Genomic DNA, 72,089 nt, shown 5'->3' on the forward strand with positions numbered 1-72,089 from the left:
TCAGCAAAACTGGAATCAATATTGTCAGAGATATTAACAGGGGTCAGTCACAGGACAGTTGGGGAGCCCTGGGGGAAAAGGAATTTGGAAGCTGGGATATGGAATCCACTCTTTCTGTACCACTGTGCTGAAGTTATTATTCAATATTTCTCTTGTAGTCTGAGCCACAGTCTTACTGAAAACTCCAAGCTCTTAAGTGTCTGTGCCATTCCTCTGATTACCTCCACCAAACTCATCTGGCTTTCTGAAATGGAGCAGAGATGGATAACTGTCACAGCACTATCTGAACTAGCCAACTGCAACAAGGTTTTTGCCATCACATACCAGGTTAACTTCAATAAGTAGTTTCCACGCTTCCCCCAGCACAGCCATCACTGCTGTCTAGCCAGACCCGCTCTAGACCTGCCGCCGCTGCAGGCTGCTGCCACATCTGGCCATGTAATCTTTCGCTATTGCCCATTACCCTCAGTCTCTTCACTCCACAGCAGTCAGGCTTCCTTCCCTTTGATCCCAACAGCTCACCTCTACCAGTGTCTGATCCAGATCCCCAGGCTCTCCCACCTATCTCACTGTGATCCAGATCACAGTTTATCTCCGCTTGTCTCTGCTACATTGGGCACCACCATTACCGCTCAAAACTTCAAACATCCCCTAGCACAGCCATTATTTCTGTCACCGCTCATTACACTCAGTCTCATAATCTGAAGGTCCTGAGGTCAAGCCTCACACAGGGCACCAATTGCCACAGCACTCTCCAAACTAGCCAGCTACAACAAGTCCTTTTACCACCACATACTAACACATGCTTCACACCAGTCCCTCTGCTGCCTTCTCCTAGTCTCTCCTCATCCAGGGTAGGCACACTCACTCTCTCTGTTTCTTCTTCCCCCTCCTTTCTCTTCATTGGCTCTCAACCACTTAATAGAACCAGCCACAGCTGCACTTTATCTACATCAGCCAACCTGCTGCCCCTGAAGCCAGCCCACAGCTGTATATTATCAATGATAATTAACCCAGCTTCATTCTTCTACAGTTTCCTTTTTTTTTCTTCTACTAGCAAGACTAAAGTAGATTACTTGACAAAGCTCCACCATCTTAATATACTCCACAACCACCAGAAAATATTAGATGGTTGTTTTTAAAACCACTTCACATTATTTTTCATACCTACTAGAATGCCATTGTAAGAAGCAATATAATTTTTACATTCATAACAAAATATATCTCAAAACTAATCAGAGTAGAAAAAGTCTATTTATAGTTGAATTTGTCATTCTTGTAAAGGGCACATCCACTGTTACTGAGTTATAACCTTCTATTCTGAAGCTCATGACACAGCCAAACAAAACACAGTGTACACAGACAAATCCCTATTCCAAGAAATTATTTTGTTTGGAGTCTTCAAGGGTTCAACTCAATATCTGTAAGTATTTCATGACTACAAAAGAAGTAAAAAAAATTTCACTATCTGTCTGATCTTCATGAGGCTGCTGACAGATGCCTCTGCCATGGATTGATATTTAGATCTAATATTTGTCAGCCTCCAAAATCAAATATTAAAGTAGCAAGCTAAGCTTAGCTGCTTTTACTTCCATGGGTGTAATGAAGGATAATACAAGAGTCATTGGAAAGTTATACCTAAGATATATTCCCAGTTGGACTTCAGAAATTGGGAAAGCAAGCAATTGTTTTGCATGAAAATAAAATCCACTTCAGCAGCCAGAGAAGAGCACATGAGATTTCATACCACCACATCTTCTCATGTTGTTTATCCTCCACATCACATGCACTGAGAATCAGACGAGTCTTTTATGCATCAGACTCTATGTGGAACATCAACTGCCCACACAGGGCAGGTCTTAAGTAAAAGGACAGAAAGAGCAAGCAGGCACTCACCCTGGTTCCTTCCCTTGGGCCTCATCTACAGAATGAGCTCTGTTTCTCTACAGGGATGAATAATGAAACACACACAGCCTTATGCAGATTTTCTGTTCAGCAGGCATTGATGGTCTCACCTTTCATCCAGTCAAGGCCACAGCTGGTACACCATCTTCCAGGCAGCCTGTGGAAAATCAGCTACTGCTGCCCCAAGCTAGTGCTGGGGTTTAACTCTTGCTTGTTTGAACAGTGATTGATCTATCTGCCATCTGGCACAACCGCTCCAGCTCAGTATTAATGGACCAGTTTACACAAAGAGCCCTCTCATTCTCACCTGAATATTCTTATCCATGTGTGATTTACTAGAGCACTAAGTGCTATTGTTAAAGTGCTATTGTTAATTTGGATACCCTGCATCTCACCAAACATGCTAGGATTATTCACACAAGATGACAGAAGTCAAAACACCTTTTTTTTTTTTCCTTAAAGATTCACTTGGCTCCTATTAATTACTCCTAGGTTGGATTATAATTTGTATGCCACAATCATTGAATTACTCTTATCAGACATGTGCTGCCAATGGTTTGACTGTTACAGTCTTGATCTCCCTCTGTGAGGAATACTGTTGCCGCTACACAGAGAAACCCTACTTAGGGTTGCCTAGCTTATATTCTGATTTCTTCAAAAGATCCATGAACATTGTATTTAATAAGAGAGCTCAGCAGCTCAACCTAGAGATTCTCAACTTCCCAATACAAAGCCACTGCAAATTAAAAATCTACAATGAAAAGATGCACAAAGCATAAAATAATCCTGAAGGACAGTACAGTGCCCAGAACCTCTTTGGAGACAGAGCACAGAATCCCATGTAAAGAAAGTGGGCCTGTGTCATGGTTTAAACCTGGCCGGCAACTCAGCACCACGCAGCTGCTTGCTCACTCCCCCTCACCCAGAGGGATGGGGAGGAGAATCAGAAAGGATTGTAAAACTCAAGGGTTGAGATAAGAACAATTTAACAGGTAAAGCAAAAGCCACGCACTCAAGCAAAGCAAAACAAGGAATTCATTCACTACTTTCCATCGGTAGGCAGGTGTTCAGCCATCCCCAAGAAAGCAAGGCTCCATCACGCGTAACAGTTACTTGGGAAGACAAACACCATAATGCCAAATGTCCCCACCTTTCTCCTTCTTCCCCCAGTTTATATACTCAACATGACATCATATGATATGGAATATCCCTTTGCCTAGTTCCTGTCACCTGTCCTGGCTGTGTCCCCTCCCAATTTTCTGTACCCCTCCTGCCCTCTTGCTGGCAGGGCCCAAGAAACCGAAAAGTCCTTGATTTAGTATAAACATCACCCAGCAACAACTAAAAACATCAGTGTCCTATCAACATTTTTCTCACACCAGAGCCAAAACACAGCACTGTACTAACTACTAAGAAGAAAATTAACTCTATCCCAGCTGAAACTAGGACAGCCTGTTGTGCTATGAATCCCTTTCCCATCATCAACAATATTCCTGTTACAGCCATAACCTATTTGTCAGGGTCCATGGAGGGGCCAACATGAAAAAAAATGCCTATTAATAATATAAATCTTATAAAACATTTCCCTAAAGCCACCCTACCCCTTTGATACTTACAAGTAGAGCAACCTGGCAAATATCCCTAGATAGTCACAGTGACTATTACATTCTGTTTATTCTACATAATTTTCAAAGATTGATACTGCACATCAAGGCTATGCTGGATTCTGTGGAGTGCATCTAATGTAACAAATAATTATTAATCACTGCTGAATTCAAACTGTTCCCAGGAGCAAATGTCCAGTCAGCAGAAAGTTAATTCTCATCCTTTTAAAAACACACTTTTCAATAATTTATGTGAAAAAGGGGAGGAAGAGAGGGAGAGGAAGGATTTGTATCAGGTTTTAAGTCTTCAAGTAAGAGATAATGCCTAAGAGCTTTGTGGGTCATGACAAAAAATGAAAAGAACATGGGTTTGTTGTTTTTGTTTGGAGTTTTTTGGGGGTTTTGGGGTGTGTGTGTTTTCTTTTTTTTTAAGAATCCACTTCACATATCTTTGGGGTTCCCTTCAATTGCATGAGATATGAAACCCAAAATAACATACAAGCATCTTTATTGTATCATGTAAGAGCATCTTTAAAAGATTAAGTTAATAACTGCAAAGGATTATATAAATAAAAAAATGAAAATGTGGTAGTTTTCAATGCCAGAGACAGTAGAGTTTCCAAAATTTATGGGTTAAAAAAAGCCAATATATAATATATTTAAGTCTTTTGAAGATGCTAGTATACTCCTTCCAAAACTGAAGAGAACAGATGACTCAACCATATGGCCAAGTTCCACTAAAATTCTGTCCTGTAATTATAAAATATGATGTAATGCAGTTTGGTCCCAGGAGAAGGAAAGACATTAGACATATGACTTAAAATCTACATTAATGCATCAACCATTATTGCTACAAACTGCTCAGTTAAATAGGTATTATAAACTACTTACTTGTGTCCTGGTTTCAGCTGGGACAGAGTTAATTTTCTTCTTAGTAGTTAGTACAGTGCTGTGTTTTGGCTATGATGTGAGCCAGCCAGGTTTAAACCATGACAACTTGTTACATCTTTCTGTAGCAATTCAGCTATAAAAAACTTTGCCTTTATAAACTTTGAAAGCATTCTGTGGTTTATTACTACTTCACACTTAATGGTCATGAAAATTCTAGAGAAAAGAGTTTAAAGGACTATTTGGAAATCAAATTAAGCTTCCTTTTTAAAAATAACTAGGAAAGAGAAAAAATATACATTAACTAAGAATACACATACACTAAGTGGTAAAGAATATTATTTTCTGCATTATGTAAAGGTTGAATGAAAAAAACTACTAAGGAAATTAGAGCCATCAACTCTGAGAGGTAAAATACTTTTCAATTCATTAATTACCCAAATATGCACAACAGAAGTCATTGATACCTCAACAATACAAATATTTCACAGAACCACTTGGAATTAATGGTAAACATTCAGTACATTGTTATCACTCTGGTCCTCATTATATTCAGGGTGCCATATAAGAAAGTATGCACAGATGCCTTAACTAAGCATGCAATGCCTAATAGTTCTATAAAATCCTCCACTTTTTATTGTAGGTAGTCTAAATCTGCCCATGACTCAAGTCAGGCTATCAGAAAAATAGACCAATTCCAGCAAGAAAAGTAAGGAAAATGACAAGCAACAATAATTTCATTTCTCATAGTGACAAAATTAGCAAGGGAAAATTACTGGGGACTGAGATATAATTACTCCAAAGCCTTTCTAAAACCACCATGTTAAATTTCCCCACTATGTAATAATACCTTGCTCCCCAACAGAGACAGGGCCCTGGCAGCCACTACAAGTGCATACACTGGGTATCCTTTTCCCTAAGAGCATGCACACTTAACCACACCAGCATATAGGTTTAGAGAAGCAGCAGAAACTAAGAAGTGACTACACAAGTGAACCAGGAAAAGCATCCAAGTTTCCTGACTCCCAGTCCAATCCCTATCAAATCAAAGTGTTAGTAATCATCAGGTAAGGCATAAAGAAGAAAATAGAATCACTATGGACTGTACATCAGCTGTACATTCAATCTATTCACCAATGTGCAGTATAGGTCTCTTTCATCTCTAAAACGGCATTAGAGCTGGAAAAGGTTCAGAAGTGAAAAGAGGATCCAAACCAGCACCTGTATAAAGAACAAATAGGCTAGGATGTCTCAGCCTCAAAACAGAGGCAAGTTAAGGGGGATATGAAGTTGATAAGTCAGTAATATGGGGAAGGTGGATGGGGATCAACTGTTCAGTATGTTTTCTGCCACAGTGAGGGACCATCACATGAAAGTGGGACCAGGTCAAAACGAAACAAAAGGAAGTCAATAATAGACTTGTGGAACTCCTTTCAAAGGATGTTGCAGATGCAATAAGTTTACATGGGTTCATGTATTAGGTAGAAATATTCACTACAGATTTGGAAGAGAGATTCATTCAAACCACAAAGGATGAATTTCCATGTTCAGGAAATTGCTTGAGCTGAAAATAGTCAGCAGCTATGAAAGTATTATGGAGAAGCGTCATATACACTCGCTCAGTACTTGTTCTTCCCTAGATATGCACTGACAGGCACTAATGGAAACAAAAGACTAGGAATCCTCAATCTGAACCAGTAACTGCTCTTCTGTTCTTATAAATCTGTTCATCCCTGTTGCTTTTTGCATCTCAGCTCCTATTGTCTTCTCCTGCTCTGCAGAACAAAAATCAACAATAGTCATACTGGCATCTGTACAACCTGATGGGCATCAGGACCAAGTCACACTAGAAACACTACCCTAAAGAAGCTAACCACACATGTGACACTGCTTTTCTTCATTAGTGAGATAGAAAGCAGAAAGAAAAAAACATCATGGCTACCCCTCATCTGTGCTTCATATCACCAACTATATTTCTAAGGAACCTCTGTGTGCAAGCAACCTGTATGCTATAGGTCCCTTAGCTCCATCTCATCCAAAGGTAATTAAGAAAAACAAGGCAGTAATCTTGAATTCATCAGGCCAGCTCTATATCACCAGCACAACATTTTTAACATGACTGCAGAAGAAAAATGGTTTAAAGCCACTGGATTTGGCCATGCTGCTTAACCACTGAGAATTACTCAGGTGGAAGGCTAGAATGCTTTTGATTGTATGGTCTTCTCATACCCCAGCCACCCATTCCTATAATATTTTGGCAAAAGCTTTTAATGGTAACTTGAGTCAAGTGTTGAAGTACAAACTGAGGACAGGCTGCAGCCACATTGTAGATCAGGGATTGAATAAAAACCTAGAGGACAGCTAAAGCAGTCATAGAATCACAGAATATCTCAAGTTGGAAGGGACCCATAAGGATCATCAACTCCAACTCACTGCTCCTCTCAGGACTACCTAACACTAAACCATATGACTAAGAGCATCGTCCAGATGCTCCTTGAACTCAAACAGGCTTGCTGCCATGACCACTTCCCTGGGGAGCCTGTTCCACTGACTGACTACCCTCTCAGTGAACAACTTAATGTTCAATCTCAACATTCCCTGATGCAGCTTCATTCCATTTCCTCCTGTACTATTGCTGGTCACCAGAGAGAGATCAGCACTTCCTCCTCCGCTGCCCCTATTGAGGAAGTTGTAGGCTGCGATGAAGTCACCTCTCAGACTTCTCTTCTCCAAGCTGAACAAGCCAAGTGACCTCAGCTGCTCCTCCTAAGTCTTGCCCTCAAGGCACTATCTTGGTTGCCCTCCTCTGGACACACTCTAATAGTTTGATGTCCTTCTTTGTCCTGGTTTCAGCTGGGATAGAGTTAGGTTTTCTTCTCAGTAGCTGGTGCAGTGCTGGATTTTGGCTATGATGTGAGAACAATGCTGATAGCACACTGATGCTTTTAGTTGTTGCTGGGTGATGTTTATACTAAATCAAGGACTTTTCAGTTTCTTGGGACCTGCCAGCGAGAGGGCTGGAGGGGCACAGGAAATTGGGAGGGGACACAGCCAGGACAGCTGACCTGAACCAGTCAAAGGGATATTCCATACCATATGACATCATGCTGAGTATATAAACTGGGGGAAGAAGGAGGAAGGGGGGACGACAATTGAGATTATGGCATTTGTCTTCCCAAGTAACCATTACGCGTGATGGAGCCCTGCTTTCCTGGGGATGGCTGAACACCTGCCTGCTGATGGGAAGTAGTGAATGAATTCCTTGCTTTGCTTGCGTGCACAGCTTTTGCTTTACCTATTAAATGGTTCATTCTCAACCCTTGAGTTTTACATTCCTTTCTGATTCTCCTTCCCATCCCTCTGGGTGAGGGGGAGTGAGCAAGCGGCTTCGTGGTACTTGGTTGCCAGCCATGGTTAAACCACGTCATTCTTATATTGAGGTGCCCAGAACTGCACACAGTACTCGAGGTGGGGCCACAGCAATGCAGTGTTGATGGGGACAATCATCTCCCTTGACCAACTAGCTATGCTGTGCCTGATGCGCCCCAGGACACAGTTGGCTCTTTTGGCTGCCAGGGCGCACTGTTGACTCATATTCAACTTACCATCAACCCAAACTCCCAGGTCTCTTTCCACAGGGCTGTACTCCAGCCTCTCATCCCCCAATTTGTATGTATGACTAGGATTACCCTGTCCCAGGTGGAGAATCCGGCACTTGCTCTTGTTAAATATCATATGGTTGGCGATTGCCCAGTTCTCTAGTGTATCCAGATCTCTCTGTAAGGCCTCTCTACCCTCAAGGAAGTCCACAGCTCTGCCTAGTTTAGTGTCATTGGCAAACTTACTTAACATACATTCGACTCCTGCATTCAGAAAATTTATAAACACATTAAAGAGCACTGTCCCTAAAATTGAGCCTTGGGGAACCGCCCTGATGACTGTCTGCCAGCCTGATGTAACCCCATCTACTGTAACTTTTTGAGCCTGACCCATCAGCCAATTGCTCACCAAACGTATTGTGGAGTCATCTAGCTGCATGCTGGACATTTTTTCCAGAAGGATGCCGTGAGAGACAGTATCAAATACTGCTAAAATCCAAAACCCCCCCACACATCTACTGGCTTCTCCATAATTTTACCAGGCACTGAAATGAGACTGATAGGCCTGTAATTACCAGGGTGTTCCTTCTTAAAGATTGGGACAACATTTGCCAACTTCCAATCAACTGGGACCTCTCTAGATTCCCAAGACCTTTGAAAAGTAATGGACAGAGGTCCTGTGATAACATCAGCCAGCTCTTTCAGTACCCTGGAATGAATTCCATCAGACCCCATAGATTTATGCACATCCAGCTGGAGCAGCAAGTCTCAAACAAGTTCAGAGTCAGCTGGGAGTTTATTGTCCCCCCAGTCACAGTCTTCCAACACAGAGCTCCAGAGGTCCCAGGGCCCATCATTGCTGTTAAAGACAGAGGCGATTAAGGCATTAAATGTCTCTGCTTTGCCTATGTCCCTATTTGTGAAGGTGGCCAACCTCATCAAGCAACAGACCAGTGTGATACTCCTTTTGCTGGTAACATATTTTCAAAAGCCCTTTTTGTTGTCATTCACAGTGCTGGCCAACTTGAACTCTAATTGAGCTTTGGCCACATGAATTTTCTCCCTACAGTGGCAAACAACAACTCTGTAGTTCTCCTGTGTCACTTGTCCTTACTTCCAAAGTGCATACACTTTCCTTTTCTGCCTAAGTTCTAGAAGAAGATCTCTGCTCAGCCAAGCCAGCCTTCTGCCCCACTTGCTTGACTTCCAACACTTTGGAATTGCCTGCTCCTGTGCTCTTAAGAAACGGCTTTTAAAAAGTGGCCAGCATTCATGGACCCCAACACCTTCAGAAGTAGATACCCAGGGGACCTTACTAACTAGCACCTTCAGCAGCCCAAAGTCTGCTCTCCCCATATCCAGGGTCAAAGCTTTGCTGGAAGTTTATCTCCTATGTCTCCAACGATTTGAAACTCAACCACATCGTGGTCACTGTGACTAAGACAGGCAACAATCACCATTTCATCCATGAGTCTCTCTGTTTACAAACAACAAATTTAGGAGGACACCTTTCCGAGTCAGCTCCCTTAGTACCTGCACCACCGCCAAATTACTTTCAATGTGCTTCAGTAATTTACTGGATCTGTGTGGTGGGTTGATCCTGGCTGGACGCCAGGTACCCACCAAAGCTGCTCTATCACTCCTGCTCCAAACTGAATAGGGGAGAGAAAATATGATGAAAGGCTTGTGAGTCAAGGTAAGGACAGTGAGATCACTCAGCAATAAATGTCACGGGTGTTGTGGTTTAACCCCAGGCAGCAACTAAGTACCGTGCAGCTGCTTGCTCACCCACCCCTCCACAGTGGAATGGGCAGGAGAGTCAGAAAATAGGTAAGAACTGTGGGTTGAGATAAGAGGAGTTTAATACGTTGTCGCGACAGAGGGAAGACACAGTCACTCAATATGAGTGATCAGCAGACTTCATTTATTGTCCCTTACAGTCATCTTTTATGCCTTGTTATAATTAGCTCATACATATTACAAAAGTTAAGCTCATTATTGGTTAGTTGCCTAAATACCAAGCCCGCCCCTAGTTTCTCTTCTGTAGTTATCTGTTCCCACCTGCAACATTCTTTTCCCACCGCGATCTTCCTGTTATTGTGTAACAAGAACAGCCAAAGACAGTGTATTTTTGCTTTACTTCAGATAAGCTGAGAGCGATGTGCATTTTTGTCCAGCCAGCTGGACTATGTCTATGAGACCCTTTTCAGCTAGCCAGTTATCCACAATTCCCCCGTTTTTATTTTGGGCGACACAGGCTTGGTTGACCATTTTCAATAACAGCGTTTTAACACAGGAAAATACACAGCCAACTTATAGAATCTCAGTTCAGAAGTATAATTCCAGAAATACTTGAAAAATAAAGTTAGCTTGAAGCTTTAATTTAGATGCTTTTTCTGTTCCAGTGATATAAAAAGTTTAAAAAATTCAAAGGTAATTTTAAAGTTCTGAACATGGACTAATGCAAGCTCAAAACCCAAAAAGAAACCAAACTGATGTTTGACTAGGAATATTTGCAAATATTTTAGTGGAAAATCCCTGACCATTAACAATTTTCTGTCCAAATAACAACTGCCCTTATGCAACCAACCAGTCCATACATTTTCTGAAGAATACCTCATTGATATCAAAGAATTAACAAAGGGGAAAAATTAGTTCTAAGCTATATACATTCATAAGGGGATTTTTCAATAGTTACATACAGATTTACACACTAAGCCATAATGGCTTGTAGGTGATACACACAAGAAGAGTACGTTGCTTATCTGTCTGAATGTCTATGCTAAATTTGACAACTGTGCCACAAGCCAAGCCTACATGGGTGCTGTATGTTATGCACGTTCCTTAACAAACAGAAGTATAATAGACAAATTCCCAAGATCTAGTCCCCAACCTAATTATATTATTTTGTAGCCAATTAAGGAAAATAACACAAATGTGCATATCTACATGTGCACACACCTTTTAGTTCAGAACCAATCTGTGATAAAAGGCCTTAGCCTTATGGCATCATCGAATCTTAACGAGTACAGTAATTAAAAATGCAGTCTTACTGTAAGTGCGATTTATGCTGACATTCCCTCAAATGCTACACGTGAGTATTTCTCACTCAACTGCCTCAAGTTAAAATAGTAGTATTTGTTAATATGTATTAAAAATCATTAATTCTCTACAATAGCAGTTGACTTCCATAACACTATGTAAGCAAAAGAGGCTTAAGATGGGTTTTCTGAATACTAACAATTTATTTTAGACTGTCTAAACTCAGGTCTTGAAAGATTTCACTCTGCCAGACATAGAAACACTGTTGCACTCCAGTTGTGATATCCCTTTTCCCAAGTTGTCACATGCACATCTTGCTCAAGCAACATTATTGTCAAAGTTTCTCTCTGCTACATAAAAGCATGTTGCACTTGTAGATATAAAAGACAGCACCCTTACTTAGATTATTACCTTATTACCTCATAACTCTTAGTATACCTTGTATCTCTGATTTCATCACTTCAAAAATTCACCAGAAGCAGATAAAACCACAGCATCAGACTAAACTACGCCTTAACTGCTGATTCAAATAAAGGCATTCTCTTCAGATATGCCTAATGCTTACAAATAATTTTGGCTGGTTTTGATCAAAAAACTATTATTACAATAATGATCAAAAATAATAATCCCGTTTGCAAAATGCCTTTAAGCCAGCCTCCTAGTCCCAACCAATTTCCACATTCAGAATACAGCATAAATACAGAATACAGAATTATCTCCATCAAGGCAAAAAGGCTTCTCGTTAAACACAGAGATGTTTGCTAGTTCAAGGCAGAAACCCATTTCTTGTAGGGGACATCTGAAGCACTTTTTTTGGTGGGTTTGTAATCAATTCCGTATTTTTCCTTGAGAAGCTTAAGCTGTTCCTCTTGTTTCAGGAGTGTTTCCAACTCTGATTTGTCGACTAGGTCCGTATTTCCCAAACATATCATACATTTCCTCCGCTGTGATTTTATACGGCAGGTTCCGAATATAAAGGGTCCGACTGACCTCTGGGGGCAGCCGGATGTCAGCTCGCTTGGCCGCTTGCATCGCCATGGCGCCGATCGGAGGGGGGGGGATGGTGCCGCCTTGGAGAGAAACCGCGGCCGGGAAGGGGCCTGCCGGGCTGCGCGCCGCCGCTCGCCGTTGCCGCGGGGGTCACGGACGCTATCCCATACGCTAATAACCCGAGGAATTCCTTTTTACAATCTATGTCCTGAACGCTCAGCTTTTCTAAAAAGCATATGAGCGAATCGTACGTCGCTTGTCTCTCCATACCGTCGTCAGCGCTGTTGCAGCCTTTGCGAGACTTCGGCGACGCGTGGCCGGCGGGACCCTCTGTAGGTGCTCCCGGGCGCGGGGACTGTGCCCTTCCGCCTCCTGCGCTGCTTTCAGCACCGGTACCCGAATCTCCGCCGAACCGTGGCTCGCAGGTTCAGCCCTCTCTAGGGTCCCTGTTCGGGCGCCATTTGTCGCGACGGAGGGAAGACACAGTCACTCAATATGAGTGATCAGCAGACTTCGTTTATTGTCCCTTACAGTCACCTTTTATGCCTTGTTATAATTAGCTCATACATATTACAAAAGTTAAGCTCATTATTGGTTAGTTGCCTAAATACCAAGCCCGCCCCTAGTTTCTCTTCTGTAGTTATCTGTTCCCACCTGCAACATTCTTTTCCCACCCCGATCTTCCTGTTATTGTGTAACAAGAACAGCCAAAGACAGTGTATTTTTGCTTTACTTCAGATAAGCTGAGAGCGATGTGCATTTTTGTCCAGCCAGCTGGACTATGTCTATGTGACCCTTTTCAGCTAGCCAGTTATCCACACCTAAATATGGATTTGAAAAGGAAGCTCTCAAGAACTTGGCCTGGATGTTAGCAAATTTGTGTATTTATTTATTTTTAAACAGAGGAATTGTCAAGTAACATATATAAACTTTTGTTGAGCCTTCAAAAAAACTTCACTGTACTCCAAAAAAAAAATAATCAAGGATTTTGTGGTGGGTTGAACTTGGTTGGATGCCAGGTGCCCACCAATCTGCTCTATCACTCCCTTCCTCAGCAGAAGGAAGGGGGAGAAAATAAGATGAAGAAAAACTTGTAGGTCATGATAAAGGCAATTTAATGAAGCAATACCAAAACTCACTCACGTGGAAGCAAAGGAAAACAAAAGGTGTTATTCTCTACTTTCCATCAGCAGGCGATGTTTGGTCACTTTCTGGGAAGCAGGGCTTCAGTATGTATAGAAGTTTCTCTGGAAGACAAACATTGTAAATAACAAAACCCCTTCCTCCTTTCTCTAAGCTTTTATATCTGAGCAGGTGTCATATGGTATGGAATATCTCATTGGTCACTTTGGGTCAGCTGTCTTGGCTATGTCTCCTCCCAATATCTTGCCCACCCCCAGCCTACTGGTGAGAGTGGGGGGGAAACTTGGAGAGACAGCCTTGGTGCTGTGGGAGCACTGCTCAGCAGGTGTCAAAACACTGGTGTGTTATCACCACCTTTCTAGCTACCAATACAAAGCACAGCACTATGAGGGCTGCTATGGGGCTCAGCCAGACCCAGTACAGATTTACATTTGGAAAACTCCACAGAATATTTCACAACAACCCTGTAATTACTTCTGAGAAATCACATTTTAGATTTTGACCTGGTATGCTGTATGAATTGAAGAGACTGATAAAGCTAAGAAAGTGAAATCAACCTCCTGTTACTTTTCCAAAAAAGGTTAAAGTGAAGACACTGCTATAAGCAAAATATGGGAGTAATATCACTGGAGCGACTATAGAAATTACAGTGAAGCATTGTTGTGGTTTAACCCTGGCCAGCAACCAAGCACCATGCAGACACTTGCTCACTCCCCCTCACCCAGAGGGATGGGAAGGAGAATCAGAAAAGAATGTAAAACTCAAGGGTTGAGATAAGAACAATTTAATAGGTAAAGCAAAAGCCACGCACGCAAGCAAAGCAAAGCAAGGAATTCATTCACTACTTCCCATGGGCAGGCAGGTGTTCAGCCATCCCCAGGAAAGCAGGGCTCCATCTTGTGTAAGTTACTCGGGAAGACAAACGCCATAATGCCAAATGTCCCCACCTTTCTCCTTCCCCCAGCTTTATATATTCAGAATGACATCATATGGTATGGAATATTCCTTTGCCTAGCCCTGGCTGTGTCCCCTCCCAATTTCCCGTGCCTCTCACTGGCAGGACCCAAGGAACTGAAAAGTCCTTGATTTAGTATAAACATTACCCAGCAACAACTAAAAACATCAGTGTGGTTATCAACATTGTTCTCACACCAAATCCAAAACAGCACTGCACCAGCTACTAAGAAGAAAATTAACTGTATCCCAGCCAAAACCAGGACAAGCATGAATAGACAAGTCCACCATACCCTAACCACAAAGCATGGCTATCTGCTTGAGAAAAAACCCCAATGTGCTCTTCAACATCTCTGAAGAACTCTACAAAGCCGAATGATTATGAATGGAAATGTTTCCTTAGGAGTGAAGAAAGTTTTGGCACACACTCTGAAACATCACCTTAAATTAAACCTCTGTGCTGCAGCTGTCCAAGGCTTTGTACTCAGTCCCTGACACAAGATGTTGCCTTAGGCTGCTTGCTGCATGCCTTCTCAGCCACTGAACTGGTTTTACTATGCTCCTCTCTGTAAAACTGGGCTGTTATGGTCACTACAGGCTGGCTACCTCCAATGCCACTTTCTTTTAGCACAAATGCTGTAAATGACACAGGACATCAAATGCTGGGCCTTGGCTTCATGAGTGCTGGAAGGTTACCTGCAGCCTCTACCAGTGTGTTAAAAAGAGCTGGGTGAGTTTCATGCACTAGCTTTTCACACTGGAAACTAAAACAAAGGGTCATCATCAGGTATAAATGATGGAAGGAAAGGTGAATTCCATTGTCCAGTTCAGTTTTGGTTTTGAGTTTTTTGGGGTCAGTTTTTTATTGTTGTTGTTTTATTTTGTTAGGTTTTTTTAAATGAAGGTAATAAGCATCTTGGAAAAAGAAGAAAATTTTGAGAATATTACATTATTTGGAAATAAATTAGAAGTTTTAGATTAATATGTATCTTCATTAGTTAGCCACTTCCTTAGCTTTGTTTTATTTTAGAATGTGTCATTCTTTTATTTCTATGCTTATTCAAAGAGTTTTCCAAACATTTAATGACAAACAGGAAAACAAGTGGTAAATGGATGACAGCCAGTCTAACTGAGCTTTATTAACACACTTCATACATCCTGACACACTATACACACTCTGAATTACAACAAGCACTATAATCAGTCATGCCACTGCTATTTTAAGAGACATCATATTTTGCAAACAGAATTGATAGAATTTCAATGTGAAGTCCAAACTAACATACTGTGTTGTTTATGATCCATATGTTGTTTGCATGAGACTGCAATGTTGGAAGAAGGGTTTGCCGGAGTCAAGAAGACGCTCAATATGAGTTATGCATCTTGCTCAACTTTATTAGTTTCTAACACTACTTATATAGAACCGATACACATGCATATTCGTAAAGCAGAAATATAATTGGTTAGTAGTCTCTAAACACACGCGGTTCTCACACCCCTAATTATCATGACTAAAATAAGCATTCTATCCATGTAGCTAATTGTGTTGCTGTGCTTCAGCCTTGTAGTTTGTTACTCCCTATTTTCCCATACCGGTCCCCATCTTTCTTGGCCCTGCACCTGCTTTCCCAGCAGCTGTATCTTGTTACAGCCACGGCCTGTTGGCACAACATAATTACTTGGTCTCAGGATTCAAGAATAGCTCAAGGCTACCTTTCTTGTTAACTTCAGCACAGCAACTTCAGTACAATTCTGATTACAGGCCTATTCTAATACCAGGCCTGGACTGTGCAGATCTTCAGAGATTCTAAGGCCATGCTTCTGAAGCCATTCTTCTACACTGCAACACACAATAAAAGGACAATAAAAAAAATCTATACATGTCAGTAGACCTAGAAAAATTAGGTGCTATACTGCAGCATATTAATTATTCTTATGGTATCCAAAATTATTATGTTTAAGATGTATTTATTTAGCTTGACAAAAAATAAACCCAAAAAAACCCCAACCAACCAAACCCACACACACGTAAGACTTCAGGTTTCATTATATATTTCATTGGCTGCATATACACCTCCTACCACAGCAAGTCAGTACTGTTTTTTCAGTTGGCTGAAGGAGAAATCACTAGGGAGACAAGCAAAAAAAGATTTATTCTCCATCCCAGAAGTTGAGCATGCTTCAACACATGGTCTCTTCTGGCCCCAGGAACTTGGGACTGAACTCTGAACCTTCACAGAGGTGACAGAGCCTGTCTCACATGGATGATCTCTAAATAAAGCACTGGTCCATAAGCAGAAAGCTAATTAGTTGTGTACAATAATAAATTATGTGTTTCTTGGTACTGCACCAAGGCAGTCACTACCAGCACTTGTTTTAGACAGTTATTGAATTATGCCAGGAAAAACCTCGTTACCCTGGAGACCACTCCCAGATAGCTCTGGCAGAACTCACAAGATGTATTTTACCAAAATGTATCTCTGTTGGGTACAGCCAGTCAATTTCTATGTGCTTGAGCAGAACACAAGGACACAAAAAGAAAACAACTATCAAAGTAATTTTAGTACTTCAGCTACCCTCCCAGCATAGCTAGAATTTCAACATAAAGGAGAAAATAATTGTGTCCAGAACCTAGTATATATGAGAGTATTAAAACCATGGTGCAATAGGAGCATGGCTACACACAACAGCTTTTTTGTTTGTTTTTGTTAGAGATTGTACAGATAACAAGTATATATCATACTGAAAACATTCATCTAAGTAGGTTTCCTTCCCACCAAATGTAGAAAAGATACCAATTATTTCATTGGTTTAATACTTATAATCTCTGGGACAGACAGAGAGTTGGTATTTAGGGACACATGCTGGAACAAATATTCATGTTTATTTTTAAAAGAATAATACAGCAGACTCATCTTAAAATTGCTCTTTCTAAACTGAGCCTGAAATCATTTGTATCTGAGAAATACACTGTGGAGCCCTGCAACAAACAGTCACATGAGAATCGGAAAGAGCTATGAAAAAGGAGCTCAACACATCTACAATGATGCATAGTATTCAAGAACACTTTTGTTCTGTTTCTGAAGACAGCACAAAGGGGCATTTATTGCACCAACAGCTGAAATAAAGGCAGAGAATCCATTCGAAGAGTATGATTATATTTGATTTGCATGGTTAACGCATTCCAGTTTCCTTAACTGTTTACATGGGAGGATAGAGCATGTTATCATGGCAACCTGTTCCACAATCAGGTTTTATATGGTCTGTATTTATCTGTATTCCATACAGCTGGGTCAGCCGCAGGTAGTCTTCAAAAAGGTAAAAATATTCACTTTTTTCAAAACATTCACTTAACAGTCACTCTATTAACACAGGTAGGAGAAAGGGGAAAATTTATAACAATTCAAAAAAAAGCACACACTTCCACATATGTATTTTGAAACTGCCACAGGGAGACTGAGACCAAATTTCACCCAGAATTAAGGTACATGCATCCCTGTACATCTCAGGGATGATCAATAAGCCAAAGTAACAAGGTCAACAGAGCTATGGGCTGGTCAGGACAAGGAAAGCATCGTTTGTTTACAATTCATTGCATTGATTTTACAGTTTCCTCCTATTTCAGCATTATGCTGAACAGACACGAACACTGATCCAAATTTAAGTTCTGCTTTTCTTATTGCATTAAGTCAGGCTCTATGGAAACAGACAGCTCCAGTGCATTGCTTTAATCCTGTATACAGAATTGTCAAATATCTTCTAGATCCTTTCAACAGAGATGTGCTCCCTATGTGGGAGACCATATTGTGAGATGATTGTCTCAAAGCTTGTTTACATCACTGCTGAGCTTGGTGCAAGGCTATCTGGTGGTTTAAACAAATTCAGCAGTTGTGGACCAGACAAGGAGCAAAAAGCCATCCGAAACCAGACATCAGCCGGGATCAAGGAGCAGCCACATCGTTTTGGGGGACATGTCCAGACATGAACAACCACCTCAACCTGCCAAGGCATGCACAGTCCATGACAAAGGACCATGCGGCCATCGTGCGTGCCTCTCGGAACCAGTGTGCTGAGATGGGGAGCATGCGCAGACGTGCAGTACATGCCGTTGTCAAGGAAACAGTCTCCCCAAATACTCTACAAAAGACTGCACAACTGAACAGTGAGGGACCCCCACCACTGACAGACAAGGAAATTATGGACCAACGGGACGCCGCTGGATCCATGGTGGTGACTAACTCTTCCAACTCTATCCTGACTGCTTGCTAGCTTTCTTCCTTTTCTATCCTTCCTTCCCTTTCCTATCGCTATTTTCTTAGGAACACTTTGTTTCAATAAACTTTCCTGATCGGCTGCATTTGACCTCGTTTGTGTCTTCATCTCACTCCAGGTGTAACATCAAATCTCCCCAGCTTGGGCTGTCCTGGACCGGAACACTCTATTAGTATATATAACATCCTCCTGCTTCACAAGACTGGCTGAGGATGTACAAGAAGGCAGTATGATACATGCTATCTCTATTGCCCTAATGACACGTGGCTTTATTCCAGTAACATGTATATCAAGGTGGAGATACCTTTTGAAAAAAAATGGATGTTCCTCTTCTTTGGGGAAAGCAGGTAGAGGTTTTTAGCACTCTAAAATAGTCAATCCATCACCACAATTTAATCTCTTTAGCTACCTGCACCCAGCTTACCCCTCAAACTCTCCACCTTTAAGTTTTTTTCAGAAGTACAGCACAATTTGTACCTATTACTACAGCAGTTACCTGTTAGCCTGCTCAGTCCCTGAGCTACAGAAAGCTGCAGCCAGAAGGCACCAGCAAGAACTTCATATCCCATTAGGCAAATGGCTCAGCTTCTGCTTGGAACAGAGCCAGCAGAGTAGTGAACAACAGATACAGCAGAAGCTGAAATTAACCAGCTAAACAACATGCACACAACTTACAGACAACATGCTTTACAAGGCATGAAGAATTTCAATGTTTTCAATGGAAGGAGAAAGGCTCCCCTTCCTGTAGGCTAAAATGCTAAGACTAAGCAAGACAGACAGCTATCTTTGAGTATTATACATAATTACAGGCCTATTTTTAGCCCTCAGACAGAGATGTATTTCCCCCTATCATCTAAATAATGTAAAGTTGTACACAAATATAAGATGGCTTTTTATTTATGATTTACATTCCAAAAACTCAAAACAAGCATCTAGTTCTCAAGAAAAATATCTTTTTAAAATTCTTTCTGGTTTTAATTTCTTTTAGTGAGAATGCTCTAAAGAACAGAGGGTTGGGAAAGGAGCATATTTCTATTCATATTTTCTGAGTTAGGTTCCCCCCTTCCAAACTTTCACCCCTTTGCAGAAGTTCATGCCTGTTAAAAATTAAAATGTCTGCATTGCAGGATGGGCCATTATAATTCAGCACATGCTCCTCTGGTGGAGAAAAAGCATGCTTTTAGAATAGCTCTATTACAGGTCAGGAATGTAAAGCAGAGTTCATATTTCAGATGAAAATGGGAACCAGAGCTTTTTTCTTGCAAACCCAACTCAGCTTTCCAGTAACGAAGGAAAAAGAAGTCTGCAGTAGGGTTTTTGTAATGACCTGCATCAAGCATTTAAGTATACTAATGAAGAAGTCACTGACTGCTTGTGTTTTACAAATTGCAGCATTGCAAAGTCCTGTTTTTAACACTGAATGTAAGTTTTCAACATTTGCTTTAGAAAATATTTTCCTGTTCCAATCTTTGAACTGCCACAGATGACTCAATGGGCAATCACGTGCCCTATATCATTCCAGAGAGCACCCCAGGCTCACAAAATGACTGCACTATTGAAACACCAGTACTAGAAACAGTACAGTTCAAATGAGATGGTATCACAACTATGTATTCTATTTCTCAAAGCTATGCAGACTAGACTGTGGTTTGATGCATTTTGCTACAAGTCCCAACACCTCCCCATAGAAGAGTGCAAAATCACTTTGCACCCAGTCCCACAACTGTTTTGGTTTGTCTACTCTAAAAAATCTTTTCTTGCACTTAGATTCATGTGTGCACTTAAGAGAGAAATATTATGAAAGTCACTACATTTGTGCAATATCAATACCCTGTAGTGGAGTATCTTGCTTGTTGGTCTCCTCAGAAGATGGATGGGGAGCCAAAGGAAGGGAAACAAGACCAAGGAGAAATCATTCTCACAGAAAGAGCATTTCCCAAGCTATCCAACAGAATTTGTGTTGCAGTGTTTGTCCAACCCTCACTTACATTTTTCTAAGATGCAGGAATGTCTGATAAACTTACTAATAGAATAGCATATCTTGACTGTTTACTAGTTTACAGCATCTTGTTCAGGTAACAGGTTTGTGGCTGCTGAGGAAGCCAACAATAATACTATACCAATCTCCCATACAGAACATGTATGTTTTGCATATAAGCCATCTAGTCACTGCCTGGTTTTTAGGCAAAATCTCCTGAGACAAGGCACATCAATACATCTTTCCTCTAAAATCTTTACTGCTCTGACAGACTGAAGGAGGCACCTGGACAGAGTAGGCACCAGGTGTAGAGGAATGAAGGCAGTGGGTTGATTAGCATTGATAACATGCAGCTGTGGCCTTGCCGCAAAGGCAGTGGGTTGATTGACATGGACAATGTACAGGTGTAGCTTGTTCCCACTAAGTGGTTAAATAGCCCTGAGGATTATGCAGAGGGAGGTGTTTTGTCAGATAGAGGAGGAGCAGTAGTGTGGTCTGACCTCTGGAGGAAGGTGACACAGCACAGACAGTAGAATCTGACCAATGGTAAAGCCTTGTTGCAGTCTACTAGTTTGATTGTGCTGCAGCAACCAGGCAGCCAGCATTCCTGAAAGCTATCCAGACTGGTGCAAATGTGAGACACTTGCATCTTAAGGTATAAGAGTCTCAATAGTCTCCATCCCTGAATGGTGAAGGCAAGACTACTGTTACAGAAGGCTTAAGGTTTAATCTTTAGAATTTAGTAGTAGTTATGCATCCTAGGTTCGAATACCTAGTGTTAAGGTACCTTAATTGTTTGAAACTAATCTTTGTATGCTAGTAAGCAATGAATGTAGGTTTTAACAAAAGGGTAGCCCTGGAGGATGAAGGAAAAGTGGCCCAAGGCCAGAGAGTTCAGGCCAAGAAAGAGCAAGAGACTGAGATGACCTGATTTAAGACCATATATGGGGACTACAAAGGAAAACTCTAGCCAACTGAGTAGAGGAGTGGGCAGATTTGCAGACCCTCAAGATCACCAAAGACCCCTGCTCTGGATAACTGGGCATGCATGAAGGGAAGGCTGGATATTATAATTAGCATTGGGTAATCTCATTAATATGTATGTATTTTCTAGGAAATTTGTTGAATATGTATACATGTACTGCATAAAAAGAGCTACCTGAGAGAAGGAAGCTATGCACTTTAGGTGGAATGATGCCTCATGCATCCAGTGCCATAATAAAGAATGCCTGCTTTTTAATGCTACATCAGTGTTAAGGAGTTTCTTATTCCTGATTTTGGTGACACTACAATAAAGACAAAATACCCTATTCTAACTCTTTTAATTTCTTGTCTGCATCAACAGTGTAAAAGTAGCAAGAAATAGGATGCAAGATGTGCCATTTAAGTCCTCAAAACAACGACAGTGACAGAATATGATTATACCCTTAGGGCAGAGGTTGCAAGATGTCAGGTTGAAAAAAACAAACCAACCTGCAATGCAGCAATAGCTTGAGTTTATTTTACAAGAAACTATGCAGTTAGATACATGTCAGAATATTGTCCTACCGTTTCAGGGTGTCAGTTGTGGCTGAAAGTGCCATTGCACAAAGTGTTGTCCTGTAAGCGGGTTTGTTACCTGGTGCACAGCACTAATTCACACACCCAGTCGAGGTGTTCCTTATTTCTTTATTCTAGTTTGCACAAAGTAGGGAGCTAGGTGGTAACCCACAAATACCTAGCTCCAGGACTGTACGAATGTTACAATATTTATACAGTTTAGCATACAAAGACATCAGCTTTTATTGGTTGCAAGTTAGCCAACTCCTTCATTACTTAGTACTCTGTTTCTCATTTGTCAAATAATTCTCTCGCTTCTCAAGTTAATTAGTTTGCATGCTCAGTCTCAACTTCTTTTGGGTCTGGGGGGATTTCAAGAGTCGGTGGTCAAAGAATCAGTGGTCCCGACCTTCCCCTGCTGGAATTACCTTTCACCTAGTTTTGCTGAGCTCATTGCTTGTGATGAGCTTCCTATCAGCCTATTCATCCCGAGGAGGTGCTTCCTTTGTGAAGTTCCTTTTCTGAGCAAATGGATTTATCAGTGCTTAACGGAGACGTAAAAAGTGCTTGTTATCTGAATTAACCCTTAACAACTCATTTGCTCCAACCACCCGATGTAAAAAAAAAAACACCTAGAGAAAACAATCTATTCCTTGATTATTCTCAAATTACAAGTGTAGCCAAATGCTTGCTGAAATAAAGAAGTTTCCAGAACAGCCACATTAAGTAACTTTATTAAATTAGTTCAATATGACACTTTTAGACTTCCATCTATTTTACAGAGTGGAATTGGATCTCCTAACAAGTTTATTTAGCATAGACAGAAAACACATCCCTATTATTGAATATAAATCATCAGCTTTAAAAACTATTCCTACCTGGTAGCTTTCTGTTAGCACTGCTGGTATTCATGACCAAGTGTCAGAGAAACCTACAGCCCTTGGTAAGGCTAGTTTTAACAAACTCAGCAATACAGGTTTGAAGGTCCTGTCCTTGTTCCAAAATTATTTCTTTTGAAATAGCTTTTAATCTGGTGTCACACACACCCCACCCCCAGAGGTTTATGTAATCATTCTATACCAGTACACCTACTCCAAGATTACTGAAAGCTAGGAAGTAATCTCCAAGATAAACTCGCGCAAGTTACGTGAAAAACGGTGATTATGTAGACAAGAATAATACAGCGCTTCCACCAAAGGGATCAGCATGAGCTTAGCTGTTTTGTTTGATATGTCAAATGCCAAACAGCCAACTGTACTACTTGTTTTAGTAATCTGAAACAGCCCCAGCAGATGCTGCCTGATGCCCAGCAGGCACATGGGGGACATGCTTTAACCCCAGCCGGTAATTAAGTACCACACAGCCGCTCGCTCACTCCCCCCTCACCCAGAGGGATGGGGAGGAGAATCGAAAAGGAATGTAAAACTCTAGGGTTGAGATAAGAACAATTTAATAACTGAAATACAAGCAAAAGAACACTAATAATAATAACAATAACCATTATAATGAAAAGGAGGGAGAAGGGAAGAGAAATAAAATCCAAAGGGAAGGGAGAAAAGAAAACAAGTGATGCACAACACAAGTGCTCACCACCCACTGACCTCGAGGTCAGGTCCCGGCCAACCCCCCCAGTTTATATACTCAGCATGACATCCCATGGTATGGAATGCCTCTTTGGCTGGTTCAGGTCAGCTGACCTGGCTGTGTCCCCTCCCAATTTTCCATGCCCCTCCAGCCCTCTCGCTGGCAAGGCCTGAGAAACTGAAAAGTCCTTGACTTAGTATAAAAATTACCCAGCAACAACTAAACCCATCAGTGTGTTATCAACATTGTTCTCACACCAAATCCAAAACACAGCACTGCACCAGCTATTAAGAAGAAAATTAACTCTATCCCAGCTGAAACTAGGACACATGTGAGAGAGTTACCTCTACACACATGTTTGAGAAAGAGCAGAAAGGGCAGACACTGAAGGCCAGGGTGAAAAAATTACAGGTACCGTGATGAGGTGGAGAAGGGATACAAAAGAAAACATGCAGGGAAGCCAGGCTTCACTAGTTCTGCTGCTTGCAAAGGACTTTGTAGTGTATGAATGAATAGTGAATGCTGTACCACTAATCTAAAGGATGACGCACCTATGTTTAGCTAAAAGTCGGGAAATGTCCAAGGACCCTTATTGTCAACATGACGGATGTACAGACTGCTAAGTCCTTGGGTTGGTTATCTTTAGAAAGGACATTTGGTTTTAGATTCCTGTTGTACATGCAACGTGGCGAAGACAAAGACTTTAAACATGGCCGCTAAGGAATAGTCTGCGCAGAGACAACTCCTCAAGGACATTGCACAGGCACGAGATATGTAAATGAATTCTCAGAATTGTAATGAATATGTAAACGATTTCCTGGAAAGTTAATGAATAGATATGAGTTGCTTGTATAAAGGAGGGACTGAAAAGTCCCCTCGGTGTGCATGAATTTGGTGGAGCGATCCCCCATGCACCCAGCACTGCCAAATAAAGATAACCTCCGCTCACTCTAATATTGGTGATTGATTCTTTAAATCAATTTGGCACCCCAGGTGGGACCTCCTCTGCTCGGCTGCGGGACCCATTGAGAGCGGGGACTCCCTAGGGTACCCCCGGGGATTTTCCCGGAGGGGCTCCTCGTCTCATCTGGATCATCACAGGAGCAGACAAGGACTCCATCTTGCGGAGCAAAGGTACTATCTTTATTCAAATATTATATTAATTGTAAATATTATATTACTATTATATTTAGAACAGTACTGTTTTGTTCTGGATATTTCTGGTTCTGGGGACCGGTCCATCTGTAAAGCTGTCTGTAAGTCGTAAGATTTCTGTGTGCTTATGCAGGGTGGCGTATGCCAGGTAGCTAGCACTGCAGGCATACATCTGATTCTGATCTGGTATTCATTCCAATATTGAGGTAATATCAGAACTCTGATTCTGTTTTGGTCGGAAGACTGACACGTTTGATGATTTGAAGTCAATCTGTGTATATAGGATTAATAATATAGGGTTACTAATAATAATTGTTATACTCATTTTATGCTGGAAATGTGAGAACATTTCTGTATTAGGTATATTATGAATGTTGGTATGTGGTTATTGTCTTGAACATCTGAGGGGTGAGTGTAAACCTCTATATGTTTTAAAGCACATATAGTGTAAAGAATTATTGCGTATATGGTGGGGGTTGCTGCTTAAAGACAAAATTCATCTCTGAGCAGTTACTCTGTGCTGTTTTGGCATCAATTTGGGGAGCCAGCCAGGAGAACTCTCCACCAGTGCTGGAATCCAGGGGCCTGGGGACCCTCAGGGCTCCCGACTGCATCTTCTGTCAGCAAGACTCTCCTACCCCTTGGCTTCTCACACAGGTGGACAAGGACTTCTGCACAACATAAAAGGTATTTATATTTATTCTTTGTTTTGAATATTTGATTGTCTTAAGAGTTGGTTTTACCCCATAAGACGAAAGACGGGACGCCGTCTCGCAGGGTTGAGAAGAAGGGACGCCTTCTGAAAAGGGTAATAGCCCTATTTGATTGTCTTAAGATTTGGGAAACTAAAAACTTCCTTTAGGTTGTCCTAAGATTTGGGGAATTCCTAGAATGTAACAACTGAAGTAGCGCTCTGTGTCTTGTTTGTTCTATGTGTTGTCTTGTTACATGTTCAAAATTGGAGTTATGAAATGTATGTTGAAAAAAAAAATAATATACTGGTAATTCTAGGCAAATAGCTGAAAACTTAACACTCTACTTAAGGCCAGAAAAAAAATTAGAATGTGGTTTTTGGCAATTGTTCACTGAAATGTGTATTTTGTGTGATAATGCGAACTGTCAGCATTCCTAGACTTGTATGTAAGTGCACGGTACTGTGTAACATGCTGCCTGTGTGACTGAGGGCTGCCCGGAGAGTGTGATGTGTGTGAGAGACGCGGTGTCACTGCGAAGCGAGTGGGGAGTCCCGATCTGTGTTTCTGTGTTCCCCCGCAAGGGGCCGGCCAGAGATGGATGGAGCGATTGAAAAATCAATTTATGAAGTGTTGGAATGCATAATTAGAAATTAGAGTGGGAGACTGTGGACCAAACATTAGAACTAACATAATATGTAATAATAATAATAAGAAGAAAAATAATGAGACCAAGAAATAAGGCTAAATAGAGGTCTTGAACTGTGGTGTGTGTTCTGAGATAAGTATGGTGCCTCCAGTAATAACTCATACATTGTAGACAAATACCAGACTTATTAGGAAGATGGGGGGCAGACCTAGCCAAGAAATAAATACCAAAACACCCCTGGGATGTATTTTGAAGCATTGGAAAGAATTTGGCGGAATTCCCGGAGGAAATTTGAACAAAAAGACATTTTTAAAATATTGTCAGAATTGGTGGCCTTTGTATACATTAGATGATGGTGAAAGATGGCCACTCGAAGGAAGTCTTATATTACAACACAATTTTATAGCTTATGCTGTTTCTTTGAAGAAAACAAAAGTGGGATGAAGTATTGTGTGCAGCTATGTTTGTGTGACAGAAGGAGTGTGGGATTAACACCACCTGATCTTTGATTATGGCTCTAGAAAAGGATAGGGAAAAACAGACCTAAACTAAAAGATGTTTGAAAGTTGGTTGTGAAAGACTTATCAGGATAATCTAGAAGGTTCGAGTTGATTGTTACTAGGTAATGTAAAAAAGTTGATAGAAGGAACAGGGAACGTGTACAGAAGGTAAGAGAAGAAGAGCTGGGTCGTGCTAAACTGGTAGAGGAGATGAGGCAGAGACAGAGGAGAAATGTCAGGCAGAAGTGAAAGAGTGAACCCCTCTCCTATGGGATCGGATCACTGTGCATATTGTAGGGAAAGTGGACACTGGAAGTGAGATTGCCCTTAGCTAAAGAACCATCAAGGGGTTCTGGTGAACTAGGGACTAGGAAAAATGACGTGGAACTTTTAGTGAATACAAAACCAACTTATTTGGTGTTAAACTTCAGTGAAAAGAATTTGTTACAGTTGTGGGAGCTGCTGGCCACCAGGAAAACATCCTGAAACCTTTAAAGTACAAACTAAGAAAACAAATAAGAACGCCCAATTCACCAAAATCTTTGTTGGGATGAGATTTATTAGAACATCTAGACATTTAAAGAAGGAGAAATGAAACTAAAAGTTAAAAATGATCAAGTAATTGAAATATTGAGCTTATCTTTAATTCAACAGAAAAGAGGAAAAGAGGACCTCCCTGAAGTAAAAGAAATCTTTAACCAGGTATATCTGGGAATAAATTCCAGGTAAGGCGAAAAATGCTTTACCTGCTAAAGTAAAAATGATAAGGGGGAGGCCTGCCTAGTTCAGGTAAAACAATATCCCTTGGTCAGCAGGGCTGTGGGGGATATTGGCATAAAAACTGAAATAAAATACACTCTGTAGTAGTTCTACTAATGTAAATCTGTGTGTTTTGCCATGACAGTGACTTGTTATGGGATGTGCAGATGAAACTGCATTGACAGTGAAGTACAAGGAATAAGGTTGGTCAGGTACCTCCTACCACAATCAAGGGCAAGACTGGGTTGGCCTCTGTGTTTGCCACCAAGAAGAATCTTGAGCTCCGCTGTTAGCTGCAACCCAGTAGGCGTTGAGCGGTGAGAGCATATGCCATGCCAGACCTTGATGTGAGGAATGGCCCCCGCTGTTATAAGAGGGTCATCCAGGAAGGAAGAACATAAGATGACCCATTGAGGCACTGATTTGGAAATTGGAAACCGCCTGGCTGACCATGAGGCCAGACGAGTAGCAGAGGAGGAATTATCCTTAATACCAGACGGTAAAATCCAAACTGTAAGTGCAGATCAGGAGCCAAACTATTCTAAAGAAGACCTAAAGCTAATTCAGGACATGAAAGGTAAAATAAAATTAAATAAGTGGGCTTATTTGACAGATGGCCATATAGTGGTACCATCCAATTTAATATGGACCACAGCCCTAACAGAACATAATAAGACTCATTGGGGAGCTGATACGTTATATAAAAGTCTAAATCAGAAACTGATAGGGCGAAACTTGTATACTGTAATAAAGCAGGTGACTCAGCAATGCAAAGTGTGTTTACGTAATAATCCCAATGTAAAAAATAGAATAAAACTAGGGAACATTAGTAGAGGAAATTAGCCAGGACAACAGTGGCAAGTTGATTTTTCTGAACTCCCAGGAAAAGGGGGGGGGGGGGGGGGTACCAATATTTATTAGTTATGACTGATACATTTTCAGGTTGGCCAGAAACTTTTCCTTGTCGAACAAATAAAGCAAGAGAGGTAACAAAGGGATTGTTAAATGAGATTATTCCCCACTTTGGGGTTCCGGCAACAATCTCTTCTGATAGAGGCTCACACTTTTGTGCCAAAATAATACAACAAGTGAGTACAGTATTAGGAATAGAATGGCAATTACACACTCCTTATAGGCCTCAAACAAGTGGTCAAGTGGAAAAAATGAACCATTTACAGATAGCGAAAATAGGACAAGAGACAAATCTAACTTGGCCACAATTTCTTCCCTTGGTATTATTAAGAATATGAACTAAACCGAGAACAAAGGAGAATTTAAGGCCTTTTGAAATATTATATGGGAAACCGTACCAGTTACAATTTGCTGGAGAAGATTTAAGGCAGTTAGGGGAGGGATATTTGTGTGAATATGTGAAGGCCCTCCAGGGACAATTAAAAGTTATAAATAAACAAGTATTGGGAACAAGGGCCAGAGGGTTGGATCAACCAGTCCATTCCTTTAAATCTGGTGACTATGTGTATATAAAGACTTTTTCAGGGAAACCTTTGGATGAAAAGTGGGAAGGACCCTATCAGGTGCTGCTGACAACCTTCACCGCCGTCAAGATAAGAGAACAACCAGCCTGGATTCACTACTCTCGGATAAAGAAGGCTCCTGAGAAATCATGGGCCATCACCCCAGCAGGGCCCATTAAACTACGGTTCTTTAGATCGTAAAGAAATCTCCGGAGACACAGTGGACTGTCAAAAAGGATCAGGGACATTTGTGTAAAGTTATTCTGATCTTAATTGTAACTGTTGGAGAGATATTAGAAACTGAAACATGGTTAAACAATATCCGTCTTCAAACATTGCAAATAATTGTTAATGCTACGAAAGCTAAGGAATGCTGGATATGTACCTCTCTTCCTAAAGGAGGCCTGGTAACACCCCTGTATGGGGTGGCCTCTCAAAACTGGAATTATCTCGATGACAAATGGCCTACCTGGCCAGACTTTTGGAAAAAGCCAAACCATGGTGGAGGATATTGCCTATTTGATAATAAAACATATGAGTTGGGTCCCAGACTTGATTTACAAATATTAAACCTAACCACCACAGTATTTATGAAAAGTGATAATAATTGTCATTGGAAAGCTCGAAAAAAGACAGAAGAAGCATGTCCTGGAAACCCAGGGCAAAACACTTGTTCCCAATCTGATGGATGGAATGATTAAACAGACATCCATAAGATATGGAACAAGGTGCAGATCCTGCATGAAATTACTAAAGATGATTTATCATGGAATCTAAAGCTATATGGGACAAATTAACTTCGTGGTTACCTAATTTGGAATGATTAAAGCATGCTTCTATTATAATACTTATTGTAATAGTTTTAGGAATATTAATATGTGTATTACTTCAATGTTTTGTTTGGTGCTGTCGAAGAATGATCATAAGGCATAATGATTTTTTGTAGTTGCAAAAGAATTTGCAAAAGTTGCTAGAAAAGGGGGGAATGAATGATGAATGATGTGCCACTTATCTAAAGGATGATGTACTTATCTTTATCTAAAAGTTGGGAAACGTCCAAGGACCCTTATTGCTAACATGGATGTACTAATTGCTAAGTCCTTGGATTTGTCATCTTTAAAAAGGCTATCTGGTCCTAAGTTCCTGTTGTTTATACAACGTGGCAAAGACAAGGACTTAAATCATGGTCACTAGTTTAGTGAGATATGTAAATGAGTTCCTGGAATTGTAATGAATATGTAAACGATTTCCTGGAAAGTTAATGAATAGGTATGAGTGACTTGTATAAAGAGGGAACTGAAAAATCCCCTCGGTGTGCATGACTTAGGTGGAGCGATCCCCCATGCACCCAGCGCTGCCGAATAAAGACAACCTCCGCTCACTCGAATATTGGTGACTGATTCTTTAAATCAGGATCATTCATCCAGAAGGCAGTCTCTGAATCTACAAATATAATTCAGGCTTAATTTTGAGGGGGGAAATTGTGCACTCTAAAAGAGATTCTGGGAACAAATCAGGATGTGACTAAGCAGAAGGCCAAGACCCACCAGTGAAATGAGGTACTAAGTTATTCGATAATGTAAAAAGCCTTCATCATACCACCATGCTATGGCAGCAAAGCATAACACCACAGGCTCTGCTAAACAAGGGAAATTAGTTAAATCTGTTAAAATGCCCCAACTTCATTGATTGCAGCTACAAGTGGCAGCCATCATGTATCTTCACTCCCTGGCATATTACTGAGAAGGGGATGAGGTATGGAGAGTTTGAAGAAACAAAGACTAGTCTTAATCCTTGTGGAATCATAGGAAACTCTCTCTTTGACCCCAAGTGAGGAGAATAAGTTTCAAGCAGCAAGGATTTTGAAAAGGGCTGTGGTTCTCCTGTCTAAATGGAAGATGAACCCAAATGGGAGATCCATGATGCAAAGGCTGTTCACACCCTTGCAGATGCTGGAACGGATGTGCAATTGATGGTTGCTGAATGATGATGAGAAAGTGCTTTCTGTTTTATATTCTGATTCTTTCTGTAGGAGACAGCAGGGCAAGTCAAATTACAGGAGGAGGTGCTGCCTGGAGATATGGTGGTGAGAGGTGAGCAATGTTCAATTGGGGTATGTCTGCTGGCAGTACAAGTACTGGGAAGGGTGTCAGCATTGGCCTGTACCCTGCCACTTTACTCTGTTATTTCCAGCAATTTTTATTTAACAGCCCACAGAGAGGAGTGTGGGGCTGTGCCAATCTCCTGGAAAGGCAGTGCCAGCCCCTACAGACATACAGGGTCTGGGCTGAGCAGTGCAGGGGCAGTGCTCAGGGCTGCCAGGAGCGAAGGCTGCCAAGGGCAGCTTATTCCCATTTTCTCCTTCTCCATTAGCCAACTGTAGCATAGGAGCAGAGACCTCAGCTGCTGTGGGCTCAGTGTTTCCCCCCAAGGATAAACTTGACCTGCTGCCTGGCAGTACCCCAGTAGTCTCAGCGACACCCCCAGGAGCAGGGGCAGCTCATGGTTATCTCAGTCCATGGGCTTGCCAGACAGAACTGTGACTCCTTGCTTTATGCTTTTGTTGTATTTATCCTCCTTGTTTTGAAGCCCTAATGGAAGGAATCTTAATTCAATTTCAGTGAAAACTCTGATTCTCAAGCCAGATGTTCAGGATCATTGAATGCACGTAATAGATTAGCTCTTGAGCCTTGCTTCAGTGTATAAAAATCAACTACAGAGCCTTGCAGAAGAGGCTCATCAGCCTATGCTTTATAACTACTGAAAATCCTGACTTGAAAAAAAAAAAAAAAGCAAATATTCCAGTTATTTCAATGGGCAAGGAGAGATGAAAAGGAATTCAGTGGAGAGTGAAGCAAGTCTTCTCTAAACACAGTTCCAGATTTTGGAAGCTGCTGCCACCAAAATGGGGTTTCCTTTTCAAGGAGAGAGGATTTTCTTGATAGGAAAGGAGTTTGATAACCCTGGACTCTGGAAAATTGGGAATGACTCAAAGACAAACACTAATTTATCTTGGCACTTAATTTGATTCAGCAAATGCTGGAAAAGCACTGTTTTCAGCTGCTATTAGGGCTTTCGTGGCTTTCCAAACTCCATTCCAGGAGCTTCCTGTGGCAAATGTTTCCAACATGAGTAATGAACATCCACAGCACCCAAGTCCCAAAGGGAAGAGGAATAAAACCAGAGAGATTTGGGCTTCAAAGCCTCTATCTATCATTTCATGCAAAAGCTGAAACAAGCATGTTTCTTGGCAGTTATTGGAAAGAAGAAACATTCCCTTCTTTGCTTTCTAATAGAGTCCACATGGTTCCTACCCATCACTTCTCTGGTAGTTTGATGCTACACACAATTTTTGGTCCAAATTAATAATAGTTTAGACTTTGCTCTTTTATTTCCAAACCTTTGGACAGAATCCCATCTGCAGAAATCTTTGCTGCCCATCATTCTCCTCTGTGCCTTCAGCAAGGAATAGCTAGCCCACAAAATCACAGTCTATGGGCAGAAATTTTGGACTCAGAAGTAAAAAGCAATGGAGGAACTGATTTTCCATTCTTGATCTCTGTTGTGGTTTAACCCCAACCAGTAACTAAGTACCATGCAGCCTCTCACTCACTCCCCCCTCACTCAGAGAGATGAGGAGAAGAATTGGAAAGGAATGTAAGACTCAAGGGTTGAGATAAGAACAATTTATTAATTAAAATAAAACCAAAAGTACAATAATAATAATAATAACAACAATAACAGTTATAATGAAAAGGAGTGAGAAGGGGAGAGGAATGAAATTCAAAGGGAAGGGAGAGAAGAAAACGAGTGATGCACAATACAATTGCTCACCACCCACTGACTGATGCCCAGCCAGTCCCTGAGCAATGATCGGTTGCCTCAGCTAACACCCCTCACCCGCCCCTAGTTTACATACTGAGCATGATATCCCATGGTATGGAATACCTCTTTGGCTAGTTCAGGTCAGCTGTCCTGGCTGTGTCCCATCCCAATTTCTTGTGCCCCTCTAGCCTTCTCAATGGCAAGGCCTGAGAAACTGACAAATCCTTGACTTAGTATAAACGTTACCTAGCAACAACTAAAACCATCAGGGTGTTATCAACATTGTTCTAGCACCAAATCCAAAACACAGCACTGCACTAGCTACTAATTAGAAAATTAACTCTATCCCAGCTGAAACCAGGAAAATCTATAAATGATCAAATACACTTATCTGAATGTGTGAACCAAATCTAAAATAATAGGACATCAAAATAGCAGTGCTTTGAATTCACTTTGTACTGGAATAAAACAATGAAAATGCTTCATGCTGAGAACATATCCTACTGATCTGGAGATGATCTAAAAGGTTTAATTTTGCTTTTAGTTCCAGGGCCAGTGTGTGTTGCAAGAGTGCTGAAAGAGAAAAAAATCTGACCCCCTCCCTACCTCTCAGCTGTGTGTTTGTACACCCAGCATTACCCTTCCAACCTTTGCTAGCTGAGCTCAAACACAGCCATAATTATCTTTCCCCTGTTGGTTCTCTGGCAGCAGCATATTCCTCTGTCTGGTAATCAACAGTTTAAGATGAAGTGAAGCACATGGATCTGTTTGTCAGATAATGAGATCTCAGCTAAAATGCAATAAGTGCTAGATGAAAGCTGCTTTCCACCTCCTCTGCAAGCAAAAACTCTGTTCTGTGAGAAAGGTGACTCTTATGTTATACATAATGACATTGGGAAAGTGGGTTATTAGTGATGTTATTATGTAAAATTACAGGCCACTCTTTCAAGAAGCAACAAAAAATAATTAAAACTTTTTTTAAAAAAAAAAAAAAGAAAAAAGCCTGCTGTGGCTCAGGCAGGGCTGTATCTGTAATTAAACATTTACAGTTCCTTCACTTAGAAATAATCGTTTGCAGTGCTAACTCCTCTATACCAGACATAAACTGCTATTTCACAAGCAATCTCCACTGAGCCATACTACGAGAGCCAGGCCACAGCTGAAGGGATGAAGGCCACTCAGCACCATGCCACCACAGCACACCAACCATCACCAAATTCCTAGCCAACCATAGTTCTCTGGGCTTGTTCCTTCTTGGGCATGCTCCCAGCCCTGCTCTTGGTGGGCTACCTACTCCCTCGGTCTGGCTGGCACTTCCACTGCTCCTGCAGCAACATAAGGATGAAGTCTCCTCCAAAATGCCTGTGCTGCCCTTTGGCTCGCTGCTGCAACGGCCACGGACAAAGCCCTCAGACCTCAGCATGGCTGCAGGGTGAAAATGGCTCTGAAGCCTTTTCTCACCTCTACGCTGACCACTGTGAACCCACAGGAGCAAGTGAGGTATTTTCACAGAAGGCTTCTGTGATCTGCTCTTTGTTTCTGCAGGAGTTTTGGTCAGTAACAAGAATTCAGGCAAAACCCACCACCCTTCTCCTCAAGGGAGCCTCCACAAAGATGGGCTACCAAGGGGAATGCAGATTCATGGGGTTTTCCCAGTGTTGTGCACCCAAAAAGGGCTTACAGTCACAGTCTGTGCACATTTTCTCCATGGTTAAACATTTTCTTCTCCTGCAACTCACTGCATCTGAGCTCTGCTGACAGCAATGGTGCAGAAGTGCTTTGGACAATTTGTTTTGTGACACCCAAGCTGTGTGTAATTTGCAGTTACACCAGTTCCCAGAGGTACCTAGCAGAAAGGTGTGTTTTGTAGGTGTTTTCCTCACTGGTTAGAGGAAGCTATTGATAGTTGCCAGAGGAGGAGAGTGGGGCAGATCCAGCTCTCTTACATGGTTTCTGCCCTCACCCAATACAAAGCACAGCACTATGAGGGCTGCTATGGGGCTCAACCAGACCCAATACAGGACTGGAGGAAAGCCAGCGTTACTCCAGTATTCAAACAGGGCAAGAAGCAGGACCCAGGAAACTACAGGCCAGTCAACCTCACCTCCATCCCTGGAAAGGTGATGGAACAACTCATCTTGGACGTCGTCTCGAAGCATGTAGTCATCAGGGACAGTCAACGTGGATTCACCAAGGGGAAATCATGCCTGACCAACCTAATAGCCTTCTATGATGGAACAACTGGCTGGGTAGATGAGGGGAGAACAGTGGATGTTGTCAACCTTGACCTCAGCAAAGCTTTTGACGCTGTCTACCATAACATCCTCACAGGTAAGCTCAGGGAGTGTGGATTAGATGAGTGGACAGTGAGGTGGACTGAGAACTGGCTAAATGGCAGAGCTCAGAGGGTTGTGATCAACAGCGCAGAGTCTAGCTGGAGGCCTGTAGCTAGTGCTGTTCCCCAGGGGTCAGTACTAGGTCCAGTCCTGTTCAACTTATTCATCAAAGACCTGGATAAAGGGACTGAGTGTACCCTCAGCAAGTTTGCTGATGATACAAAACTGGGAGGAATGGCTGATTCACCAGAAGGCTGCGCTGCCATTCAGTGAGACCTGGAGAGGCTGGAGAGTTGGGCAGAGAGGAACCTAATGAAGTTCAATAACAGCAAGTGTAAGGTCCTGCACCTAGGGAGGAATAACCCCATGCACCAGTGCAGGCTGGGGCTGACCTGCTAGAAGTCAGCACTGCAGAGAAGGACCTGGGAGTTCTGGTGGGCAGCAAGTTGACCATGAGCTAGCAGTGTGCCCTTGAGGCCAAGAAGACCAATGGGATCCTGGGGTGCATTAGGAGGAGTGCGGCCAGCAGGTTGAGGGAGGTTATCCTCCTCCTCTGCTCTGCCCTGGTTGAAGCTGCACCTGGAGTGCTGTGTCCAGTTCTGGGCTCCCCAGTTCAAGAGAGAGAGGGAACTGTTGCAATTTGAGTTACGGCGTTCAGGAAATAATGCAACACAAACAAACTAGCAAGCGGAAAAAACCCCCGTTATTTGAATCTCCAGGTTTATGTACCTCTTTAAAGACACAGCTCTATCCCATCGTTGAAGCCTGAGCAGCCAGCAGCCCAGTCTAATCCCTCATATCCCTCAGGGAAATACTTGAAAGGGTCCAGCAGAGGGCTACAAAGATGATGAGGGGACTGGAACATCTCCCCTATGAGGAAAGGCTGAGAGAGCTGGGCCTGTTTAGCCTGGAGAAGAGAAGACTGAGGGAATCTTATCAACATCTACAAATATCTTAAGGGTGAATGTCAAGAGGATGGGGCCAGGCTCTTTTCAATAGTGCCCAGCAACAGGACAAGGGGCAATGGGCACAAACTAGAACACAGGAAGTTCCTTCTGAATATGAGGAAGAACTTATTTACTTTGCGGGTGAAAGCACTGGAACAAGCTGCCCAGAGAGGTTGTGGAGTCTCCTTCTCTGGAGACATTCAAAACCCACCTGGATGCGGTCCTGTGCAACCCGCTCTAGGTGAACCTGCTTTAGCAGGGAGTTGGACTAGATGATTTCTAGAAGTCCCTTCCAACCCTGACCATTCTGTGATTCAACCCTGGAGAAGTCCCTTCTCCTGCTAGCATGACCAGGTCAGGCACAGTGAAGTAGTGTGTCTGGCCTGAAGTATGCTGCCCTGAAGGGAAGTTGTATCATGTGAGTAGATTTCCATGAGCAAAACCGCACACATTGACAAGATGAGTAAAATTTTCTGTCACGGTGTAAATCAAATACAGGCTGCAGTTCAGCAGGTAGTGTAAAAATCTAAGCGGAAAAGCAATACTACCTAAGTTTTTTGCCCTTTAGGCCTACAAGCATTATAGGATTTCACCAAAGCATTATAGGATTTCCCCAAATTCTTTCTGGTAGCATTACCGGAGTAGACTTCTGCCACTTTCTTGGTAAGGCTGATGCTCTGTGAAAATCCAAAACAGGGTTAGAACAGCCTTTTTGGCAGTGGCCCAGACACAGACCAGCGGTGTTTCCATCCAAGACAGCCATTGGTTACAGGATTATGGAGAATTCCTTTGCAGAGCAGTTCTGCCTCTCCCTGAGTTTCATAGGTGCACTGTGAGAAATGCTGTGAACTCTCTTGAACTGGACAATTTCTTACACTTTGCCTTGCTCCTCTCTTTCCCTGTCTGGCTCATTGCTTTTAACAAGGGTTAGTTGTTTCTCAAGTATACAGTGACATGATCTGCTCAATGTCAGTTACTAATTGCTCTGTACCCTGCTACTGAGGACAGCAGGATTCTTTGCTTTGCTCTTCCTATGTATGGATCCTGCAGGAGTTTTGTCTACAAATAGGATAGCCAAAAAAAATTATTTTTCTGTAACACAAAACTAAAAGTCACACAAGTGGGAGGAAAACTACCTGGTAGAAAAGGACCTGGGGGTGCTGGTTGACAGCCAGCTGAACATGAGGCAGCAGTGTGCCCAGGTGGCCAAGAAGGTTAATAGCATCCTGGCTTGTATTTGAAATAGTGTGGCCAGCAGGACAAGGGAAGTGATTGTCCCTCTGTACTTGGCGCTGGTGAGGCTGCACCTTGAATACCGTGTTCAGTTTTGGGCCACTCACTCCAAGAGGGATGTTGAGGTCCTGGACTACGTGCAGAGAAGGGCAATGAAGCTGATGAAGGGTCTGGAGAACAAGTCTTCTGAGGAATGGCTGAGGGAACTGGGGTTGTTTTGTCTGGAGAAAAGGAAGGCCCTGGGGGGGACCTTATTGCTCTCTACAACTACCTGAAAGGAGGTTGTAGACAGGTGGGGGTAGGTCTCTTCTATCAGGTAACAAGCAACAGGACAAGAGGAAATGGCCTGAAGTTACGCCAGGGTAGGTTTAGATTGGATATTAGGAAAAAATTCTTCATGGAAAGGGTGGTCAAGCATTGAAACGGGCTGCCCAGGGAAGTAGTGGAATCACCATTCCTGGAAGTGCTTAAAAGCACATAGATGTGGTGCTTAGGGACATGGTTTAGTGGTGGACTTGGCAGTCCTGGGTTATATGGTTGGACTTGATGGTCTTAAGGGTCTTTTCCAACCTAAATGATTCTATGATTCTAAGTGACTGAAGACCTTGTATAATGCAATTAATTCCTTCCAACACAGTGTAAACCACATTACACCTACCATAACCAGAGGCAGGTCAGTGAAAAGCTGTCAGAGGTGCCCCATAGCCTGTTTCAGGTGACACTGACACAGACAAAGGGGTATATACCCCTAAAGGTGCATAAACTAAAGGTGCATAAATTAATTTGCTTTCCTTTTTGGCTCATATGCTGTTACTGTTTAGGAGAAAAAATGGTGGTTTTTTTTTTTAAAGAAGTCATTCGTCTTGGCATCTTTGGTAATTTAAATTTAACAAGCGCAGAAATCTGGATGAGTTCATAGGAGGTGTAATTTTTTTCATATAGAGCTCAAATTTATTTAGCCAACACAGGCTTTGGAGAGAAATAGAGAGACCTTATTTCTCTAATACATCTTTAGAAAAGCCTCAGAAACCTCAGGACATGGAAGCTGCTAAAGCACACATTAAATTTACTGATCTGATTTTAATGATGCTTCTTAGTTCATAAGAAAAACAGATGGGACACTGAATTATGGCCAAGAGATCTTCTGCAGTGGAACACTTTTGCTCAACAAGTCTCACTCCATGTGTGTCATTTCTGTTCATCAGTAATGTCAAAGTCAGTTTCTGGGGGGAAAGAAACCTGAGTAGTACTATGAAAGGCTCAGCCAGAGGACTGTTAGCAAATCTCTGGCCAGAGATGCTCCTGATGCACAATGCAGCAAGCCAAGCCTATGCCTCCACCTTTAGGCTGAGTTATAAGGATGATACATAGGAAGAGTAACATTATCATTGTGGTCAGCACATTTATTTTGCTGCACTCTGTGGCCAGCTGTAGGCACGGACGAAGCAGGTAGCTGCCAGGATGCAGCCTGAAAGATGGCAGCAGCATCGCAGAGACATGTAAGAGAGAAACTCTGTACCACACAGCCACCATTGGTGACATATCTGCTGTTGCAGCAGCAAAGCCAGCAGAGCCTGCCTGTCCTGGGGGAAACTGGTGGATCACAACCCCACTGGGGCAGGAGACCAGGCTGGCCAAGGTCATCTCCCGTCCTTCCCCACCAGCTGAGGGGGGGCCAGCAGAGTGGGGCTGGGGCAAATCTTCATTTTAACCCCTCTCCCCAGGGCACCAGCTTTCAGCTCCTCTTGGAAACTCAGTTTCACCTATCTGCTGATAAAACTGATCCAGGAGACTAGCCACAGACGTGACTTAAGTATTTTTTATTTATCTTTTTTTTAGAAAAAACGTGATTCTCAGAGTGCCTCTGAAAAGGAAATTGAATCCTTTCAAGTAACTTCTGAAAGTCTCAGTGTGATATCTTTACCATGTGCGCCAACTGACGGGATTTTCTGCTGTTGGTCCTTACCCCATTTTCCCCCTGCCTCCTGAAACATAGCACATTGCACAGATTACCTGTATCCTAGTGTACTGGGTTTACATGGCAAGGTTTTGGTAGTGGGGCTACAGGGGTGGCTTCTATGAGAAGATGCCAGAAGCTTCCCCATGTCCAACAGAGCCAGTTCCAGGTGGCTCCAAGACAGACCCACTGCTTTCCAAAGCTGAGCCAATCAGTGATGGTGGTAGCACCTCTGTGATTACATATTTAAGAAGGGGGGGAAATTGCTGCGCAACAGCAGTTGGAAGAGAGAGGAACGAGAATATGTGAGAGAAAAAATCCTGCAGACACCAAGGTCAGTGAAGAAGGAAGGGGAGAAGAAGCTCCAGGCACCAGAGTAGAGATTCCCCTGCAGTCCATGGTAAAGACCATGGTGAAGCAGGTTGTCCCCCTGCAGCCCATGGAGGTCTACAGTGGAGCAGATATCCGCCCTATAGTCTATGGATGACACCATGCTGGAGCAGATGGATGCATGTGGTGACGCAAGTTGAGGCGGACTGAAAAAAACACTGTCTGCATGGCTGGGTTCAGACAACATGGCCTTTATTGTTTATACAAACTATTTATATATCTTAGACAATACAGGTGTCAGACCCTGATAAGTTTTTGTGTTCTTCTTCTTGCTTGCTATTTGCTGTTGCTGTAGGTGCCCGTATGCTGCGGTTCTAAGTTCCGATTCTTCACACCCTGTTTACATACCTGACAATTTGTGGCTGTCTTAAAGGTACACGACTAAGTCTTTGAAGTCAACTAACTTGTCTGCAGACCCGCTGCAGACCCAAACAATTCCCCCTTTTTGTTTTTGAACAGCTAGTACCAGGTTTGTCATGTTCTACAGGGCCCTTGCAAACATGACAGCAACTAAGGCAATAGCAAACAAGCAATACTGCCAATTGAGTGAATGGATGCCAAAAAGGCTGACATTTTCTCAGATTTTGGTAACATGTTGCTGCAATGGAGGGCCTAAAATCCATGCAGCACATACCATCAAAATCCTCACAGCCATGTTCTTGAGCCAACAACAAAAAGCCAATAGTTGCTCTGTTGTGTATGTAATGGTGGCAAATTTGACTCACATTCTTAACTGCCTAACAAACAAGGTGATTTAACTTTTTAATGCTTTCCCTGCTGTTACTTCGAATAAGAGAAGAAATTCTGCAATACGTTCCCATCAGTTCCATAAATCAACTACATCATTACATGCTTCATCCAAAGTTATATTGCTTTTAAACGCATTATGCTTATCAGCATGTTCATGTGTTGACTTATGTGGGTGTCATGGTCCCATCATAGTCTTCCACTACATTAGCATCTACATAAAGACAACTATCGACATTCAAAGTGCAAACAATATTGACTTCTTTTGGGTTAACATTATACAGAGCTAATCAATTATCCCAAATATCAAGACTTTCAGTAAGATTCTTCATTCCCCACATACATTCACTTTTTTGCAACAATGTCTGCAAGTCAGTTTCAAGGAAGGGCACACCAAACAAGGACTGGTTCAGTAAGGAGGCCACACATTAGTTGTTGGGTTGACTGACAGCAGCAGTGCTCCCACGGTCTGGCACGCTAAGCTCAGGCCGCACACAGCGAGCAGGTATCCATCGCAGACCTTCATCTGTAGAAACACAAGCATAACCTCTCCCCCAAGTTAACAATTCATGCAGTCCCGACCAATGCCCAGTACGAGGATCTTTCATGCATACTGAGACACCTTCATGCTTTTGCTGCTTGTCACCAATTGACACAAAATGCTGCACAATGGGAGGCACCGCATGGTCGGCAGAGATTTTCAGAAAGTTCAAAACATAACATGCTTTCTCTAATCGTGCCTCTGGGGTCATTCCCTTCGTTCCCCCTTTTTGTTTTTCAAGCTGGTGTTTAAGAGTACCATTCATGCGTTCAACAATGGCTTGGCCCGTAGGGGAATGGGGAATTCCAAATTTGCAGGAGATCCTCCATTGGGAAAGGAACTGACTGACAGGCCTGGAACTATAGGCAGGTCCACGGTCTGTTTTGATTTCAAGAGGGACACCGAGCACAGAAAAAGCACATTGCCAGTGCTGAATGACGTCACGACTAGTCTCACCTGTGTGGGCAGTAGCAATCATTGCAGTAGAATATGTATCTATTGTAACATGGACATATTTTTGTCTGCCAAACTCATTGTAATGAGTTGCATCTGTTTGCCAAAGTTGTAAAGCTTGAAGGCCTCTAGGATTAACTCCATAATTTGGCACAGAAGTAACATTTTGACAGTCTGGACAGGCTGCAATAATACTGCATGCAGCAGCCTGAGAGAGACCCTTTTGGCCAAACTGATGATACAAGGATCGCCAATTCTGATGATAGAATTGGTGGGCTAACACGGCTTGCTGATGGACATCAGGAACAGGCACTGACAGAGCCACAGAAACTAGAGCATCAACTCGAGCATTGCCTTCAATTATAAAACCAGGTAGGGAAGTATGGCTGTTAACATGCATAACATAATATAGAGAATGGCGTTTCCGAATCTCTTCCCAAACTAAAGTCAAAATTGCAAAAAAGCTTGGGGTTGTTGACATGGCCAAGGACAGCCATATCTAACTTGGAAAGGAGGGCTGCCACATATGCCGAATCAGTAACAAGATTAAGAGGGCCTGGAAAATACTGAAATGTCAAAGCCGCAGCCTGTAATTCTACAACTTGCAGGGATCCTTCCTGATATACAATTTGGGAATGCCATTGCCCACTTTTTTTCCAAGCAACTGTGGCTTTTCCCATTTTTCCAGATCCATCTATAAATACTGTGTCACCTTCAATTGGTTGTCTTTGACTTAGTTGCTGTGGCTGCAAAGTTAGATTTACAGTCATTTTCAGAAGTGGATGAGGTGGGTGATGGTACTGAATTTGCCCTTGAAAATTGGCAAAAGCCACTTGAAGGGCAGCAGAATTTAACAGCGCCCATTCAACATAGTATTGTTGTACAGGGATAATCATAGTTGCTGGATCAGCTCCAGTCAACTCTAAACATCTTTTTCAGATTTTTATGATCAAATCGGCAACAAGTTCATACCATTCAACAGCAGTTTTCTTAGGCTGCAAAGGCAAAACCAACCATTCAAGTACATGCAGCGGATCTTCCCAAGCCTGGTTCCACTGGGCCAACATAGCATAAGGGGAAGATTGGTCCATTAAAATAAAAACCCCTTAAAGGAAGCGTGATATCTACACGCCACGCATGTCGCAAAGAGATCAACTGTTCATCTTCTTTCACAAGTGCTAAGGTTGCACGTGTTAAATTGGGGCTAAAAGATCTGTGTCTCCTTTTAAAAGTTGCAAAAGAGGGTGTATTTGTTCATTAATAAGGCCTAAATAAGACCATAACCAATTTAGCATTCCTGCAAGTTTTTGGACATCATTCAAAGTCTTTATGTCCAGTTTCAATTTAATAGGTTGTGGAGACAGAGTTCTTTTCAGCACATTCATGCCCAGATATTTCCAAGGCTCTTGCCTCTGAACTTTTTCAGGAGCTACAACCAATCCAAACTCTGCTAAGCTATGTCTGGCATCTTTTTCAACTATGTTCAGCAGTTCTGTTGACGGTGCTGCCAGCAAAATGTCATCCATGTAATGATAACAGTAAACATCCTTGTATTTGTCTCTCACAGAGCTCAGGGCTTGGGCCACAAACCATTGACAAATGGTTGGCGAGTTTCTCATGCCCTGAGGCAGCACGGTCCAGTGGTACTTTTTTGTGGGCTCAGAGTTATTTCTAGATGGTACTGTAAAAGCAAACTTTGCTTTGTCTTTTGGATCTAAAGGAATGGTAAAAAAACAATCTTTCAGATCAGTAACTAAAATGTCCCAGTCCTTTGGTATCACGGTGGCAGATGGCAATCATGGCTGTAAGGCCCCCATAGGGGCCATCACTGCGTTGACTTTACGCAGGTCATGCAATAATCGCCATTTACCAGACTTCTTTTTATCACAAATACAGGGGTGTTCCACGGGCTATGTGATTCTTCAATGTGGCCTGCGTCTAACTGTTCCTTAAGTAATTCATGCAGGGCATACAGGTTTTCTTGGGGCAGGGGCCACTGATCTACCCATACCGGTTTGTCAGTTAACCAAGTGAGACCAAGGGTAGGCTGTTTCACTCCCTGCAGTACAGTGGCCCCAGTTAAAAATCCATGGTGATATGAACTCCCCATTGTCCTAAACAATCTCGACCCCACAAAGTGAATGGTGCGGTGGCAATGTATGGGCAGACGGTGGCAGTCTGTCCTTCTTGTGTTTTGATCTGTATAGGTTTTACAGACCATTAGCTAGTAGTCATGCCCCCCAGACCTACAACTCCTGCTGCATTATTTATCAAAGGCCATTGAGGTGGCCAGTCTTTGCCCGATATGACAGTTACATCTGCTCCAGTATCCAGAAGACCGTTCAATCTCACTTCTGCAGGAGTGCCTCCCGATAGCGCCAAGGTGCAGGTCAGGTTGGGTAGTTGTGAAGATAGTTCTTGTGTCCAACACACTTGAGGTATTCCTGTGGAGCTGAATCCTTCATCACCCCGCCACCTAGGCTCTGTTCTGGGAATACAACTCATAAAAGGCACAAGTTGAGCAAGGCATATAATTTTTGGAATTGTAACATGAGGCACAGGTGTAGAAACTGAGGCACATATTTGACCTGTAAAGTCTGCATCAACAACACCAACATGTACTTGGATATTTTGCAAAGTAGTACTAGATCGACCTATTAGTAAGGCACTAAGGCCCTTACCTATTGGCCCCTGAGCATTCAAAGGGACCTTAAACACTCCATGGTTGGTTAGAGTTACTGATTCACTGGTGTATACATCCATCCCTGCTGATCCCTGGGTCCTCCCTGATAATTGGTCACATAAGGCTGGACGGTTGGTATGACAACCTGAGGTACTTGTGTCATCGCGTGCCTCCTCGCGCTCTTGTGAGCGTTTCCCTGGCGTGGTAGGTGAAATCCTTCTTTATCGTAACAAGAATGATATTGTTTTGCAAAATTCCCTTGCCTTCCACAGCAGAAACAAGGAATTATCGTCAAGGACAGTTTTGGTCATGGTGCGTGTTGTCTTTTGGAGGGGCAGTCCTGTTTACGATGTCCTGACTTACCGCAAGAATAATATTTCATTTGCATAGCAGCCATTACTGCTAGTTTGTGTTCCACGGTGCCCACCTTGGCACAGGCTGATATCATCGCTTCTAAACTGGGTTCACCTGGTAATCCTTCTATTATTTTTTGACAATCAGCATTAGCATTATCTTTGGCTAGTTGCCTTACTAGCATGTCACGCAGGTGAGGGTCAAACACTTGAGAGGCAATAGCATGTTGCAAGTTTTCCACAAATGGCAAAAATGGTTCTTTTGGATCTTGCTTAATTGCTGTATAACGCTGTTTTGGCTCTGCTAATTGTGCAGTTTTCAATATTGCTTGCATGCCTATATTTTTTACTTGATCTAATACTACGGTGGGCCACTGAGCCTGATCTTGAGGGTTGGCATACTGCCCAAGACCCATCAACAGATCAGGCCCATTAGCAAACCGGGGATCATCTTGTGGAAGGTTTATATTCTGCAGCCCCTGCTGTTCTGCAGCTGTCTGCCACGTGGCATGGAAAACAGCTAGTTGCACAGGTTGGAACATAATCTGTGCCAGCTGAGAATTATCAAAAGGAGTCAAAGCACCCATGGTTAGCAAATGCAGCAATTGCATTGTAGGTGGCGAATTCACCCTGTACTGAGAAACAGTTTTTTGCAAGTCCTGGACTACTTTCCAAGCAAATGGTGTGTGAACGTGAGGATTACCAGCAGCCGCATCTCCCAATACAATAGGATATGCATGCAGTGCATCGGTGGAAGGAGTAGGAAGATCAAGGAGTGGTCCGCCTATCAGTTCTACTAAATCCCAGTTTCCATCTCTTAATGCTCCATCTCTTGCAGCCTGCCAAAATCGCTGAGGGTCGCTCGTCATTACTGTACCACTGGAAACTGGATTTTTACCACCTCCAACTTCTTCATTGCCTGTGACTGATAACATTGTCGTAGCTGGACCCGAATCCGGGTTTTCGGCATTTCCATCCTGTGCAGGCAGGGCCGGAGCCGAGGGAGGAAGGCGTGTGTGCTGGCACAAATGTTGGGGGGAGTCAGGGGGGCTGGGATCAGTCCACCGAGGTTTCTGCTTGTCGTCCTCATCCTCGGAATCGGTATCGAGTATAAGTTGATGCAGTTGGAGAGATTTAGGGGATTCGGGGCATTGGGGAGTGACGCCTGGTAAGGGGCACAGACTCTCCCCCTCCCCCACCCCCTCATCCTCTTGTCTGTATTCTGGAGGGGGATACAGGGGAGGTTTGAACGATGTACCCTCATTCGCATTTTGCTGACTTTTTAAGCCCCCACTTGCGTCTTGCGGACTCTGCAAGCCCCCAGTCGCATTTTGCTGATTTTGCAAGCCCCCATTTGTGTCTTGTGGATTCTTGAAGCCCCCTACAACATGTCTAAGCAGTCCCCAGGTAAGCAAAAGCCCCGGCGCCTTTTTGTCCCCTTTCTCCAGAGCTTCTGACAGTGTTGATCCTAAATTGTCCCAGGTCGACACACTAAGAGCAGTCGCGGGGGACATTTCCACTCCATGTATTTTGGCCCACAATAACACATTTTTTAACTGAAGCCCATCTAAAGTAATTCCACGCTTCTCTAATACTAATTTCCACATTGATAGCACCATGGTATCTTCTTTAGATAAGTTACTCCCTATGCTGTCCCTGGTGGCTCACCTTACCTGTATCACGTTCTCCCAGGATCTTGCAGCCGCTCGCTGCGCTACTCTGTTTCACCAGGCTCCACCTCTCCAGCAACCTGCTGGTCACAGTCTCAGTATCTGCTCCTGACACCCCTTAACGGGGTCAGATCGGCACAGTCTCAGAATCTCTTTTTGATACCCTTTACTGGGATCACATCGGCACATCACAGTCACCAAATGTGGTGACGCAAGTCGAGGCGGACTGAAAAAACACTATGTCTGCGTGGCTGGGTTCAGACAACATGGCCTTTATTGTTTATACAAACTATTTATATATCTTAGACAATACAGGTGTCAGACCCTGATAGGTTTTTGTGTTCTTCTTGCTTGCTATTTGCTGTTGCTGTAGGTGCCCGTATGCTGCGGTTCTAAGTTCCGATTCTTCACACCCTGTTTACATACCTGACAATTTGTGGCTGTCTTAAAGGTACACGACTAAGTCTTTGAAGTCAACTAACTTGTCTGCAGGCCCGCTGCAGACCCCAACAGATGCACATGAAGGAGGTTGTGACCCTATGGAGAGTCTTCCTGGCAGGACCTGTGGACCCATGGAGAGAGGAGCCCATGCTGGAGCAGGTTTTCTGGCAGGACCTGAGACTCTGCAGGAGACCCACACTAGAGCAGTCTGTTCCTGAAGGCTTGCATCCCATGGAAAGGAACCACTGCTGGAGCAGTTCATGAAGAACTGCAGCCCATGGGAAGGACCCACATTGTAGAAGTTCATGGAGGACTGGCTCCTGTGGGTGGGACCCCATGCTGGAGCAGGGGAAGACTGTGTGTAGGAAGGAACAGCAGAGACAAGGCATAATGAAGTGACTGCAACCCCCATTCCCCATCCCCCTGTGCTGCTGGGGGGAGAGGAGGTAGAAAACTCAGGAGTAAGGTTAAGCCTGGGAAGAAGGGAAGGGTGAAGGGAAGGTGTTTTAAGATTTGTTCTTATTTCTCATTATCCTACTCTGATTTTATTGCCAATAAATTAAATTAATTTCCCTGAGTCAAGTCTGTTTTGCCTGTGATGGCAATTGCTGGGTGATCTCCCTGTCCTTATCTCAACCCATGAGACTTTCGTTATATTTTCTCTCCCCTGTCCTGTTGATGGAGGGGGAGTGATAGAGCAGCTTGGTGGGCACCTGGCGGCCAGACAAGGTCAACCTACCATGCCTACACAACAATCAAGCACATATTTTCCTGAAAACCAGGAAAAATCAATCCCCACTAGAAGTGTGCTAGGAAGTTACACAGGCAAAGCAAAGATGAGCAGCAGAGACGGGGGCTAAAGATGTCCACCCTGCCTGGGAGGAGAGAAGCACTCTGCCTGGCTTTGTCTGAGGTCTTGCTGTAGATTCATTTCTGCATCCAAACTGAAGTTCATGCCCTGCAGGAACCTGCAGTGCAACATGGAGTCCTGCTATGATGGGCACCACAAAGGGGAAGCACTTGCTTTTGGGGAGGCAAAACCCCAAAATGACCAGAAATTCTAGTGGTCTGACCTTACTTTACTATCAAAGCAACTAGGACCTTAATGTGCTACACTTGCAGTGAGCAGAGCAGCAGGAGCTGTCACAGGGCCAGCACTGCCCAGTTTGGACCCCCTGTGGTGGAGTGATGTACTGGGGCCATCAAAGGGAGGGAAGGAAGAGTGAAAAAGGGGAAAGAAACATTTCAGCTGAGGCCAGACTCAGCTATCTAAAATATTCATATTTGATGTAAGCTCCATCAATAGAGAGAGAGGGGCCATGCCAGGAGGCAACCCAGCTTGTCTCCATACCCAGAGCACATAGCATGCATGCAGCTTGCTGACAGAGGAGACAGATCCTGCCCAGTGAGACTACACATCCCTTTTAATTGAGGAAAAACTGGAACTGAATGTGGCATCAGACATGGCAATTGGATCTGCAGGAGGATGTTGCCAGGGAGTGGTCATCCACTTGTGCCAGCTGGAGCATCCTGCTGGTGAGCACTGCAGGCAGCTGCAGGGCAGTCGTTCTCCCTGTGCTGGCTTCATGTTGCATTTCAGGGGTGGGTGTGGGTGAGTTGTGCCCCATTTTCTTCAAGTATCTTCCTGAGTGTCCATCCTTGCTAACTACCAAGAAGCTGACCAGAGCAAAAGCTACAACACTGTAAGCCTATTCATGGCAGTGGGTTTCATAATAATACTGGGGGGGGAATCAAATATATTAATCCGTAGTGCTGAGTGAAGATGGCTGACAGGGCAGTGGGGACAGACCCCTCTGTGCTCACTCACTTTTCTGTTTTTAGGAATCAAAGTGAAGTGGCAGTGTTTCTCTAAATTATTTGCTCACTTCGGTTCTTATAGCATAAATTTAAAAGTGGAGTTTTATAATAACTGATTATGAAGTGCAGGCCAAATTGAAGCATTGGGTTTTTCAAAAGAAAAAATGTTCCTTTAGTACTTAACTGAACTTCCAAAGGATACCTCAGCAATATCCTGTCCTGGCCAGTTTTCTCCTGCTGCAAATGTCTTGCTTTAACCTAAAAACCCCACCAAATCTGGAATGTTAAGTTCCCAAATACATTTTAAGCAACATTTCTTGCTACCATGAAAGCAAAGCTGTTTGCATCTACCACCTTAATAGACAGATTGTAATTCACACTGTTATTCAGTGACAGAGCTATCATTTAATCCAGTATCTCCTAGTAGAGCATAAGCCTACATCCACAAGAGTACTCTATCACCTTTTTCACAGCAAACTTTTCCTCCACTGCAAATCCTTGATTATAGTGAGGGTGAGGGCACCTGGGACAGGAGCTTGAGACCCAGAGTATCTGCATAGCTCTGGGCCTCAGGCATCATTAGGAGAGTACTAGCCAAATAGCATATCTGTTTTGCTATTGAAGGAAACGGCAGAACAACTTTTAGGGAGACCAGACTGGACCCTTTGAAGCAAAGCTGGGCATCTTCAAAAGAGCTTGACAGTGTGACATTTAGATTCCTTTGAAATTCAGTAGAGTTGGACACCATGGCTCTTCATGCTCTTTTGAAAATCTCAGATTTACTCCCTAACTACCTGACGATTTCAGATTGTGATACAGGGAAATATCACGTTTCATGCAATGTAGAGTGAGACACATAGCCATGAATCCAAGTGTCACTATGCGTGGAAAAAAGGCTAAAGTGATATAACATTAAGGAAATTTTAGGGTAAATCTGCAGCTGCTACTTCCAGGGTGGAATGCCATTGATATGCACAGAATCTGCTCCTCAGTAGTTCCCCAGGCAACACAACCTGCAACCTTAGACATGCTAAGAGGAACCGAACCTGAGGGGCCCAAAACTTAACACAGAATTCGAGGTGCAGCCTCACCAGTGCTGAGTACAGAGGGACAATCATTTCCCTAGTCCTGCTGGCCACACTATTTCTGATATGAGCCAGGATGCTATTGGCCTTCTTGGTCACCTGGGCACACTGCTGCCTCATGCTCAGCTGGCTGTCAACCAGCACCCCCAGGTCCTTTTCCACCAGGCAGCTTTCCAGACACTCTTCCCCAAGCCTGTAGTGTTGAGTGGGGTTGTTGTGACTCAAGTGCAGGACCTGGCACTTCTCCTTGTTGAACCTCATAAATCTGGCCTCAGTCCATCAGTCCAGACTGTCCAGATCCCTCTGCAGAGCCTTCCTGCCCTCAAGCATATCAACACTCCCCCCTGCCAACTTGATATCATCTGCAAACTTCCTGAGGGTGCACTCAATGCTCTCATAAAGATCATTGAGAAAGATATTAAACAGAACTGTCCTCAATACTGAGCCCTGGGGAACACCACTTGCGACCAGCTGCCAGCTGGATTTAACTCCATTCACCACCACTCTTTGGGCTCAGCCGTCCAGCCAGCTTTTTACCCAGTGTAAAGTATCCAGTTTTCCCCAGGAGAATGCTGTGGGAGACGGTGTCAAAAGCTTTACTAAGGTCCAGGTAGACAATATCCACGGCCTTTCCCTCATCCACTAGGCAGGTCATGTTCTCATAGAAGGAGATCAGGTTCATCAAGCAGGACCTGCCTTTCATAAACACATGCTGGCTGAGCCTGATCTCCCAGTTGTCCTGCACGTACCATGTGATGGCGGTCAGGATGATCTGCCCCATAACCTTCCCAGTCACCAAGGTCAGGCTGACAGGCCTGTAGTTTCCTGTATCCTCCTTCCTGCCCTTCTTGTAGATGGGCATCACATTAGCTAACCTCCAGTCTTCAGGGACCTCCCCGGTTATCCAGGACTGTTGATAAATGATGGAGAGTGGCTTGGCAAGCTCTTCCACCAGCTCCCTCAGTACTGTCGATCCCATCCAGCCCCACAGACTTGTGCATGTCTAAGTGGAGCAGCAGGTCACTAACCATTTCCTCCTGCACTGTGGGGACTTCATTCTGCTCCTCCTCATCCCTGTCTTCCATCTCAGGGGGCTGAGTACCCTGAAGGTAACTGGTCTTACTATTGAAGACTGAGGCAAAGAAGGCATTAAATACCCCGGCCTTTTCCTCAGCCTTTGTGGCAATGTTCCCTCCCACATCCAATAAATGATGGAGATTATCCTTGGCCCTCCTTTTATTTCTAATGTATTTGTAAAAACATTTTTTATCTTTTACAGCAGTGGGCAGCCTGATTTCTAGCTGGGCTTTTGCCTCTCTAATCTTTGCCCTGCATAACCTCGCAACATCCTTATAGTCCTCCTGCATTGCCTTCCCCTTCTTCCAAAGGTGGTAAACTCTCCTTTCCCCACCCCTCGAGTTCCAGACAAAGCTCTCTTTTCAGCCAGGCTGGTCTTCTTCCCCACCGGTTTGTCTTTTGGCACATGGGGATGGCCTGCTCCTGTATCTTTAAGACTTCCTTCTTGAAGAATGTCCAGCCTTCCTGGAACCCTTGGCCCTTCAGACTCTCCCATGCCATGGGCATTTCCAGTGGAGTAGCTGATAAGGTACAGCTCAAACTCTGCATTACTTCAAAGCAATTTTTGTTTGCTCATACCTTAAAGCAGATTTCAAAGCAAATTGCTGAAGGAGCCACACAGAAAGACAGGGAAGGAAGGTATCTAACTTGATAGATCATCCAAGAACATACAAATAAGGTCTGGCAGGAATTTCTGTACCTGGATAAATCCCTGTTCTGGCCTTCAGTGAGATTCCTCAGTTGTGCAAACTCCCCTGAAAGTTTCGCTTGGCTCAGTCATCTGGACACTCCATAAACCAGGGTAATTCCACTAAGATACTTCCTGTCACATCTTGGGATGAAATTCCCACAATGGCTAATATTACTTCCTGAATTACACCACTGGGACAATCTGATTCAGTTTCAGTATTCAGATACAGTAATATTATGTCAATTCCTCTAAAAGCAGGGAAGCATCACCTTTAGGGATAACCCATCTGTAAGATACATTGTTAATTACTGTATGCATCTTTACACAGTCAGTCTTGCCCTGACTACATTTTTTTCCTATTGCATCCAAACCCAGTCCATGCCTGTTCCCCCAGAAAAGCAAACACAGCAAGCCCTCTGGTAAAAGAAAATTAGTTTGCCAAGTCTGACTTTTCCTGAGTAAGGGGCCTTTGGAAACTCATTTCAGGACTTCAGCTTATGCCCTGTGTAATTTCATGATTGCTTTAGCCTTCTCCACTGTTTTTTAATTGCACAGTCAATTCTGGGAAAGATCTGAGCAATTGGCACTCAAATCAGGTAATGGTAAACTGATGCTATGAAAATTAAGTATTGCTAGAAGCTATGCTTATAAAAACAAAACCAGCACATACTGTTTGGTACTTAAAGAGTATTTCCAAAACCACTCAGTCTTTATCCACACTAGTGTTTTCTGTCTGCCTTGGACAGGAATATGCCTCCACAGTTGTCTGGTTGCAGTTTGTCCTGGTTTCAGCTGGGACAGAGATAATTTTCTTCTCAGTAGCTGGCGCAGTGCCGTGTTTTGGATTTGATGTAAGAACAATGTTGATAGGACACTGATGGTTTTGGTTGTTGCTAGGTAATGTTTATACTAAGTCAAGGACTTTTTGGTTTCTCAGGCCTTGACAGCAAGAGGGCTGGAGTGGCACAAGAAATTGGGAGGGGATATAGCTAGGACAGCTGACCCAAACTAACCAAAGAGGTATTCCATACCATATGATGTTATTCTGAGTATATAAACTGGGGGAAGAAGATGAGGGACATTTGGCATTATGACATTTGCCTTCTGGGCTGCTGCATTATGGCAAGATGTCGTCACTCGGTTGGAGAACCTGGTTGTAAAGGTACGTCATGTACCCAAGAGTCAGGCCACTGAGGAACATCTAAACAACCAGCAGGTAGATAAAGCAGCCAAGACTGAAGTGGCTCAAGTAGATTTGGATTGGCAACATAAAGGTGAATTATTTATAGCTCGGTGGGCCCATGACACTTCAGGTCATCAAGGAAGAAATGCAACATATAGATCGGCCTGAGATCAAGGGGTGGACTTAACCATGGACACTATTACACAGGTAATCCATGAATGTGAAACATGCACTGCAATTAAGCAAGCCAAGTGGTTTGGAGGATGATGGATGAAATATAAATATGGGGAGGTGTAGAGGAATTATAGAGCAATGAAGCTGGGTTAATTAACATTGATAATATACAGCTGTGGGCTGGCTTCAGGGGCAGTGGGTTGGCTGACATGGATAATGTGCAGCTGTGGCTGGTTCCTGCAAAGTAGTTAAATAGCTCTAAGGGGTATGAAAGAAGACTACTGGATGAAGAGAGATCTGGGAAAGTAGAGGGAGGAAAGATTGAGCACCCTAGATGTTGGAGAGGTCCTGGGAGAAGTGAAGAAGGGGGCCTGGATGAGCAGAGGCTGGCTGGAAGAGGAGCCTGGAGAAAGAGCAATCCAGATGCAGTAGAGGCAAGAAGCAGGGTGGACTGGCCTGAAGAGGATGAACAAACAGCATGGGCAGTAGATGAACTTCTGCAGCCTTGTGGGGGATTGGTGGCTGTGCTGGGGCAAGGCACAGGAACTACTTATTGAAGTTAACCTGGTATGTGATAGTAAAAGCCTTGTTGCAGCTGGCTAGTTTTGATAGTGCTGCAACAGGGAGGCTTGGTAGATTGACTATAACACTCCCACAGATCTGCCAAGGCAAGTGCCATGTGCTTACAATGATGGAAGCAACCACCAGATGGCTGGAAACGTGCCCAGTACCACTGCCCAGACCACTGTCTTGGGCCTTGAAAAGCAAGTCTTATGGCAACACAGTACCTCAGAAAGAATAGAATCAGACAATGGAACTTGCTTTCAAAACAATCTCATAGACACTTGGGCCAAAGTGTATGGTATTAAGTGAGTATATCACATTCCCTATCATGCACCAGCCTCTGGGAAAACAGAATGATGTATCAGACTGTTAAAGACTACACTGAAAGCAATGGGTGGTGGAACCTTCAAACATTGGGATACACATTTAGCAAAGGCTACCTGGTTAGTTAATACCAGAGGAGCTGCCAGCTGAGCTGGTCCTGCCCAATCAAAGCTTTTACATACTGTAGAAGGGGATAAAGTTCCTGTAGTGCATCTTAAATATATGCTTGAGAAAACAGTCAGGGTCATTCCTGCTTCAGGCAAATGCAAACCAATTTGTGGGATTGCTTTTGCTCAAGGACCTGGGAGTACTTGGTGGGTGATGTGGGAGGATGGGTAAGTTTGATGTGTTCCTTGAAGGGATTTGGTTTTGGGTGAAACCAGCCAATAAACTGAGTGATGTTAATTGTTATGGATTATTATATGTTGTCACTGGTGGCAGCAGTAGGATTTGAACCCATGCCCCTAGAGAGACTGGATAGCTTCTGGCACCTATCTCTACTCTTTTATATTTGAAGATTTGTACCTGACTCCTCCTTAACTGCCACACCAATGAAGAATGACTTTGGTGAAACCAGATCAGCACAGTTGTAATAGAATCAGGACTGACTTTGACGTGCAACAATCCAACACCTCATACCATCTTCCCTGCCCAGAAAGACTGTTATAACAGGTGGGGCCCAAAGTCATGGACTAAATGAACTTTAGAGGGATGATATCTCTGTATTTATATTAAAGGACAGGAGAGGTGATGATGTATTGGAAAATGTAGCATGACTTAAATGGTATGGAATAAGGGGTGGATACTGTCCTGGTTTCAGCGATACTGTCCTGGTTTCAGCTGGGATAGAGTTAATTATCTTACTAGGAGCTAGCCAAAACACAGTACAGTCCTATAATATGAGAACAATGTTGTTAACACACTGATGTTTTCAGTTGTTGCTAGGTAATGTTTATAGGAAGTCAGGGACTGTTCAGTTTCTCAGGCCTTACCAGTGAAAAGGCTGGAGGGGCACAAGCTGGGTCAGCTGACCTGAACCAGCCAAAGAGGTATTCCATACCATGGGTAGTCATGCTTGGTATATAAACCTGGGGGGTTGGCTGGGGTAGGCAGATTGTTGCTTGGGGGACTGGCTGGGCATTGGTCACATTCTGATTCTTCTCACCATCCCTTTGGGTGAGGGGGGAGTGAGTGGCTGTATGGTACTTAATTACCAGCTGGGGTTAAACCATGACACATCTCTAAGAATTACAGTTTTGATAATTTTAACTGTTAGGGTGTCTGGTGTGTTTTGTCCAAATTCACCCCACAGCAATTTTTAGTCACCAGGAGATGCACAATGCTCCTTTTTATGGGTACCTCTCATGCAAGTAAAAATGCATTCAAGTGAAAGATACTCATACCATTAACTCTCTGAAATAAACTGACACATCAGCCAACAGTCATCTTTCCCAAGTCCATGCAATCTAGTTTGCATGCACTAACATTCAATTTGATAGAGGAAATTTATTATCAAATTACTTCTTAATGCAACAGCAGTACTTGTGGGGAAAAATATGCAAGTAATGTCTGTCTAAAACATCTCACTTATGTTCTTTTTATTTCTAGGAACTGTATCTTCATAAGGCAAAAAATTACACTCCAGAACCAGAACACTACTGGTTACCTCCAGTTCATTATATACAAGATGCCTTGAAAACAGTTGATATAAATGACTAAGGGATAAATTACACATTATCCTGACATTAAAGTTCACAGCAACAATCTGCAGACACAGATCTACCTAAAAAGTAGAATATATCACATAATAGAATCATACCTAATTCCACAAGCAATATGATAAAGAGTAGTCTTCCATGATTCAGCATCAACCTGCTTGCCATAGGATAATGTAACTTTAACGGGTTTACAGACATTTGCAGCTCTTTCTGCAAAGAGAGCATCATGTTCAGCTTTAAGTTTATTGCACATCTCTAAATGCTCATTGATAAATGCATTATATAATATGCTATATATAATGAATATAGAGAAAATAATAATCAGTAGATTATTAATCTAATATCACATTATGTCAAGAATGCAAATAGAATGCATATACTTTTCACAAGGAGCTATGTGACTATATGTGCTATATCTAACAAGCAACCATTATTATTACAGGTTACTTATATAGTACTGTTATAAAACTTCAGTTTAATGAAAATTATTACTTTGAAATGTACCACTGTATACCTTCTTAGTAAACTAAACATATGTTAATAAGCTACTACATAGTTTATTAAACACCTGTTTAATAAGATATGCAATGACAAACCCAAAAAACAAAACAAAGTTTGAAAAGACTAGAAGTTCAACATAAAACCAGATTTTTACTATTAGGTCAAAAACCTTAGGGAACATCTCTACTCTAAACCATGCATACAGAACCTGACTCCAGTCTTCATGTCGTATAATGACATCAAGGCTATCAGCTTGGGCGTAACCAAGGTTATACAGCTATACAGTTGGCTCAGGATTAGTGCTGGCCAGCAGCTGGGCCCTCTCTGTGCACAGAGGGATCTGTGTTTACCTGTTACCCCACAGGCAGGCCCATTACCTGGTGAGCAGTGCCAATTCACACACCAAGTCGAGGTATTTCTATTCCTTTATCCTAGTTTGTGCAAAGTAGGGAGCTAGGTGGTAACCCACAAATGCCTAGCTCGCCAATTGTCAAAATTTTACATTATTTATGCAGTTTAGCATGCAAAGACATCAGCCTTCATTGGTTACAAGTTACCTAACTCCTTCATTACTTAGTTTCCTATTTGTCAAATAATTCTCTCACTTCTCATGTTAATTAGTTTGTGTGTTCAGTCTCAACTTCTTTTTGGGTCTGGGGGATTTCATGAGTAGGTGGTCGCAATCTCCCCCTGCTGGAATTCTTTCCCCTAGTTTTTGCTGAGCTCATTCCTCATGGTGGACTTCCAGTCAGCTCATCTATCTTGTGGGGGTGCTTCCTTTTGAAGTTGTTCTTCTGGACAAAGGATTTATTGGTGCTTAACGAAGCACTTAGCAGGATATACTTATATCTTGAATTAACTATTAACAACTCATTTCTTTCAATTGTCCTGAAGTCAAACTTTTAACAATATATTTTATTTTATCAATTATTCCCTTAATCATATGATATCACTGTCCTGAGGGGAGTCTTGCTGTCAGGGAGGGGGTTGGAGGCTACTGATATCTCTAAGAAAAGGCCATGGTATTGAGGTATGACATTTTGCTGTTGTAACCTTCCTCCCATTCTCTCCTTGCTGTTGTTTCTATATAAAAATAAATAATAGTTTAATTTAGAAGGTTACTTTCAGCATGTTCTCATGGTGGCCCTGGGGTCCCAGAGCAGTCTGTCCCAAGGCCTTAGGTGTTTGGTGAATTCATTCAGTATCCTAGTTTAAGAAAGGTGTTTATTACAAGATTTCACATTTTTAAGAAATTCAGACATAGTGTCCTTACATGGATGGGGCCTTTGAAGAGTCTAAATCAGAGGTCAAGGCTACAGCTTGGCTTGGACCTCTGCTGCCTGCAGAATGCCCAACACCACTTCTGTGTTTTAGAGTGTTTCATTCAGCTAAAATGTGTTTAGATGAACACCAGAGCACCTCAGATTCTATGGACCTAAGTGTTGTAAGATAAATGTTCAGGAAAAATAGGCAGTTTTGTATAGTTTTCAAATACTGGTTATGTAGGGGTGAAGGATGGTCGAGAGCACATCATCACATTATTTGACCACAAATGTAGGAGCTTAAAAGTATTGCAAATATATTTTTCTATTTTTAAAAATATTAAAATGGGTAGATTTAGTAAATATGAATTTAAAGACAGAATCAGGTCTACAGAATAGACTTGAATAATTTATTTGCTGTCTAAAAGTAAAATATAAGAAGCATAAATATTGGCAAAAACATTTCTTAACTACATTTAATATATGTAAGATGTTGTATAGCAATACAATGTTTATTAATACAAAGGATATTTGTTTTAAAATAGAAATTTTTAAATTTGCAATGTCTTCTAAAATCTTTTTGTGTGGATGAATTACAACTGGCTAAGAGACAACACATTGTAAAACTTATACATAAATTAGCTAACCCCCAAATGAACAAAATCTTTAGTGATACTGTTAAAGAGAAAAGGTTATTAAATATTTCAAAAGCAATTGGGAGAACTGTTGAAGAACTGTCCTTTTTGCCAGATGGCAGCAGTGAAATACACTGTGTTGATGAGAAAGTATTCTGCAAGGTGCCCTGTTCACAACTCTCAGCTTTAGATAATGGGATTTATGGCATAAAATACAAAACCAAATGAGTGTTTTGCTGGCTTCCCTCTTAAGCAGTGTAATTAAAGAGATGTGAGTAAACTCAACCAGACTCTGAGTGTAAATTCATTTCAGTATTCTTTAATAATTATCACCAAGTGAATGTCTGGATGTTTCTGCTTCGTTTGAAATTTGTTGCAAAGTTTGATTGGAATTGCAATGTTATTTGGCTTATATTTTGTTTACCAAAATGAAAAATCAAAATTAAAATAAAAATCTTAAAAATTAATCAAAATTTAGTAATTTAAAATTTAAAAATGCTAGTCAAAAATATTAAAAGGAGAAGAGCGTAAAAAAGAGTGAGAAACAAACAAAAGGTAAATGACAATACAAGGAAGTGAGGAAGGGGAAAAAGATGATATTTTAAGAAAAATACTTCACAACCTGTAACATATCTATCTACACCACTTATTTGCACCAGCTGCTTTAGGGAAACCCATCTAACTTGTGATACAGCACTGGCCTTTCTGTAAAGTGTCTGGGTTTGTTTATATTTGGTGTACATTATATCAACTCTATCCACTGCAGAGTATTTCCTAATGTTGCAAACTCCCAACTAATTTGAAAATCAAATTGTATGAAAGCCATCCATTTACATCTAGAGTTGAAAATACATCATTTGAAAACAAGGCCTAATGGATTTCCAGAAGCCCACATCAAGGGAAGAGCTATCAGCTCCTATTAGAAAATCATGCAAATACAGGAATCTCAGCTTTGAGAATTGAAATCTTTTTGTGCAATTTTCTGCTGTATTAATTTCACCTAGGCTGGTACAAGAAAGCAGTAAACTTCTTAGAAGTTCAATATAGCAAGCTTAGAAATGTAGATTCAGAAATTTAACACATCAAGTTAAAGAAAAAAATAGTTTACATTAAAATAGCTGTGAAAATAACTGAAGTCCTGATTCAAATGAACATGCTAGAAAAACTGAATCTAAGCCTTGGCTTTTGATATTTTTTCAACTTTTGTGGCTTATTATTAAAAGAAAATTGTTATCTTTTTAAAAAAGTGAGATACTGGGTGATTTTTTTTCTCTAATAAAACTAGGTTTGGCCTTCTGCGTCTTTCTAACAAACATAACAATGATAACTCATGTCTCTAAATTTCCCTGTATCTCAGATTTACCCCTACTTCACTTGGCTAAAAATTTTGTGCATACTTACAGTTGAAGCAACAATACTTTTAAACTTACATCGCGAGATGACAGTTGGCTGACAGGTCAGGCTCAGAGAGTTATAGTAAATGGGGTTACATCAGGCTAGCAGGCAATCACCAGTAGGGTTCCCCAAGGCTCAATTTTAGGGACAGTGCCCTTTAATGTTTTTATAAATGATCCTGATGCAAGAGTCAAATGTACATTAAGTAAGTTTGCCAATGACACTAAATTAAGAGGAGCTGTCTTGTACCCTTGAGGGTAGAGAGGCCTTACAGAGAGATCTGGATACACTAGAGAGCTGGGCAATCACCAACTGTATGAAATTTAACAGAGCAAGTTTAAGATTCTGCACCTGGAACAGGGTAATTCTGGTTATACATACAAATTGCAGCCCTGTGAAAAGAGATCTGGGGGTGAAACAGAGCAAGGTCTTAAAGGATTAGTCAGGATGGGTTTGGTACCATGCTCTGGGTGATGCTCTGTAACAGAGATGGCACAGCCTGTTCTGTTCTGCTGACGGTACTAAAGAGATAGGAGGAATGTACTCTGAGCAATCTAGTAGTCATAAATAAAGATAAGATGGGCATTTGAAGGAGATGAGAGGCCATGAGTCAGGAAGTTTTGCAAGCTCCAGCCGAAGAACGGAAGGACCACACAAAAGTCTCCCCAAAAAGACGATTCTAGAAGACTCTGCCTCAAGCTCCACCTAAACCCCACCTATTATGAATATGATAATTAGATGTCAAAATTAAGTGAAAATGTATGTAAAGATGTTGTAACCTCTCATGAAAACTGTATAAATTACCTGACTTCTCACTGAAAACTTGGGAGCTAGTTTGTCTGGCGCAAACCGGTTAGTTCCCCAATGTTGCATGAAATAAATACCTTTGCTGCTTAAAGACAAAATTTGTCTCTGAGCAGTTACTCTGTGCCATTTTGGCATCAGGGGTCTGGATTGATGGTAAGTTGAATATGAGTCAACAGTGCGCCCTGGCAGCCAAAAGGACCAACTGTGTCCTGGGGCGCATCAGGCACAGCATAGCTAGTCGATCAAGGGAGGTGATTGTCCCCCTCAACGCTGCATTACTGTGGCCCCACCTCGAGTACTGTGTGCAGTTTTGGGTGCCTCAATATAAGAGGAACATCAGACTATTAGAGTGTGTCCAGAGGACGGTGACCAAGATAGCGAAAGGCCTTGAGGGCAAGACTTAGGAGGAGCAGCTGAGGTCACTTGGCATGTTCAGCTTGGAGAAGAGAAGGCTGAGGGGTGACTTCATCACAGCCTACAACTTCCTCGATAGGGGCAGTGGAGGGGGAGGTGCTGATCTGCTCTCTCTGGAGGATAGCATGGGAGGAAATGGAATGAAGCTGCATCAGGGGAAGTTCAGATTGGACATCAGGAAAAGGTTCTTCACTGAGAGGGTGGTCAGTCACTGGAACAGGCTCCCCAGGGAAGTGGTCACAGCACTAAGCCTGTCAGAGTACAGGGAGTGTCTGGATGATGCTCTTAGTCATATGGTTTAGTTTGAGGTAGTCCTGCAAGGAGCAGGGAGTTGGACTTGATGATCCTTATGGGTCCCTTCCAACTCAAGATATTCTATCATCCTATGAAAAGTAATCGATGTGCATACATTCAATCAAACTCAGATCTTTCCTGTGTTCTTCTCATAGAGCTCATACATGTAATTTTGGGGGGCACATTATTAACCCAAGTGATCTATCCAGGATTAAGATGCTTTTCCACATCTTTGCCTTTAGGATAAACTGTCCAAGTAGATGGTATTACAGCAGATTACTCCAATTTTCCAGTAAGATTTGCAGTTAAAAACATAAATACATTTTTTTGTTTTTCATTAAAAATCTTTTTTGGATACTGGTCTTCATAAAAGGTTTGCTGTCTGTAGTTGTGCAGTTCTGTGACTCCCGCTCTGGTCTTCGCTCTCAGTCTTGTGACTGGGCTGTGAGATGGGGATTCAGAGCTCTTGCCTTCCATTTCCTATTCTTTGGTTAAGAAAAAACAGTGAGGCAACAGTCATTTAAAACGGGAAATAAAATGTTAGCAATTTCATATACTGATGAGGAGGGATGAAAAACTGAAAAAAAATCAAATCACATGTCCTTAATTGTTCTTAGTCACAACAAGCTATTACAATGAACTGATGTTAAAAATCCAATTGACACAACATTTTTTCCCAGAATTCTGGCTCTTGGACACACCCTTGTTTTTTGTACCTAATTTAAAACTAGCTGTTACTATAACTGAGCATCACCAAGCTGTTCTACTATATACAACTTTTTTGCTCATATATGGAATTTTTCAGAATCCAAAATACTTTCATGGTGACCTTTTTTCCCTAACAAAAGCCTGTTATAGTTCATTTTAGTGTGTATTTCAGAATTTAAACTCTGAAAGTGTGGTTTATTTCAGATACTTTTGTAATGGAATTACAATTTCTGAAGAGCTTTTTTCCACTATAGATATCACTGATTATTTCTTTTCCTGAGAATAGTCTTTTCTGTGCCTGTAACAGCAGACCATGGATATATTTACATAATAACTATACAATGAAGAGCTAAATTTCATAGTTTATGTCTACCACAAAAAATAATTAGCATGATCAAACATCTTTCCTAATACTCTTACCAGGAAAAGTAGTGATTTGCACATTATGGAGACCAAACTGTTCCTTCATCTCCTCTGTGAGCAGAGTCCCCCATGCCATGGCATAATGTGGCGCATGGAGAAATTTCCTACATAACTTGATTAGAAGCAAGAAATGCATTTCCAGTCATTTATTTAGTCACAAACATCTATTTTCCATATTCAATTCCTTATTCCAAGCAATCTCCATCATACTACATAACACTGGAAATGTTCTCCAAATACCAAAGGAATCCTTGCATTAGCTTCTCCTGCACATGCTCTCTCAGAGAATTTTTTTGGGAAATGGCAGACAGCACAGGGAAAGAAGATGTTGCATTCTAGGTTTTTGTTTCCTTTGACCATGTTTTTCATTGCAGTTATGACTTGATTTCACACATTTCCAGTGAAATTTATTTTATTTGCAAAGTATGTTCTTGGTTTTTCTTTTTAGCCATGACTCAAATGTTCTAGTGATCTTCTCATGAACATCACTTGCGAGCGGCGGGGAATAACACGCAGCCAACTCAATATGAGTGATAAAGCATGATTCAGTTTATTGGCCCGAATAGCTCCTATTTATACAGTGTATCTAATTATGCATACTCAGCAGTCTATGATTGGCTAGAATCACTACCTAGTCATTTACATGGTCCTCCTACTTGCGGTTAGCTAGCTTACATAACTTCTTTATCTTTACTGCACATACCTCCTCAGAGTTGTTTGTGAAGCCTGTTAAGGCCGCAGTGTCCCTGCAACTCCGCAGCCATCAGCACAGCTGGCAACCTCAGCTGAGGCCTAGTCTTGATAGCACACCAGTTAGATTTGGCTCTGCTCATACAAATGCTCTAATGATCTGTGACCCTTCTCATCCAGCCATTCTCCAACAGTAGAGGACAAAACTCCCCTTAGTTAGCGGTAGCTGCCAGAAGATGGATTCTTGAGGGACTTGAGTTAGATGCTAATAAGAGGAAAAAGATATTCCAAGGGGAGATGCAAAGTTTTAGTTATTCACCGTTTACCTGCAAGAATGAGATGGGATGTCTTGGCAATATCATGGATCAGAAAAAACAGCTGATCACTATCTTTAAAACATCTGCTCCATATAGAGGGACCATAACATCTCTTTTCTAGACTAAGCAAACTTAACTTTTGAACCCATCTCAGGGGGACATGCTTCCAGATTCTTTTTCTTCCCTCCTGAACTCTCTATTTTGTGTTTCTCTCAAAACAGTAATGCTCAAATCAGAGTACTCCTGCAGAGTGGACTATGGCTCAGACCTGACACACAGCACTTCTGCTAATATTAATAACATCATATTGCTCACTCGCCTTCAATTCATGGCTGTTTAGGACAAGTAGAATCTTTTCTGCAGTGCTATTATGTACTCTATTCTGCTTTTCTGTACACTTTCCTGGAAGGCAAAGCACTGGACATTATTAAATTGATTGATTGACTTCAAACTACCTCCCCAGTTTGTTATGATCATCAAAATTTGAAAGTATTTGTCAGCCTTGTTTCATCTTGACATGTTCACAGATTTTTAACATGTACTCTTTCCTCCCTCATACACCTAATGACTTTTTGGACTAGAACCAAACACAGGAGAAAACCTACTTGAAATACTCTTCCAGTTTAACGCAGTCTGACTGATAACTTCTCTCTAAGTATATTTTTTAAAACGTTTATGCCAGTTTCATCTAATCATGTGAGCAAGCGTTCAGTAAACTAATGCAGTCTATACTAATGCATACCTTTTTGTTTCAATAAAGTGATTATTGTCAGGACTAGCTGCACTTCTCATTGTTTTCATGTCTTTTTGATGCCTCCACATTTGTCATGATTCTGGCTCTGTCTTCACGTGATTCTCCCATACCCAAAGCCATACCTGGAAAGCACTACATTGTTCATTGTACATAGCACATACTTACACAGCCTGTGCTGCTAGGCTCTGTACATAAAACTTTCATTTCATAAACATCATAGGGTGAATCACCCCTTTAAACAATAGTACTGTTTAATGATGGCACCAAGGGTAAACCACAAGAGAAGGAAAAGGTGGTAATAAAATATATTGTCTACATATATGTTTATTTTATCTTCTAGATCACCTCAGCCCAATATGACACCTTGGGTGCAGCTGCCTTGGGATAAGAAATTTGTTATGACAGCTCACCTGGAGCTGTTTTCTCCACTACACCATAAATTATTACCCCCTCCCAGTCTCTTGGCATTACTTCACATGGAGCTACTCCCTAGCCCAGTTCTGTCAAATGACCTAGTTTAGCAGAAACATCTTTTACACTCAGATCATACTGACAGAATGGGGGTAAGCAGCAATTACACATGCAGTTGTATATCTAGCATATCTGGTAGGACAGTAAACTCTGGCAGCAGGACCCAGCCAGCCAGAAAGGGGCTGGAGACCCATCCCCAAAGCCCCTTCTTTCAGATCACCTACTGCCAGAATAGGTGTGACCTCAAGCTGGGTTTTGCCCTTTTTTTTTTTTTTTTTTTTATTCATAGCAGTCCAATTGATTTCATCAAGAACAGTTGTACACAAACCCCAGAACAGTCCTACTTCAGCTACAAATTACATTGGCATCTTGCTGTGCTCTGTCCTACATTGGACCAGCTCCCGACTGCCTTTGAGAAAAGAGTTGGCCAAACTCATTTTCCTGAAAAGATCTGTCTGGTTTTAAAAAAAGAATGATGTAACAATTAAAGTTGAAGAAAAAAAGAATTAAAACCTGATATTTTCTGTCCTTTTTTTCTTATGTGAAAACTGCTGGGAAAATTTAAGAGGAGAAAAGAAGAATAAAACTGCTTACTTCTTCAGAAAGATGAGGTCTAATTCATGCTAACCTTTCCACAATTGCATGTGTTTGTTCTTTCTGTCTGCTTTTGCAGAAAAAGATATGGAAGAGATGTTTTTTTACAAACATAAGGAACATTTCTGTCCTTTTGACCTTAGTCTACAACTCTACAGGAGAATGAGTTAAAAATTTTAAGGCAGCATTTTGTGTGTGTGTATGTCATAAAAGCAATTACTCATGCTGTGAGCAAAATATACAACTAAAAGAAAGAACAAGCAGGCTCTTTGGAAATACATGGTAAACTGCACATAAAGAAGACATCACTTCCTAGAGGTCTCTTGTCAGTGCACAAATGAAGCTACATTTCCAAAATACTTCTGTCTGCAGAGAAGATGAGAATACCTCCAATTCCTCTTCCTCTGCTTCTGGCAGCTTGAAGAAGTGATCTGTTCTTCACTACCAAGTTTCTGCCTTCTAGCCTTTTCTGTGAACCTCTGTCCATCTTGTTTGTTGACCTCTTACCCATCTTGGTCAAATTAAATTACATTAATTGATGTATGAAAATGCCAGTTCCTCATTAAGTGTAATACCTCCTCTTTTAACTTGCTTTGGTGCATAGCACTTCATTGACTACTGCTGTCCCACTCTTTTCTCTGTACTGTTTTCATTAGTCTCCCATGTCATCCTCCATCCACCCATCTGTTCTTGGAGCCTTTGTCCTTCTCTCTTGGTAATCTCATTTGTTCCCATTCTAGCGATGTGATGACAAATGACAAATGTGTATTCCACCAAGTCTATACATTTATTTTTTATCGCATTAGTGCTTTAAAAAACTTGAAATTAAAACTCCCAATACATATTTTTTAATTTAATTAAATATTTTAAGTCACTTCCTGTTGTTTTAGAAGAACACTCTACTTCTTACAATAGAAGCTATTTTATTCCATGCTTTCATGCATGTGTAGCAATAATATCTAAATCTTGGGAAATTTCTGAATTAGGTTCTGAAAGCTTCTGTGGAGATTATGCAAATGTTTTTCATGCATCAAATGAGGCTCTGACTATAGGGTGCACAGCTACATGATGATCTGTTGGGCCTAGATCCTGATACCTTGTAAATCAGTCCTTCATCTGAATCTCATATCATGGCTGAAAATAGCACAAGAACAGTCCTTTCTGCATAGCTTCAGCTCTCCAGGATATCAGCCTGGCTAGGAACTAGAATCCAAATGTTTCACAAAGTTGTGCTACTAATAAAAGTGGTAGACACTATGAAGCTCTTTATAACCTGACTCGATGTGGTTTTCCTGCATTAATCTCTTGAAAGACTATGGAAACCCCATCTCCTCCCATGTAGAGATATACAAAATGACATTACTTCTTACTGCATCTAGAATGACATCTGATAAAATGCTATACACCACATTTACCAACAATTAAGTAGTTGCTTTTCAGTTGAAGAGGGAAAAATGACCTGGTTCCTTTTTCACTTTCATATGAACTGAATTTACAGACAGTCCCTAGAAGTCAGAGCACTGTACTACAGAAATCCTGTCCAAAAGAATGGATGGCTGGTCAAAATAGGAACTAGTTTTAAAATAGAGCTGGGGTATTATTCGGGTAGGTGGTACATGAGTCGGTGGTCTCGATCTCCCCCTGCCGGAATTACCTTTCACTTAAGGTAACTGTTTCTTGGCAGGTAACTATGAGTTGCTTCACTCGACTCTCCCCAGTTCACATTAATTCTCATTTTAACATTTTAGTACATTCTCCTAGGTTACATATAAACAATCATCTTGAATCTTAAGTCTGTTATCTAAGTTCTAAACATTCCTACTAGGTGATTCTGACCAATTCCTTCAGCCTTGGTACGGGGTTATACAGAGGATTTTATAGCAGCTATTGCAGTACAAATACAAATTTCATTAAAATATTTCTTATAACTCTATATTATTATTACAATAGCTCTATAAAATCAAATATGGTTAATTAATTCTAACTTATTAACAAATCAGTAACAATAGGAAGTAGAAAAAATTTCATCCAAAGTGTAATGCGATAATTCATCATAATTCATCATTGCTCTTAAAATTTCAGGCATAAGTTTAGTCCATGGACTCATGAAGGAGTTTCTTTTACAAAGACTTTCAAGGGGGAAATTCCACATTCTTCAGGGTGGGTTTTTTTGTAATTTTAATCTTGCTGCAAAAAGGTGGAACTCCACTGTTTTGTCCTTTTGGGGAGTTCTGTTCCTTTTTTCTTGAAGTTCAATTGATGACAAATCACTTGATCAGGCATAGCTTTCCAATGGCAGTACCACATTAAATCTTTTCAAGAGATAAAGCAAATCAAAATCCTGAACTTTGTTGATGGTTGAATTTATACTTAGATTACATTTAGAGTTTTACAAGTAATTCCCATTTAAATAAAGAAACAACTTAAACTCAAATGAGCAATGCCTAGGACTGGCTCTAAAATTAAGTCCTCTATTTTACAGCCCCTGCTAACTGTTTTCAACACCACCACAAACCAACTTTCACGGCAGAGCATTGTATCCTCAGGTGGAGGACCTCCTGCAGCAGGTGACTGAGCTGCAGGAGGCAGTGAGAAGGCTGCATAGCATCAGGGAGGCTGAGAAGGAATTAGATCGCTGGTTCCAAGTGTAGTCTGCAGTGGACCCATGGCCAAACAGCGAAAAACTCCCCCACTGGCACACACAGAAGGGAGGGAAACCAATAATGCAGAAGAATGGAAGCTTGCAAAGGCAAGGACCTGCAGGAGGAAGAGACTGCCCCAGAAGCCTGAGGTGCCCTCACAGAACTGCTTCACCGCTCTGCAGACTGAAGAGGAAAAGACCTGTCACATCAGAAAAGACACTGGAGCTGAGTAAGGCAGCCTGATCTGCTCCCCGTATAACAGCCAGCTCAACTAAGAAAAGGCAACAGGTGATAGTAGTAGGCAACTCCCTTCTGAGAGGTATGGAGACACCTATTTGCTGACCTGATGTGCTCTCTAGAGAGGTGTACTGCTTACTGGGGGCTCATATCAGGGATGTCACCAAGAGACTATCAAGCCTAGTACAGTCTACTGACTATTATCCACTGCTGTTGTTTCATGTGGGCACCCATGATACAGCCAGGAGCAGTCTGAGGGGCATCAAGAAGGATTACAGGGCCCTGGGAGCAGCAGTAAGAGACTTTGGAACACAGATTGTTTTTTCAACAGTCCACCTGCTGCAGGAGGTTCTCCACCTGGGCATACCTTTTGCAGGCAGGTCTGCTGCCTGTCTCTGCCCCAGGAGAAAGGTCTAGGCACTTACTGCAATCCAAGGTCTGCACTACAGCCTCTCCTTTCAGCAGCTCCATCTGGGTAGAGGCATTGGCCACTGCTGGGGTAGATAGTGCAGACCCCCTACCAGAGCTGCAGCCTTTGCTCTCAGATGAGTGCCCACTATTCTGCCTTGAGGTTTGGGTAGGATGAGTGCCTCTGACCTGTGCAGATGGTCACAGAACGGTGCCCAGTTGCTGGGTTATGTGGATTTCGAGTCTCTCCACTCAGCCAGTGGAATGTCCCTTCTTCAAAGAGGTGCCCTCCCTCCCAAACTGACACACCCTGTTTGCCCGATTTGTTCACAGCACTCCCTATCCCTAGGGCTGCCTTTTGTGGAAGTGGGGAGTGGTTGCCCTTATTCCTGGCCACATCACCCACACTTCCTCAGCTGCCAGCTCCTGTAAGCTACTGGCTCCTGGTGGGTCTCTGCACTCCCCTGGCGTGTCCCTGGCTCTGTAACACCCCCACACCCACACCCCGTACGCTGTTATCCCCTGCTCCACTGCAGAACACACCTGCTCTGGAGCTGATCACCTTGGCGAGTGATTTGAACCACTGGCTTTGATCTTGTTCTACAACTTTATCTTTTAGTTATTTGATTACTTTATTACCTGGCAGAACCTGGCACTTCTAGAAGATACATGTAGTGTTATCTGTACTCCTGTACTTATCTGCATCTCTGAATTATACAGCTACATATGTTCATTATAAAGCTTTTCAACAAACAGCACTATTGTAAAATAATCTCAGAGGTGGTAGATGAATAACAAAAAGTTTATGCAAAAGAATTTAACTTAGAATTAACTGATTTATTAAACAAAATACATCATCATTTTGTGAATTCAATTGTTCCTGTTCATCAGCTTTTTGAGGCTTGAAAGAAAAAAAAAACCCTAAGTTTTCCTTCTTTCTCAAATCCCACTTGGTTTTCAATTTGAAATTAATTTGTTATTGTAGTGGATTAGTTAAGGCAGCCTACAGGGGGGAAATTATTTTCTCTGCACCTGCAAAAGAGGCTGCTCCTTTCAAAAGCCATGTTGACACTTCAACAAAATCTAGTTCCAAGGCAGGAATTTTCCTCAGCTTCAGCCATCTGAGATTGTTTAAAACTCAGCAAACATTGCTACAGTATTACCTTGAATTTAACTGAAACAGCTGTAGCAGCTGAGAGCAGGTTTAGTCCCTGCCATGCACTGTCATAATATCAAATGTAACTGAACATAGGTATATTTCAAAAAGCAAATGTATTTCATTTACATTTTTAAAGTCATGTCTTAATTTGACAAATATGATCCTTTTTACTTAGGGATGAAATCAGCCAGTTTTATCCACCCTACTCTAGTACATTTGGACTGTCCATGTCCTACTCAGTTCTTTCCCTTCAACACAACAGTGCTGAATATTTTTTGCAGCTGTAGTTTGTGATCAAAAACTGAAACAAATGAGACGTGGATTCCCCATCTCTCCAGAGATGACTTCTGGAGACCCAGGCCCTGCGGCTGCCCACAGCCCCAGCCATCACTAGTGCCTTCTCCCAGCTGGCTGCATAGATTGCAACCTACTGGGGAGCTAGGAATATGCCTGCCCTGAGATTTGGCAGTCACGGTGCTGGATGTGGTACAAGCAACCTAGAGCTGAGCACACACACTGCAGTGTGGTGGACCCACACCTAGATGCTGTAACCAACATCTCTGTCTGGTGTTGCTTCCCCTACAAGTAACTACATAAATAATGCCTATAGTGATCTTGGCATCTTGTGATCGACCCAGTGGCAACTATAGCCATGGGGTCCTTTCCTGCAATATCATAGCCCAAGTGGAAGGTAAATGCAACAATAGGGAGAGACAGTGGTGTATCTTAGGACTCAGTGCAGCATATTTTGAGGCTAACAAATCTAAACATATTACCAGTCTTACAGAAGACTTTGCAACATACTTGGGCAGGAAAAACATTGAAGAGTTCAATATTGAAGAAAGCATAATCCCTGTTAGTCATTCCTTGCCAATGAGCAGCCAACACAATGTTCCTGATTGTGTTGCTGCTGGCACACATGATTACAATTGGTGGAAGAAAATAGAAAAAACAGATAAGAAACAGTTCAAGAACTTCAGGGAACAGCCTGTTAAGCTGCCAGAGACAGTGACCCAAGCTGTCCTCCCAGTGTTGCAACAAACACGACAACGCAGATGGCAAAGCAAGCTGATTTCCCAAACAGTTGACAAAAGATAGGTACCAAACACAGAGATGCTTCCTATTCCCTTGTCTCCTCTGAAAATAATTAAAAAGAGTCTCTGTATGATCTATTTTTTTTATTCCTGCAACACGTGATAAGTTCTGGCTTCAAATTTCTTCAACTGCATATATTCATAGAGTTGATTGCAACCATAAGCCATTGTTGTTACTTCTAAGTGGACATATGATAATCTGAAAATGAAGAATTAAGATGATACAATGATATTACCGTTTTAATTTCCATTCCATTGAACAGTTTGTCTTAGATTCATCTCACCTACTCCTCAGCTATCCAAAATTTAGGTATCTGATCTAGAATTTGTTGCCTCTCTACAGTCAATGGAAAGCAGCAGCTGATTCACTCCTTCCCAAGACAGCTGTCTAGGAACAGTGGTATGAATCTCTCTAAGACATGACTTTCTCTTCAGAGACTATACAATAAGCCTAGGCAATGACCTTTGATGGGACACTTAATGTTCAGAAAAGGGAAAAGCAAGCTCCACTTTCTGAGTGTGAAGATCAAAGGTGGTTACAAGATTAAATGCCACAGAGCCTCATTTATCATGGATCAAAAGCTAATCAGGGGATCTGCTGCTACAGTGGGACCTACAAGCCTGCAGGTGTGCTCCATGCAGGCACCATGATCCACATTGCAACAACTGTGATTGAGAGGTCAGTTCCCCAACCTGTTGGGCAGGGGGAACTACTCCCCTTGCTATTCCTTCCCTCTGCAAAGGGAAAGCAGGAACTCAGACGAGTCTTCAGCAATGGGGAGATACTGCCCACGCAGAGCACATTATACCATAAACTTTTATATAGGCTCACAAGACTATGGGTATGAAGCTACTGACATCAGAAAGAATAGCGAAGTATTGTACCAATGAATGCTTCGTGGCTATATCCTATAGCAAAGTCATAAGAGATCTTGTTGGGACAATGATTCAAAACCAACTGCGCACACAGTTCCAAGAACACTGTCACACATGGCAGGGCTCAAAAGCTACAATAATGTACACAAATATTTTCACCCCAACAATAAAACTGAATCAAAACCACATTCAACTTTTCTGAGTTGAAAAGTTTGCTATTATAAGAAATTAAAAGGCCAAAGGGGCCAACTCTTTTCACACACAATGAATCTTCTCCCATTGCTTTTATGGTTGGATGCCATCACAGGCATCAATTCCAGATTTGCCTCTGAGATGAGTCACATTCAGTATATCCCCACACTTCAGGAGAGTTATACCATCCATAGCTATGTCCTACTGATTATAGCAGAGTAATATAATAATTTCCAGAGCAACAGAGCAAGACATATTTCATTACTATTGTGAGGTATATTAGCATGAAGGAAAAGAAGAAGAAAAATAATTCTTACAATAAAATTTGAATCAAATCTTTTCTAGATGCACATCAGGAATGAATTTTTCTCACTGTTCCTAATCTCAGTATAGGTGAGAGATTTCCTTTTGAAACATTTCCTTGCTGCCCTCCCAATTCCCCTTTGACTTCATCTTTATAATTAACATCTGTCATAAAATTATAATCTGTAAATGGAATCAAAGAAATTCCCACAACACAAGTAAAAGATCTTGAGCAAAAAGAATAAAAAATGAGAGGGAGGAGGAACTCTACTTTAAAATACATTTAAGTCATATTTTGTAAGCCTCTAAAGGAATGTAAGGGAAGTAATATTAACTATTTGGATGTAGTTTTTAACCCAGCTGGAGAGCAAAGATTACATATTTCAAGATTTTGAGGCAAATAAGCTATGGGCAAGTCTCTCTCAGTGTCCCAAAAATTTAAATTATGTGTATTTAATCTGCATCTGTACCTTACAATTGTATACAAACAAATGTGTATGTGCACACGCATACAAAATGTTCTCCCTCCAGTATAATACACACAGACCACAGTAATTCTAATACTAATATTCCAAATTTATTAGGATGTAGAGAGCTTTATGGAAAATGTTGGAGGCCACGATGCCTGTGAAGGACCTTGAAGGCTAAAGAAGAAAGAAAGCAAGATAAGGTTGGCTGAACGCCTGGAAGAAAAACGGGATATGAAGCAAGGCTTGAGCGGATGCGCGATGCCATGTCTCGGCGGCTGGCTGAGAACATGAAACTCACAGAGATAAGAAAGAAGAGAGAAAAAAAATGCAAGAAGTTCAGTGTGTTTGTAGCTTAGTAATTAACCAATTATATGTAGCCAAGAAGTGTGTGAACGGTACTGATTAACCAATGATATTTTAGTACGTTGTGCTTGAACAGCGAACAAGGATATATAAGCATGGTTTTTGGACTAATAAAGGGTCTTCTGGTCAGATTCAGGAGTCT

The 72,089-nt window shown here is 42.1% G+C and overlaps 2 long non-coding RNA genes across 2 annotated transcripts; one reads left to right on the top strand and one right to left on the bottom strand.

The window, feature by feature from the left end:
- The first annotated feature begins 24,420 nt into the window (after nucleotides 1–24,420).
- LOC119140689 lies at nucleotides 24,421–37,101 on the top strand. Its single transcript, XR_005101688.1, has 3 exons — nucleotides 24,421–24,632; nucleotides 29,131–29,135; nucleotides 37,092–37,101. It is a non-coding gene; the product is annotated as an uncharacterized LOC119140689 (long non-coding RNA).
- Nucleotides 37,102–58,598: 21,497 nt separating this feature from the next.
- On the bottom strand, nucleotides 58,599–63,312 carry LOC119140685. Its single transcript, XR_005101684.1, has 2 exons — nucleotides 61,375–63,312; nucleotides 58,599–60,731 (listed from the first exon to the last, which is right to left on the bottom strand). It is a non-coding gene; the product is annotated as an uncharacterized LOC119140685 (long non-coding RNA).
- Nucleotides 63,313–72,089: the final 8,777 nt, after the last annotated feature.

The sequence above is a fragment of the Falco rusticolus genome, chromosome W (assembly GCF_015220075.1).
Source record: "Falco rusticolus isolate bFalRus1 chromosome W, bFalRus1.pri, whole genome shotgun sequence".
Classification (NCBI taxonomy): Eukaryota; Metazoa; Chordata; class Aves; order Falconiformes; family Falconidae; genus Falco; species Falco rusticolus.